The sequence below is a fragment of the Grammomys surdaster genome, unplaced genomic scaffold, assembly GCF_004785775.1.
Source record: "Grammomys surdaster isolate TR1022 unplaced genomic scaffold, NIH_TR_1.0 126278, whole genome shotgun sequence".
Taxonomy (NCBI): domain Eukaryota; kingdom Metazoa; phylum Chordata; class Mammalia; order Rodentia; family Muridae; genus Grammomys; species Grammomys surdaster.
This window is the reverse complement of record NW_021621078.1, coordinates 5,165,120-5,236,785: the sequence shown is the minus strand read 5'-3', so window position 1 is coordinate 5,236,785 and position 71,666 is coordinate 5,165,120. Positions and strand designations below refer to the sequence as shown.

Here is a 71,666-nt window from a genome sequence, read left to right as displayed (position 1 = left end):
GAAACATGAAGATGCTTCATAATTGTCTTCAAACTGGAGCGAATCAACAAGTATACCTGACTTGGGAAGTTCTCAGTGCAGAAGAAGACATCACCACCCACACCTCCAGGGTGGCTCTATTAGACTCTTGGTTCCCTGATTTATGATTTAGTGGGGTACATTGTTTAGACCCAAGAGAGAACCCATTATCACAGTTACTATAGTTTTTTGGGGGTTTGAGATTGATTGGGGCAGGGACAGGGATTTTCTTACTTGTTTTGTTAAGATCAAAGGTATGATCAGTTCTGTACTTATATAGATTTAGATTCAGAAAATAGTGTTACACAATAGAAGAGGCTTATACTTTTTACTCTTCCAACAGAGGGAGTTGTGTGCTACCCTTAAAAAAGAGTGTTGCTCTAAGGCAGAATGGTTTACACCAACCATTCAGGCATTAAGTCTCTTGTCTCTCAGGTTCATGCTGTTCAACAGACTGATGGCTTTTGTACGACAACAGATAGATGCTATTCAAATGAAACCCATACAGGTCCATTATTACAGGCTGGAAATAGGGGACTCTAAAACCTCTGTCATCAAGACTGACGAGGACTAACCCCTAACTTACGCACTAAGCCGGATAGTCAGGGTAAGAGAACACCTCAAGACCCTTGCCCCTAACTGGGAGGCCTCACCAAAGACAGGAGCTCAACCAATGGCTGTTGAGTATCCAGAGATGGGAAAGGGAGGCTGGAGTCCTTTGTTCCAACCTAAGACAGACACAGTTTCTGTAAGTTTTCCCAGCCTTCCCTTTTGAAAACAAATTTAAAAAGGGGGACCTGTTGGGAGCCGACTGCTAGCTGAAAGCGGCTATCATCTTTGCAGCCATCTTGAGCCATATACCCTGACAAGGAACTTGTTTTCAACAGCCCACAACAGCTGAGCACACTCTGGTAAACATCTTGTTTTCCTCACATATCTTGTTTTGCTGTTTAGTGCTGCCAGCAGCTAGGTGCACGTGGTCTCCACACTGCTGGGCGCATGTGGTCTCCTCACTGCTAGCTAGGCGTACATGATATCCACGCTGCAAGGCACATGACATAGTGCCTTCAGCTGTGCTTGTCCACAAGGGCAAGGCACGTGGTAAAGGGTATAAATACCCAGGATTTCCTTCCAATAAAGAGACTTGAGAGACTTGATCAGACTCCCTGTCTCGTCTCCATTCTTCGCGTCTCAGCCCTTCACTCTTTCTCTTGCTAGGCCCTGACCCTCGGACCAGAGCAGCAGAATGGGCCGTTACAAAGTGGCCCCCGAATGTGGGGCAGCTCGGGCAGTTACAAGATATGAGAGCAAATGATTGAGAATGAGATTGATTATATTCATTGCCAGGTATGAGAGCACATACTTGTTATCCCAGCACTGTATGTTTGCCAATTTAATAAATCAGGAACTTGGGTCTGCAGAGATGGCTCAGTGGTTAAGAGCCCTGGCTGCTCTTCCAGAGGACCAGGGTTCGATTCCCAGCATCCACATGGCAGCTCACACTCTTTAACTCCAGTTCCAGGGCATCTAACATCCTCACACAGACACACATATAGGCAAAGTGCCAGTTCACATAAAATAAAAATAAAACAGTAAAAAAAAAAACTTTTTGAAATTTTATTGGATGTATTTATTTTTATGTGAGCAAGTGTGTACCATATGTGTACATTGTCTACAGAAGACAGAAGAAAACATTAGACCCCCTGGAATTTGCGTTTCTGATGGTTGTGAGCCATTGGGTAGACCATGGGAACTGAACCCTGGTCCAAGCCTGACGACCTGAGTTCAATCCCTAGAACACACATGGTAGACTAAAACCAACTCCTACAAGTTGTCCCTGAATCCTACCCCTCCCCTTCATATATAAGTAAATTAAAAAAATTTTTTCTTAAAGTTTTAAAAAAACATTTATATTTTATTTTATTGTATTTATCATTTTTGAGATAGGGTATCACTGTGTAACCCTAGCTGGCCTGAAACTCAAAGAGATCTATCTGCCTGCTTCTGTTTCCCAAGTGCTGCGATTAAAAGCCAATATGTTTGCCCACAACCCCAAAAAATTAATTACATTTATATACTAACAGCAAAATTTTTTAAAAGATTTATTTATTTATTTTGTGTGAGTACACAGTTGCTCTCTTCAGACACACCATAAGAGGGCATCACATCCCATTACTGATGGTTATGAGCTACCATGTGGTTGCTGGGAATTGAACTCTGGACCTCTGAAAGAGCAGTCAGTGCTCTTAACTGCTGAGCCATCTCTCCTTCAGCCCTGCAAAAATTCTCTTTTAAAAAACATCTATTTAATTATTTTTATGTATATCAGTGTTTTGCCTGCATGCATGTCTGTGCATCACATTCATGCAGTGCCCACAGAGGCCAGAAGGTGGCACTGGAAACCCGTGAGACTGAAGTTACAAACAGTTGTGAGCAGCCATGTGAGTGCTGGGAATTGAACCTGAGGCTTCTGCAAGAACACAGGTATTTTTATCCACTCAGCCATCTCTCCAGTCCCAACAACAAAAATTCTTGAAAAAAGAAATCACCTCAATGATCAATTTTACAATAGTATTGATTTAATAATGTATTGGAGCTTGTAAGTGACCCTTTTATTTCCTCAGGTGAAGCCACGATGAGTTGAGACCTGTACTTAAGCTGTGCAAATACAACGCTTGGGCTGAGCCCAGAGCAGTTCCTTCTCTGCTCTATCTTAAGTATCTGTAAGCCTGGAAGCTTTTAGCCTCCACACAATCTATTCTTTCAAGCTGACTGATTATATCTGGCTTTTCTCAGTTTCTGACTGAATTGCTCTGCCTAGCCTCATATTAATTTTTGCAATATGTCCTAATCTTCTGGCTCTTTTTTATTCTCTGGTTACTTTTGTCTTCATTTGTGTCTGTTGCACTGTCCCAGTAAAACTGCAATACACACACACTAAACCCCACTCGACCCCACCCCACCTCACATTTTTATCTTTCACTGCTCTTACAGAGCTTCTCTTTCTCTGCTGTTCTCCAGGGATTTGGGCATATTATATCTCTGATTCACCTTGTCAAATCTTTCTCTGATTTGTCACTTTGTCCCTCAATCAGAGGTCACTTTTACCATTGCTGCTTCCTTCTACGAACTAACTTTATTTTCATTGTTAAGGATTAAAGTGTATGCTAAGGACTTATCAGGAGACCTGAAACCTTCTTTAGATGTTCATGGACATCAGGCATGTGTGGGTACACACACATAATATATACATGCAAAACACTTATGTACGCTGGGCAGTGCTGGCACACGCCTTTAATCCCAGCACTTGGGAGGCAGAGGCAGGCGGATTTCTGAGTTCGAGGCCAGCCTGGTCTACAGAGTGAGTTCCAGGACAGCCAGGGCTACACAGAGAAACCCTGTCTCGAAAAACCAAAAAAAAAAAAAAAAAAAAGAAGAAGAAGAAAGAAAGAAAAAAGAAAAAAAACCACTCATGTACATAAATATAAATTAATGAATATTTTTAAAACATTTTTTAATATTTTTAAAACTCATTCTGTAGACCAGGCTGGCCTCGAACTCAGAAACCTGCCTGCCTCTGCCTCCCAAGTGCTGGGATTAAAGGTGTGTGCCACAACCGCCAGTCTAAAACTTTTTAACGGAGGAGTTAAAAGCTGTATATATTGAACACTATGAAACACTGCTAGATGCCTATGAGATGCCTCAGTGGGTGAAAGTCCTTGCCTCTGAATTTGATGCCAGAACCCACATGTTAGAGATAGAGAACATCCTCAGGTTCTCCTTAGGATCAATTTTACAATAGTATCAATTTAATAAAGTCCTGACACCTACATGTGTACCGTGGCACACTTGTGCCTGCACACACCACACACAGACATACAGAGACACAGAAACACAGAGACACAGAGAGAAACAAATTAACATATTGGGGAAATAATTTCAAAGTGACACAAAGTAGTTAAAATACTAACTTTGTTAAAGGTCATAGAGTAATTAGGTAAATTATTATACCACAATCAATAATTAACAGTAATAATCACATGACTTTTGAAATACTCTGAGAATGAGGAGAGGCAATAAAGCCAGTAGGCTATAGTTTCTATGATTATATTATTTCCTTATAGCTTTGTAATCACTCTGACCACACTGACTATATTCTGTATTGCTAATTTAAGCTAGTCTATTTTAAGATTTACTCTCAGGCAAACCTGTAGTCAAATTTCTGGATGCATCTAACTATTGACTCCAACATTATATATACATAGTTTTGATATGGTTTCTCTATATAGTCCAAGATGTGCTGGTACTCACTATACAGACCAGTCTAGTCTTGAACTTACAGGGACCCACCTGCTTCTGCTTCCCTAATAGTAGGATTAAAGACATGTGCCACCATGCCCAGCTGACAGCTCAAGTTTAACAAACCCAAATATAAACTCATTTTATCTGTTAGAGATTTGATATGCAACAAAATGACACTTTGAATTCATGTTGAGAAGACAATTATGTGCTGATTTCTTTTTTTCTTTTTTTTTTCTTTTTTCTTTTTTCTTTTTTTTTTTTTTTTTTTTTGTTTTTTGTTTTTTGAGACAGGGTTTCTCTGTGTAGTCCTGGCTGTCCTGGAACTCACTCTGTAGACCAGGCTGGCCTCAAACTCAGAAATCCGCCTGGCTCTGCCTCCCAAGTGCTGGGATTAAAGGCGTGCGCCACCACTGCCCGGCTATGTGCTGATTTCATTCTTTTTGTTTTGCTTTTTATTTCTAAATTTTAACTCTCTGTAGATGAAGTTTGCCTTGAACTCCCAACCCTGACTCTATCTCCCAAGTGCTAAGATTACAGGCATATACCACCAAGCCTGATTCATTCTCTTTTAAAATATTGTTTATTGGGCCTGTGAGATGTCTCAGAAAGTCAGGGCACTTGTTGCCAAACCCAAGTTCAAGTCCTATAGCCACCATGGTAGATGGAGAGAAGCCACTCCCACTACTTGTTCTTGGACCTCTGTGTGTGCCTGTTCTGGCACACATGTGCCCCTCCTGGTCACACACACTAATATGAAAGCATCAAACAAATAAGAAAAACAGAGCATCAGTTGAAAACTCTTGCTCACAACTGTCTTTAACTCTGGTTTTAGGGCATTTGACACACCCTTTTGGTTTTTGTTTGTTAGGTTTTTTTTTTAATTTACTTATTTAATTCTATTTTATGTCCTCTGGTGTGAAAGTAAGTGTCAGATCTCCTGGAACTGGAGTTACAGACAGTTGTGAGCTACCATGTGGGTAATGGGAATCAAACCTGGGTCCTTTGGAAGAGCAGCCAGTGTTCTTAACTATTGAGCCATCTCTCCAGTCCCTAAACTCTTCATTTTCTATAGCTGACCTCAGACACACCAGAAGAGGGCATCAGATCCCTTTACAGATGGTTGTGACCCACCATGTGGTTGCTGGGAATTGAACTCAGGACCTCTGGAAGAGCAGTCTGTGCTTTTAACCACTGAGCCATCTCTCCAGCTCCCTCTTCATTTTCTAAAACAAGGTATCTCAACATAGCCCTGCCAGTTCTAGAACTCACTACATAGATTGGGCTGTCCTTGAACTAACAGGGATCTACCTGTCTCTGCTTCCTGAGAGCTGGGATTGAAAATGTGTATCCTTATGCCTGGTGGAAGCATTTTTCTGGCTTTGGGAAAAACTTGCACGCATGTGGGTATAAACTCTACACATAAGTAATAAACACTTTTTAAAAAATCAAATATTGGGGGCTAGAAAGATGGCTTAGAGTTTAAGAGCACCAGGCTGCTCTTCCAGAGATCCTGAGTTCAATTCCTAGCAACCACGTGGTGGCTCACAACCATCTGTAATGGGATCTGATGCCCTCTTCTGGTGTGTCTGAAGACAGCTACAGTATACTCATATAAATAAATAAACCTCAAAAAAAAAAAAGTCAAATATTTATGTACTAATTTTTTTTGTACTGAGAGTTGAATTCAAGGCCTCATATATGCTAGGAAAGGCTTTACCACTGATCAAGGTCATAGTCCTTCTGTACAAAAGTTCTTTTTTCTTAAAAAAAAAAAAAAGATTTATTTATTTTATTTATCTAGAACCTACTTCAATCAATTATCTGGAAATTTTGTCAAATTCTGCCATTGTTGAGACAAACTACCTGAGATAAATTAAAGGGAAGGAAGCTCTCTTAGGTCATTGGTCTACATCGAGAGGAGACTGGAAGCACTTGCACGGACCAAAGCTGCTTACTCCATGCAAACCAGGAAGTAAAGTGAAGGAGAGGAAGAGCCCAAAGGTCCTCCTTTCCCTTTTCGAAGGCCAGCTCCCAATGACCTAAATCCAGGCTAGTTTTTATGTTAATTTAACACAAGCTAAAAGCCATCTCCAAGGAGGGAGGCTCAATTGAGAAAATTCCTCCATAAAATCTGGCTGTAGGCAGCTAGCCTGTAGGTCATTTTTTAAATTAGTGATTAACTGGGGGAGGGTCAATCCCATTGTGGATGGGGCCACCCAGGGTAGGTGGTCCTAAATAGGCAGTTTTAAAATAAAACAAAAGGCTTGGCTGTGGAGGCCCACATCTTTAATCCTTTAAGTCAGGAGGAAGGAGCAGATGGGTCTCTGAGTTCAAGGCCAGCCTGATCGACAGAACAAGTTCCAGGACAGCCAGGCAACTCAGAAAAACCCTGTTTTAAAACAAACAAAATGAATGAATGAATGAATGAAAAGGAAGTAGTCTTCAGTGTAGTGGTGGCGGCATACACCTTTAATTTCAGCAGAGGCAGGCAGATCTCTGTGAGTTCAAGGCCAGCCTGGTCTACAGAGTGAGTTCCAAGACATCCAAGGATACAGAGAGAACTCTGTCTCAAAAAACCAAAACCATCAACCAACCAACCAACCAACCAACCAAACAAACAAACAAACAAAAATGCAGTTTGAGCAAGCCATGAGGAGCAAGCCAGTAAGCAGCACCCTCCAGGGCCCCAGTATCAGCTCTTGCTTCCAGGTTCTAGCTTTGGCTTCATTCGGTGGAATGTGATTCAGGATATGTAAGCCCTTTCCTTCTTAAGCTGCCTTTGTTCATGGTATATCATCACAACAATAGTAATCCTAACCAAGACAACCAAACTTCCTTTGACTTGGTTCCACTTCCTAAAGAGTCAACAGTCTGTCAATGGTACCACATGCTGACAACCAGTTTTAAAGACACAAGCCTGGGGGACATAGTGAGGTTCCAAACTAAGCCCAGATATTCAAGACCAGTTTGGATAAAATAGGAAAACCCTTGGGGCAGGGGGGTGGGGTATGGTAGTGGTGGAATACAGATCATAACATATATAATATTTAATCATTTTATAGCATCAATATTTAAAACAGTATCATTTACGGACATTAGAAATATTTGTTAGTGGGGATTGGAAAGATGGCTCAGCAGTTAAGAGTACTGGCTGCTCTTCCAGAGGCCCAGCGCCCACATGGCAGCTCACAACTGTCCTTAACTCCTGTTCCAGGGGATCTGACACCCTCAAACAGACATACATGTAGTCAAATCACTAATTTACATAAAATTAAAGTAAATTATTTTTAAAAAGTATTTGTTAGCAACTTTATTTAAACCTATTTCATTAAAACCCAAGAATTAGGTTTTCAGATAAAAAAGAAAGTTTAGAGGGGCTAAGTAATCTGTGCAAATGAGGTAAAAATGGAACAGAAAATAATTCCATCTCAGTTCTGATATAAAACTTATCTACGTCTATATCAGGGAACCAGGGTTGCAGGAACTTATCTTCCAGGAACTTGAGTCAGAGACAACTATTAGGTACTAACATGGATGCCTAGTACAAAAATGGAGTTTCTTTAGCCATCAGATTCTTTTTCCTGCTAAAATAAACGGTGAATGTTACCAGTGATTTGCCTTATTTTGAAACTATAACTATCATTAGAGAGTAAATTTCCATTTACATAAAACTACTGTTTCTGACTAAGATTCCCATAAAGTTAGAATCGATTGTTACATAAGAAAACTAGACATTTTCAGTAAAATTTCTTGCTGTTTAGAATTTGTTATAATAAAATAAAAGGGGTAGCCTTAGAGAAGGAAGAACAGGAAATGTAAGTTTAGGACATTAGAGTGGTAAGAAGTTAGAGGCCTTGCTGTACATCCTCCACAACTTAGAGGTGAGAAAACTGAAAGTCAAAGCTCAGAGTTGGGCTGGAGAGATGGCTCAGCGGTTAAGAGCACTGACTGCTCTTCCATCAGGCCCTAAGTTCAATTCCCAGCAACCACGCGGTGGCTCACAACCATCTGTAATGGGGTCTGATGCCCTCTTCAGGTGTGTCTGAAGAGAGCCACAGTGTACTCACATACATAAAGTAAATAAATCAGTCTTAAAAAAAAAAAAAAAAAGCTCAGAGTTAAGTTTCTGTATTTCTTAAGTTGCAGTGAATGGTACCCAACATAAAAGAGTAAAGGCACATGAAAAATAAGGTGTTTGAATTGTGATTTTCATTTGATAATTGTAGTCCTGCAGCCCTACTTAATTATTATCTCCCAAACTGTACAAAGAGAAACAGCAAAATTCCAAAAAAGCACATAATAGCTAGTAAAGAGAAAATGTTCACTAATTAGCCATGTGTGATGAGCCATGCCAGGAACTCCAGCATTTAGAGGGTGGAGACAGGGAATAATGAGTTCAACGACAGCCTTGGCTACACAGTGAGCTGCAGGCTACTGGCTCTGATCTCCAAGAAAAAAAAAAAATCTAAACAAGCTGGCTGTGGCGACCTCTAATCCCAGCACTCAGGAGGCAGAGACAGGTAGAGCAACGTGAGTTCCAGGCGATCTATGGTTACAATGATGAGGCCCTGTTTCACAATAACAACGCACCCTCACACACCAAAAAAATCAACAAATAGAAGCTGTTCAATAAATATTTGTAAATGTATAAGTTAAACAGATTTTGATTTTATTTTTTGGCTTCCCTTTACATTACTTTTTTATATGCAGTCATGCCCTATAGATAAAAATTGTGGCTTTGACCAGGCGGTGGTGGCGCACGCCTTTAATCCCAGCACTTGGAGGCAGAGGCAGGTGGATTTCTGAGTTTGAGGCCAGCCTGGTCTACAGAGTGAGTTCCAGGACAGCCAAGGCTATACAAAGAAACCCTGTCTCCAAAAACAAAAAAACAAAACAAAAAATTGTGACTTTAACTTTGTTGTTTTGCTGTTTGTGGGTTTGTTTTTGTTTTGTTTTAGATTTATTTATTTTATGTATATGAGTACACTGTCATTGTCTTCAGACTCATCAGAAGAGGGCATCTGATTCCATTCAGATGGTTATGAGTTACCAAGTGGTTGCTGGGAATTGAACTCAGGACCTCTGGAAGAGCAGTCAGTGCTCTTAACCAATGAGGCATCTCTCCAACACCGTTTTTGTTTTTTGTTTTCATATTTTTTCCCCATCCTTTTGGACAGTGTCTCACTGTGTAGCCCTAGCTGGCCTGTAACTCATTATGTAACCCAGGCTGTCCTCAAAGTCATACTAATCATCATGTCTCAGCCTTTTTACTGTTGGGATGAAAAGCATAAACTATCATGTCTGACCTAAGGTTATACTTCTAAGTCAAATTCCAAAATGTTATTAACATTTTAATAGGGAAGGATTCAGGTTTAAGGTGGCTCTCATTAAGAAAAAAATATCTGGGGACTGGAGAGATGGGTCAGTGGTTGAGAAAATGGTCTCTTGTAAAGTACCAGGGATTTGATTCCCGATTCCACCTAGTACCTCACAACAATCTATATGGTCCCCTATGGTCTCTGAACCACCAGACACACATGTGGTACCCATACATACACACAAAACACCCATAAGACACACAATATTTTTAAAGATTTATTTATTTATTTATTTAAGTACACTGTTTTCAGACATACCAGAAGAGGGCATCAGATTCCATTACAGATAGTTGTGAGCCACCATGTGGTTGCTGGGAATTGAACTCAAGACCTCTGGCAGAGCAGTCAGTGCTCTTAACCGCTGAGCCATCTCTCCAGCCCCACATTTATTTATTTATTTATTTATTTATTTTGGTCTGTCTGTTTGTTTGTTTGTTTTTCGAGACAGGGTTTCTCTGTGTAGCCCTGGCTGTCCTGGAACTCACTCTGTAGACCAGGCTGGCCTCGAACTCAGAAATCCGCCTGCCTCTGCCTCCCAAGTGCTGGGATTAAAGGCGTGCACCACCACTGCCCAGCTCACAATTTTTTTAAAAAGAAAAAAATATTTATATTATATTTTCAAATATTACATAATGAAAAGTATCACCCTACAGTAGTGGCACATGCCTTTGAAGGCAGAGGCAGGCTGATCTCTGAGTTCAAGGCCAGGCTGGTCTACAGAGTGAGTTCCAGGACAGTTAGAGCTACACAGGGAAACCCTGTCTTGATAAACAAAAAGCCAAAACCCACCACCTCCACCACCACAAAAAAGATAAAGGAAGAAAGAAAGAAAGGAAAATACCTTGTCCTTTCAGTAATTATTTCAAGGGCTGGGGTTGTAAAACAGTTGGTAAAGTTCTCGTGTAGCATGCACCAAGCCCTGCAGTTGATCCCCAATACCACATAAATCATGCATGATGGCACATAATTTCTGTCTTTATTATTTTCTATTGAGATAGGTAAGTCTGCCGGCCTGAAAATCACTCTGTAGACCAGGCTGGCCACAGACTCAGGGATTCACCTGCTTTTTTCTCCTGAATGCTGGGACTAAAGGTGTGCATCACAGCATATAGCTGAGAACATTTTAAAATAGAAATTCTGTCCTAGAGCAGGGCAAGCCTGTGGGCCAAGCAGAGGCTGCAGGGTAGATGGAGTGCACATGGAAAGGAAATGCAGAACACCAAGGTACTGCTAGTTTCTCCAGTTCTGATCAGTTCTGTACCAGGCAAGGGTCCAATTTGGCCTGTATCTACCTAAGTAGACCAGAGGCCCCATCTAAAAAAAACCTTCTTGCAGCAGCTCCACTCTCCAAGTGGCCAGTGTCGTTTTATGGGACACTGACAGCCAGGTCCTAGGGCTGCCTCAGTTGGTGTGGCTAGATCAGGGGCTGGCACCAGAACAGTGTGGTGTCTTGATTATTGGCTATGCCAGGAACCTATCTCTTGGAGCTCCTCTCTTATGCCATTTCTTTGCCCTTGCTGAGGCCATGGGGCTTTTCTGCTTGATGGCTGCCCTGCTTCATCTTCTTTACCACCCGAGGCTCCAGGGGTTCACCAGCCATCCCTGCTGCCTTGACCCCCATCAGTCCCCATGTCAGAGTGTGGTAAGCTTCACCAGTTAACACATTTCTTTCTTTTTTTTTTTTTTTTTGGTTTTTCGAGACAGGGTTTCTCTGTTTCTCTGTGTAGCCCTGGCTGTCCTGGAACTCACTCTGTAGACCAGGCTGGCCTCGAATTCAGAAATCCACCTGCCTCTGCCTCCAAGTGCTGGGATTAAAGGCGTGTGCCACCACTGCCTGGCTCAGTTAACACATTTAAAAAAAAAAAAAGAAAGAAAGAAAGAAAGAAAGAAAGAAAGAAAGAAAGAAAGAAAGAAAGAAAGGTAGGAAGGTAGGAAGGAAGAAAAAAAATCAAATCCTAATCCCAAACTGAAATTCATTTAATGATTAAAAACAAAAAAGACACTCAAGTTTGCAAGAGAAACAGTAGTTTTTAAAACAAACCTATAGGGCAGAAGAGATGGCTCATGGAGTTCCAGGCCAGCTAGAGTTATGCAGTAAGCTCCTGTCTCAGAAAAAAAAAAAAAATTACTAATCTCTCTCTCTCTCTCCCTCCCTCCCTCCTTCCCTCCCCCCCCCTCTCTCTGTGTCTGTGTGTCTGTGTATGCTTAAGGACAGCCAAATTAGATCATTTTGATGGATTAAAGGCTTTTCTGAGGCCCTTGATTTGGGGGCTAAGGTTCAAACTCCTGCTGGATAGAATTTCAATCTTTTCTGAAAGGCCCTAAACAACTTTCAGTCATTTTGTACTACATAAGTATAAGAAGTGACATTTTTTTTCTTGGTTTTTAGAGACAAGGTTTCTCTGTGTAGCCCTGGCTGTCCTGGAATTCACTCTGTAGACCAGGCTGTGACATTTTAAGCACTGACTATCATAAAATGAAAATGTTAAACCAGGCATGGTAGCATATGCCTTTCTTTAATCAGCACTCAGGAGGCAGAGACAGGAAGAATTCTGTGAATTTGAAGCCAGCCTGGTCTACAAAATGAGTTCTAGGAAAGCCAGGGCTGTATAGTTAGACCTTGTCTGGAAAAAGTAAAAATGTCAAACAACTCTGAAAAACATGTAGTATAAAATATTAGGGTAAGAGTTAACTCTCCCCCTTTGTGACAGAGTTTCTCTATGTAGCCTTGGCTGTCCTGGAATTAACTCTGAAGACCAGGTTTGCCTTGAACTCATAGAGATCTACCTGCCTCTGCCTCCCAAGCACAGAGATTAAAGGCATGAACCACCACTGCCTGACTAATTTTTTTTTCTTTGGTTTTTCAAGGTAGGGTTTCTCTGTGTAGTCTTGGCTGTCAGGGAGATAAGGGAGTCTAGCATAGCAAGAAAGCAAAATAGTAGCAGGAGATCGAGATAATGCTGAATTCTATTTACAGTTTAAGTGTGTGGGAATAGTTTACTAATTTACTACTAGGCTCTTAGCTCTCAAAACTAAGTGATTGTTGGCTGGAGAGATGACTCGGTATTTAAGCACTGTTTGCTCTTGTAGAGGATATGAGTTTAGTTTCCAAGATGAGCAGATCACAGCTATCAATAACTCTAGTTCTGGGTAAGGGCATTGCACTTACATGCACTCACACGCACACAGACACACACAGACACAGAGAGAGAGAGAGAGGGAGGGAGGGAGGGAAGGAGGGAGGGAGGGAGGGAGGGAGGGAGGGAGGGAAGGAGGGAGGGAGGGAGAGAGAATTAAAGAAAATTTGTGGACCAGAGAGATGGCTCACTGGTTAAGAGCACTGACTGCTCTTCCAGAGACCCTGAATTCAATTCCCAGCAACCACATGGTGGCTCACAACCATCTGTAATGGGATCTGATGCCCTCTTCTGGTGTGTCTGAAGACAGTGACAGTTTATTCACATATATAAAACAAATACATCTTGGGGGGAAAAAAAAGGAAGAAAGAAAACTTGTTTAATTTAAAGAGTCTTACTAGGTAGCCCTGGTTGGCCTTACTGCAGCTGCTATGTAGACTAGGCTGGCCACAAACTCATTAGACAACTGTCATCTTTACTTCTACAGTCACATTGTAAAAGATATAAGATATACATACCTATTGTCAAATAAATTCATAATAAAAATGTTGTATATACCTTCCCAAAACATACCTACTCACCATGATATATTACTCAGTCATAAAAAGGAAAGATCTTTTTATTCAGGTCATGTGATATGAATACGTATTAAAGACATTATGGTAGCACACACCTGAAATACCAACATGTGGGAGGTAGTAGGATCAAGAGTTCAAGTTCATCCTTGACTACAAAATGAGTTGGAGGTTAGTCTAGGCAGTAAAAGACTCTGACTCAAAAAAAAAATCAAAACAACAATAAATACTGAGCAAACAGCAATGCATAATTCAAACGGGGCTGGAGAGGTGACTCGCTGGTAAGACTACTTGTTGCTCTTGCAGAAGACCCAAGTTTAGTTCCCAGCCCCACACAGTGATTTACAACCATTCTTAATGCCACATGTAAGGGACCTGACATGCTCTTCTGACTTTAGCAGGCATGGGGCATATACACGGGGCATATACACACAAGGAAGCCAAAAAAAAAAAAAAAATCATACATACAGAATACACCTAATTATGTGTACCGAGTGTGTGCCTGGTGCCCTTGATTATGTGTAGCGCGTGTGTGTGGTGCCCTTGGACTTCAGAAGAGGGGTTGGACGCCCTGGCACAAGGGTTACTCATGAGTATGAGCTGCTATGTGAGTGCTCAGCATTGAACGCTGGTACTTTGCAAGAGTAAACAATGCTTTTAACAGCTGACCTATCCCTCCAGCCTTAGGGACTTTATCATTCAAAAGGTATGGGGGATCAAGAGAAGTATGTCCTAGAGAGATGCACTGATTATGGTTGCAGAACAATGGGAATGCTGTGATCGCCTGAACTGTGTACTCAAGATAGTTAAGTAGGAACTGGGTATGTTGGTACATGCCTGCAGTGACAGTATGTGTGAGGGACAGGCAGGGGGACTGCAACAATGTGAAGCCAGCCTGGGCTACAAAGTGAAGGATAACAGGCCAGCCAGCAATAGAGTAAGATCCTATCTCAAAAACAAACAAACACAAAAGTAAGATGGTAAACTTTACATTTAAAATTTCCCTTGTATTGCATAGACAAATGTATATCTAATTTAATGACTTATAAAGCAAGTATTCATGTAATAGCACATTGGCTGGATACGCTGGTGTGTAGAACTTTAATCTCAGCACTCATGAGGTAGAAACAGTGGGAATCTCTTATTTGGCCAGATACTTCTACATAGGTAGTTCCAAGCCAATCAGGGTTACATAGTCTGTTTCAAAAACCAACCAATCCAAGTCAAATAAACAAAACTTCCAGCCAATGCCTCCCCCCCAAATATATTTCGAGGGTACTGTGTCTGTCCTTATCACAACCTTCTTCCTTCCTATCATAACAGGTTAAATTAACAGCATAAAATGCAAATACACCTTTAAATTTCTATGTTTTCTTTAAATTTAAAACAAAAAATATGTAAAAAACCAAAACCTTAAGAACTTTTAAAGATTTCCTTTCTCCTTTCCTTCACTTTTGAAAGTCTTATTCTAAAACCTATTTTGGTTCCATAGTTGACCTCACCTGCAGTGTTTAGTTAACAAAAAAACAAAAAAACTTCAGTGTAGATTTTTTTCATTCTTCCCTCTCTCTTGCCTTCAACTACAAAGAAACAATGATTTAAGCCCTTTGTGCCCTTTTAGAAAATTACACAGATACCCTATTGTGGAACCCTATAATCCCTCCGTGGAAAGGAAGAGATTAGCATATGAATACAAAGCAAAATGAGTCCAGAATACAAAACGATCTATCGAGTTGTGAAGCTCTTGTATTCTTAAAAATGTATTTATTTCCTCTGTTTTGTATTGCCCCTTTTGTGGTTTATAGGGTTAAAGAAATTGAGCTTCCCCCTCTGGCTACCCGGAAAAGAATTAAACACACACACACACACACACACACACACACACACACACACACACACACACCACGTTCTAGGAGGTGCAAAACCAACAGATGGCTCCTAGCGCCTGTAGAATCTTCAGTGGAATCTGCTACACTCGACATCAGCTTGCTCGCTGTGAGGAGTGTAGAAAGTGCTGTTCGCTAACTGCGTGGTGAAGGAGAGAAAGCGATAGAAGAGAGAGCCATAATGCTGACGTTGAAGGCCCGGCCCTGTGAGGTTGCATAGGGTAAGTGGCGTTGGCCAGGCGGCGGTGGCGAAGGGGAAGGGAAGAGGATTTGGGCTAGGGGCGGGGCTTGACGCGCAGCGTGGCTCCTGATTGCTGGAGCGCTGCTGCCAATCTCTTAGATCCGCTCGCTTAACCAGTGCGCTGGCGAGACGAACTCAGATATACTGAGCGAGCGCGGAGAAGCAGTCTCAGATCCTGACGGTGCAGCAGCCCGCAGCCTCAGCCAGGGAGTCCCAGCCGCTTTCAATGGAGGAGAAGCCCGGCCAGCCACAGCCTCAGCACCATCACAGCCACCACCATCCGCACCATCACCCCCAGCAGCAGCAGCAGCAGCAGTCGCACCACCACCACCATTATTATTTCTACAACCACAGCCACAACCACCACCACCACCACCATCACCAGCAGCCTCACCAATACCTGCAGCATGGAGCCGAGGGCAGCCCCAAGGCCCAGCCCAAGCCGCTGAAACATGAGCAGAAACACACCCTCCAGCAGCACCAGGAAACGCCGAAGAAGAAAACAGGTCTGAGAGGGAGGGCGGTGGGGGAAGGGGACTGGGTTGGGGGGAGGGATGGGGGTGGGGCTAGATGTGAAAAGCGCGGACCCGGTCGGGGTGTGCGTCCCGCCGGGCCGGGGATGCCCCCTTCCATTCTTCCCGGGCGCGGGCCGCGAGGTGGGGATTGCAGCGCCCTCTCCTTCCCTTTAGCATGGGAGAGGCCCAGCCAGGCCAGCGTGACCTTCCTCGGCCCCCGCCCCGGCCGGAGCAGACCTGTACGGTCGGCCTTGGAAGTCCAGCCTTATTTTTCCCCTCTAGTGCGGCCCTGGATGTGGGGGCCCTAAGAAGGGGTGAAACTCGGCCGCCCAAAAAAAAAAAAAAAATTCCCTCGAGGTGTATGTAATTCAGGCCTAGTGAATCCCGATTCGGGTGGTGTCGCGAGACCCGCTTGCAGGCGGCGAGGAGCCGGGCTGAGGGCTGAGTTGAGGAAGCGTCCTCCCTCACCCGCCACCCCAAGCCCACCTGTGGCCTTGGGGTTTGCCGCCTGGGTGGGAGGGAGGCTGGGACCCCATCGTCCCTCGGGTCATTTCTACCCCTAAACGCCTATCTTGGGCGCCGGACCCCGCTGTCTGTACGCGAGGCACCTCCGAAGACTGGCGCCCCTGGCCCGCTCGCCTGCGAGCCGACGAGGCTGGAATGTTCTCTCCTCGCGGGGCCGCTTCCTGTCCGCCATGTTGGAAGCCGATTCCTGTCACCGACTCCGGCCGGCTGAGGAGCGGAGGGGGAAGGGTGCCGAAGGCCACACGGCACGCTGGCACCGCTGCCCCGGGACCCTCTGCGGCCCTTTTCCGGGTCCCCCGCACTGCGGGCGGCCGCCGCCCGCCGCCCCTCCCCCCGCCGGGTTGTGTAACCCGGTGGCGGCCGCGCGGCCCCGGGCGGGTCCCTGGGGTGAGGGGCGGGGGCGGTTGAGGTGGGGGAGGGAAGCGGCCACGAGGGGAGCGGCCTGCACCGTGGACCCGCGCGCCGACGGCCGCGTTTCCCGCTCCCGGGTGCGGCGGGAGGCGCGGGCGGCCGGGCGGGGAGCGGGCCTCGAAGAGGAGCTTGAGGGGGAAGGAGACCCGGGCGGCGGCCGCAGCGCTCCACCGGCCTGCGAGGGGCGAGGGGATTCTTTTTGGGTAGAGGCGGTGCCTGAGGCCGGGTGGGGTACCCAGCGGGAACCAAGCTCCCGGGTCACGAGTTTCTCTGCCACAGGAATCTCATCTCCTGCCAGGTTTGCTCACGACTCCGCCTCAAAGGCTTTTTCACTTAGGCCTTTTTTCTTTAGAGCAGCGCATTTCCTACCAAAAAAAAAAAAAAATGGTGGGGGGGAGAAACAACCTCTCAAACCTTGTTCCATTCGTTTTCCACTCAATACCTAAACTTCTCAGCTGGGGTAGTGACTTTGTGGGAGGGATTAATCAGATGCTCGACTGGATGGACAACACCGGCAGTTTGGGGTCCCCTGTTTCTTTAGCAATGAACTGGAAGTGACTTGTCTATGAAGTTGTCACTAACCCCTTACCTTGGACAAGACCTTTTAATAGTGGTTAAAGAGTTTGGTGCGTTTTAAAACAGACTTTCATCCCCAAACTGAGTGTTATTTAACATATTAAATGTGGAGTCTTGTGATACTTAAAAACTAAGCATCAAAGTTTATATATTCACAGATTTTTAACTGAAAAGAATGCTTAGAAAAAATGTTAAACTTAGCCTGTCACATAATATAAGTAGTTACTGGTGAAAATCTTACTGTAGACAATGTAACTTTGAAGACAGAGCTGGATAGATATCAGATTTGATTTTGTAGGATGGTAGGGACTGATGATAGAGCAGAAGTGTTTAATTGTAAGGATTTACAGCAGCCTAGAAACTTAGGAGTTATGTAACTGTATTAGTTTTGGTTTTCAGAAGGTGAGACAGTAGTATCAAGGTTGTCAAATGGTACTGTTCATAGATTTAGAATTTGTCTTTTACGAGGTTTATATATTCTCCATAGGACTCATCACTGCATAGAGATGCAGACCCTGAACCATTAGTTGGAGGTGGCCCTCCCCAAAATTGTCTTAAACTGGGATGAAGAATGAGGGGAACTCAGTTTAGAAAATTGAGAGAATATTAATAGTTGGGCTGAACTGCTTTTCCATATGTGGTTTGGTCGTTGGGCACAGTGCTAAGAAATCTAGAAAATGTTTGGGACATACTTAATGGGTTTTTATGAACCATTACTCCTAAACCTATGAGAAATTGGTTTTCTGGATCCAGAAGAGAGGGCACAGGAAACATGTTGAGTAATTGCAACGTCCAATCCAAAAGCTGGATGTATTGGGGATCAGGTTTTGCTGAGTCCATTTGTCGTGGAGTTATCACGGCAGCCCTAAGTAATAAAGACACAGGGATTTTTTAATTTGTCTCTGTAACAACTGCCATCTTCATATTTTTCTTAAATATCTAAGCTTTAAAAGATGCTTTTTATACTCCACAGGGAGACAACTATGTATTTGTGAGATTTATTAAAAGCTGCATAGTAGGTTGCGTTTTGTAACTTAGAATTGAACCTAGGACCCTTGGTATAGTAGATAGACAATGTGTATGAGTACACTGTAGCTATCTTAAGGCACACCGGAAAAGGCCATTGGATTCAGAGATGGTTGTGAGCCACCATGTAGTTGCTGGGAACTGAAGTCAGGACTTAAGGAAGAAGAGTCAGTGCTCTGAACTGCTGAACCATTTCTCCAGCCCAACTCAGCCCTTTATATTTTAATTTTTAATTCTGGTGCCTTACCCTCCTAGGAAGCTGGAATTAGTGTGGGCCACCATTTGCTATCTGAACTCCCCCCCCCCCCCCCCCCCCCGTGATTTATTTCTGGTATCTGAGCTACTAGTAAACTTAGGTAGAATGTTCTAGTTTACTTAAAATTCTGTGTTGTGATTCAGCTTTTTTTAACTTCAATTATTATTATTACATGTAACATTGCCCACCTTTAGTTTAAATATGTAAAATTAAGATTAATGAGGCAGAAGATACAGATATTGCTTAACTTATATTAAATAGTAAAGTAGTTCTTCTCTTGGTTGCCTTTGGTCCAGGCAAATCTATTGATTTGGATCTCCCTGCCCCTAATTTTTGTTTTTGTTTGAGACAAAATTGCAGGGGTACATGTCACTAGACCTGGCTTAATTAACATTTTGCATTTTTAAAGAATATGTTATAGAAAACAACCATTTTGTCTCATAGCCTCTTTCTGAGGGAAAAAAAAATCATTTGAGACAGTGTCTTAGTAGCCCTGACTGGCCTGGAATTTATCATGTAGGCTGGCTTCAAACTCAGATTTTCCTCTTCTGTATCCTCAGTGTTAGGATTGAAGTCATATCCCACCACATCAGCTCCATGAGAGCTTTTATATGAGACCTTACTGCTTAGTAGTAGAAGACCTGCCTAGTATGACAAGCTCAGCTCACAGCAACATAGGAAGTCTGATTGGCTATCATAGTTTTTAGAAAATGAAAAATGGTAATGTAATGTTGGAAATAAGGAAGTTATTTTTTCCTAATTACTAAGGGTTGGGCCTTGAATGTGATACATGCCAGTATGTATGTATTTCTGATGCAGGGCAGTGGCTGCCCACACCTTTAAACCCAGTATTGGGAGGCAGAGGCAGGCAAATCTCAGTGAGTTTCAGGATGGTTAGGGCTACACAGAAATCCTGTGTCAAAAAAACAAGCAAAAAGAGTATTGTCTGTAGTTGGTTTTTACAAAACTATGTTTTTTTATTTTCTGGAAGTTCATACAGAAGAAAATGTATTTGCTGTTTGATTACTGTTAGAATTGAGGGTTTCCCAAGGTCTTTTGAGGTCATAAAACAATTGGTAGCCAATTGCCATTTTTATTAGTAGAAAGAGCTGTGATTGACCCAGTAAACCACTTCCAATAAGAGTTAACTAACTGTAAGCTGGGCAGTGGTTGCGCATGCCTTTAATCCCAGCACTTGGGAGGCAGAGGCAAAGGCAGGTAGGTCTCTGAGCTCAGTGACAGTTCTAGAACAGTCAGGGATACACAGAAAAACTTGTTTTCAAAACAATGTTAGCTGTAAAGAGTAAAGTCTGTGTTCAAATACTTGACTGCTTTAGAATATTAGATTCATTTCATTGTAGTCTTGTTAGCACGTAAGTGTTGCAAGCAGGTAGAAAGCTTTGGTTTCTAGACAAGATTTCTAGTTCTGCTACTCCTTGATCTGCTTGTTAACTTTTTCTTTCCTGGTCCTTTAACCCAAGTAGAAGCTGAAAGTAAGCGAAAATAAGAGAATGAGTTTTAATAAGGGTTAGAAAAAGATTTGGTACATATTTTTGTTTCATGTGTTATGGTATGCTCTTATGTGGAGTTAAATGTGACTACTTTGGGAAAGTCCACAGGCCTTATGGCTTTGTCTGATAGACACTGGCAACTAGTCACTCAGAGCCCTTAATATCTTTTTTGGGGGTGGGGGTAGTACTAGGGATTGAATTCAGTGGTCATGCAAAGGAGGCAAAGTTCATGGCCTTATTTTTATTTTCGTTTTACAGTTTATGAAGTAGCACTGGTTCTAAATAGTGGGTGTTTGAGATAAGGTTCCACTCTGTAGCTCAGGGTCGCTTCAAACATGCAACAATCATCTTGCTTCAGTTTTTAAAACCACCTCATTGGTGTAATTCATAAGGTTTATTCTGTTTAGATAATTTAGAGGAATATTATGGCATGCTGCTTGAAAGGTCCTGATTTTTCTAGTTAATTCTGGCTGCTGGCCCAGTAGATGGACCTGATGTGAGTTGTCCTAGTTCTGCCTGGCATTGAACCATATGTCATAATCTGTAAAATGGGCTTACAAGTTTCCTTACGTAGAGATGTAGTATGACAAACCCTACAGCTTAGTATTTGGAGTTCAATAAAGGTGTTCAGTCTTAGTACTACTGTGATTTAAATGTATGTGTTTTGTTTGTTTTTGCTTTCCTTCTATAGGCTATGGTGAAATAAATGGTAATGCTGGAGAAAGAGAAATATCTTTAAAGAGCCTCAGTTCTGATGAAGCTACCAACCCTATTTCCAGGGTCCTCAATGGCAACCAGCAAGTTGTAGACACGAGCCTGAAGCAGACTGTAAAGACCAGCACCTTTGGAAAAGCAGGAATCAAAACCAAGAATTTTATTCAGAAAAACAGTATGGACAAAAAGAATGGGAAATCTTATGAAAATAAATCTGGAGAGACCCAGGCTATAGATAAGACCGATACTATAGCAATTCCAAATGGTGTTATAACAAATAGTTCAGGCTATATTGCTAATGGTTATATGAGCAAAGGAGCAGATAATGATGGTAGTGGATCTGAGAGTGGATATACTACTCCTAAAAAAAGGAAAGCTAGGCGCAATAGTGCCAAGGGTTGTGAGAACCTTAATTTAGTGCAGGACAAGATAATGCAAGAGACTAGTGTCCCAGCGTTAAAACAGGGACTTGAAACTTTAAAGCCTGACTATAGTGAACAAAAGGGAACTCGAGTAGATGGTTCGAAGCCTATTTGGAAATATGAAACTGGACCTGGAGGAACAAGTCGTGGAAAACCTGCTATGGGTGACATGCTTCGTAAAAGCTCAGATATTAAACCTGGTTTGAGTAGCAAAAAATTTGATGATCGGCCTAAAGGAAAGCATGCCTCAGCTGCTGCCTCCAAAGAGGACTCATGGACCTTGTTTAAGCCACCCCCAGTTTTTCCAGTGGACAATAGCAGTGCAAAAATAGTTCCTAAAATAAGTTATGCAAGCAAAGTTAAGGAAAACCTCAACAAAACTGTACAGAACTCTTCTGTGTCACCATCTTCATCTTCTTCATCATCATCATCTACTGGGGAAACTCAGACCCAGTCTTCAAGTCGATTATCCCAGGTCCCCATGTCAGCTCTGAAATCTGTTACTTCTGCCAATTTTTCTAATGGGCCTGTTTTAGCAGGAACTGATGGAAGTGTGTATCCATCTGGGGGTCAGCCACTGCTAACTACTGCTGCTAATACTTTAACATCCATCTCTACTGGGACTGATTCAGTTCTTCAGGACATGAGTCTGACTTCAGCAGCTGTTGAACAAATTAAGTCTAGCCTTTTTATCTACCCTTCAAATATGCAAACAGTGCTGTTAAGTGCACAAGTAGATCTGCCCTCCCAAACAGATCAGCAAAACCTGGGGGATATATTCCAGAATCAGTGGGGTTTATCATTTATAAATGAACCCAGTGCTGGCCCAGAGACAGTTATTGGAAAGTCATCAGATCATAAAGTGATGGAAGTGACATTTCAAGGAGAATATCCTGCCACTTTGGTTTCACAGGGTGCTGAAATAATTCCCTCAGGAACTGAGCATCCTGTGTTTCCCAAGGCTTATGAGCTGGAAAAACGGACTAGTCCTCAAGTTCTGGGTAACATTCTAAAACCTGGGACTACTGAGAGTGGAGCCTTATCCTTGGAACCCAGTCATATAGGTGACCTGCAAAAAGCAGACACCAGTAGTCAAGGTGCTTTAGTGTTTCTCTCAAAGGACTACGAAATAGAAAATCAAAATCCTCTGGCCTCTCCTACGAACACTTTGTTAGGCTCCGCCAAAGAACAGAGATACCAGAGAGGCCTAGAAAGGAATGATAGCTGGGGTTCTTTTGACCTGAGGGCTGCTATTGTATATCACACTAAAGGTAACTCATTTGTTTCTTTTTCAAAGATTCCAATGTGCTGATAACTGTGTGTGTGTGTCTGTGTGTGTCTGTGTGTATGTATATGTATGTATGTGTGTGTGTGCACGTGCGCACGTATGTGCGTGTACATATATATTTGATATTCTATATTATGAATGACTGGGTAAGAATTAGTATCAGTTAATTGTTAGTTGATTTGAGGTTTTTGGAAATTATAAAGTTTAGAAGAATGTATGTAGTTTTCCAACATAAAAATGATAAAGAAAGGCATAATTGATCACATAATTAGACAAAGGGTTTTCATGTTGCTTAAAGGATAACCTTAATTTGTTCGTGTGGGGTCTCACAGTTTTTTTTTTTTAAGTGATAGAGTCAAGGTCTTATATTACCCAAATGGGTTTTAAATCCTGATCCTCTACATCCCAGTTGCTTCTGGGATTGCCTGTGTATGCCACCAAATTTGACCTCCCTTTCTTGGCTTCTTGAAATATATACTACTTTATTGGCAAAACATTTCATGGTTTTAATTGCTTATAATGAATTGGGCAATCTTTTTGAAGAGTCAGAAAAGAGAAACATCAAACTTTCCTCCCTTGGAAAAAAATGCTAAGTGGTTTATTAAAAAGTAATGGCACGTGGATTGATCAGCCTTGAGAAGACCAGTGTTTTTGTTTTGTTTTTCGACACAGGGTTTCTCTAGCCCTGGCTGTCCTGGAACTCACTCTGTAGACCAGGCTGGCCTTGAACTCAGAAATCTGCCTGCCTCTGCCTCCCAAGTGCTGGGATTAAAGGCCTGCACCACCACTGCCTGGCTAAGACTAGCTTTTTTGTTTTTTGGTGTTTTGTTTGTTTGTTTGTTTTTTGTTTTTTCTTTTGTTTTTTTTGTCTTCTGTAGTAGTAAAGTCATGTAAAGGAACCAGTAGTAGGCTTGGTGGACTGTATTTGTTCTAGTTATTTGGAAAGTCTGAAGTAAGATAGTTGCTTGTTCATAAATAAGAAGGAATCAGATATACTTCAAGTTTCGGGCTAACGACTGAATATAACTAACTTTTATTTTAAGAATTTGCTGTTAGGCTGTGGTGTTACCTTTAAATCTTTGTTCCCTAACTACTAAGGGTTGAGTCTTCTTGCTCTTAATACATGCCAGGCAGGGAATTAAGAACTTGCATAAAATGTATTTTCTGACATGGCAATGGTAGTATAATCTTATCAGCACTTGGAAGGCAGAGGCAGGAGGATTTCTGAGTTGAGGACAGCCTGGTCTACAGAGCAAGTTGTAGGGATAGCTAGGGCTACACAGAGAAACCCTGTCTTGAAAAAAACCACAAACCCAACCACCCCCACTTGGTATCCTAACCCTGCCAACAGAATTCTTTAGAGCTGGTAGAGATGGCTTTCAGTAGGCAAAGACACAAGCTTGAGCTTCCAAGCCCTATGACCTGATTTCCAATTCCTGATTACCACAAGGTCAAAGGAGAGAACTGACTCCCATAAGTGGTCCTCTGACCTCCATACTTGTGCCATGGCAGATTCCTCACTTGGAAAATTAAATTGCTGAATAGCATTTTTTTTTTTTTGGAGACAGGGTTTTTTGTGTAACCGTGGCTATCCTGGAACTGGTTTTGTAGACTGGACTGGTCTGGAACTCAAGCGACCCACCTGCCTCTGCCTCTGGAGTGCTGGGATTGAAGGCATCCTCCACCACACCAAGAGAAAGCAGTAGTTTTGATTTGCATCCTTTCATCTCATTTCTACTCCTTTGAGTATAAACATCTAGTACATACTGCAGGTGGTAATTTGTTTTTAGAGACAATCTGTGTGGTCCTGGCTATCCTGGAACTAGCTATGTAGATGAGGCTGGCCTTGAACTCAAATACCTGCCTGCCTCTTGCTTTCTGAGTTCTAGTATTTTTTAATTAAATACTGGTTAATTTTGGTAATGACTTTTCATCTGTAGGAAAGAGGGAGCCCATCAGATTGTAGGGATGAAGAATTACATTTTCTCTAGAAGAAACTTGACTTAGAGAAGAATAACTGTGACTTTATCTTTTAAGAAGATGAATTTATGTGTTTGAATTTTTGGTCTGCTTTTCTTTTTGTACCACACCAGTGCCTGTAAATTTTAGAAGAGTGTGTCATCCTCTGGATCTGCAGTTACAGAGATGTCTGTGAGCCACCATGTAGGTGCTGGGAACCAAACTTGGAAGAATACCCTTCTTAACCACTAGCCTTATTTCCAACTCAGTTTTTTTCCCCTCATCAAGAATTTTTGTATGTAAGTGTGTGTCTGTCTGATTGTCTATGTTGGTATACACTTGAGCTTTTGGGTACTAAGGGGATATTGGGTCTTCTGGAGGTACAGGCAGTTGTGAACTGTTCAATGTGGATTCTGGGAATCTAACTTAGGGAGCAGGAGGTGATTCTAACTGCTGAGCCATCTTCAGAGCCCAGCCTTTTATAAATTTAAAAAGGTTTTTGATAATTTCATACACAGTAATGTGACAGTATTTTCACATCACTCACTCCTCTCTTCAAACTTATGCTGTGTCCCCAAATTCACAACCTCTTTATTATTTTTATCCATATAATCTTACACACATGTAAGAATATAGCATGCTTAAATCTCATATTTGTTTAGGGCTGGCTATTTGGGATTGAGGCACTTTCCTCCTTTCCTAGCAAAGACTGATTCTTCTCAGTGTCCACTAATTTCCTGAAGCTCTTTAGGGTTAGGACCTTGGGATTTCCCCCAGTGATTTGCCTTTCTTGATCTGCAAACTAAAAGACATGGACTTTTTTTTTTTTAAGGTTTTTTTGAGACAGGGTTTCTCTGTGTAGCTCTGGCTGTCCTGGAACTCACTCTGTAGACCAGGCTGGCCTTGAACTCAGAAATCTGCCTGCCTCTGCCTCCCAAGTGCTGGGATTAAAGGTGCGCACCACCACTGCCCGGCTATTGCTTTTTTTTTTTTTAAAGGAGTTAGGTGTTGAGTCACACCTAGCAGATTGATCTGTAATCCAGGCCAACCTTGTCAACATAGCCACTTAAGGACAACTAAGGCTACAAGATACACCTTGTAGAAGGTAGAGGGCAAGAAGGGGTGGCTGAGGTTGAAGTTTCTTCAAAGATTTTATTTAAAGGCATACACTATCTATTATAGCTTCTGATTTATGAAGCATTTTTGGAATCTTGGCAGGTAAGATTGTTTTGACTTGTTCTCCAGGTCTCCTTGGAAATAAACGTTTAGAAGCTGAAAGTAGAGCAGAAGAGATGCCTATTAAGTTCTTACGGTGTGTTTAATTATATATGTTAAATTCTGTGAGGATAGTTGGGTAGTTTTGGTGTCATTTTCTGTGTCATCTGTTCTCTAGGGCCTACTATAGAAAGTCACAGTGTCTTGTAGTTTGTGATATTAGGAAGACATTGAGATGATCTTGTTCCAGTAGGTGGTTAGTTGGTGGCTTTTTGTGTAGATTTTTGTTTCTTAGAGCCAGGGATTTCATTGCTCAGACTAGACCTGCAAAAAATTCCTTTTTTAGTATTACTGGAGTTGAAATCCAGGTTTTGTATATGCTACCACTGAACTGTATTTTCAGCCATATTTATTTTTTTGAGGCAGTATTTCACTGTTGACCAAGGCTGGTTTCACAAATCCACAGGACTCTGCCTCTAAAGTGCTAGGATTAAAGGCTTGTTAGACCTGAGCCATCCTTCTAGCTGATATTTTTCTTTCTTAAAGAAAGGGTCTCTTTCTGTAGCTCTGGCTTTGTAGACCTGGCTGGCTTCAGAGACTGGCCTGCCTCTGCCTCCTGAACAAGGATTAAAGGTATGTGTCACTTCTCCCAGCTTTATATTTTGTTTTTGTTTTCCCCTTGAGACAGGGTTTCTTTGTTGTTGTCCTGAAACTCAAAAGATCTTTCTGCCTCTATTGGGATTAAAGGTGTGTTCACCACCTAGGCTTTTTGCTCCCTCCCTCCTTCCTTCCGTCTCTTATTTCTCTTTCTCCCTTTCTTTTCTTTCTTTCTTATGTATAAGTGATACAGATAAACTAAATACCATTTTACATGTTTGCAATTACACTGAATTTAATAAAGTACATCAGCTTGAATTTTTGCAGTTGAGCACTAATAAGTGACCAGACAGGTATTGTTTTGCCTAAATAGAACAGAACTGAGCAGGTAATTGTTAATTTTGGTTCTAGGAGGGCAGGTTTTTTGAATTACTACTAAATATTTGTTGGTTCAGCAGTGATTAGTTGACCTACTGATTTTTCATTTTTCTATTTGAATCTGTTTTGAATCAGTATTTTGAAAATACAGAGTTACAAATAGTTGTGAACTGCCTTATGTGTGAGCTGATTAACCAAAATCCAGCCATTTGGAAGAGCAGCAAGTATTAACCATTGAGCCGTCTCTGGAGTCTTTTATTTATTTATTTTTCTAAACTTTAAAAGGAAAATCATTTGAGTTTAACTGGACTATCAAGAGTACCTGTTTGTATATTGTGTTAAGTGTTTTGGTCTTTTCAGTTGAGTAGTAGTTTACTATGTTTAAATTAGGCTTAGAATTGGAAGTTTTGTACATTTCCTCTAGCTTCAAAAATAGACCATTCATCAATTTAATTTAGTAATATTAAGTAGGAGGAGGGTGTGTAATGTCATTTCAGTAGGGATGGTACCTACTTTAGGCTTAATATTAATAACTTGCAGTACTGTTACTTTTTATTTTTAATGTAAAAGCTTGTTGCAATTAAAGATTAAATGACAGATAAAGCATAAGGAACATACAGCATTTGTAGTCCAGTTGGCATTTTTCTCTTAGTTCTTCATATGTATATATTGTGCTATGGACTTTAAGAAATGACTGTTCGTGCTGGAGAGATGGCTTAGTGGTTAAGAGCACTCACAGCTCTACCAGAGGTCCTGAGTTAATCCCCAGCAACCACATGGTGGCTCACAACCATCTGTAAGCCCTCTTCTGGTGTGTCTGAAGACAGCTACAGTGTGCTCATATACATTAAATAAATAATCTAAAAAAAAAATGACCATTAGCCTGGTGTGGTGTGATGAATCATCAATCCTTTAATCTTAGCACTCTAGCAACCTGATTTACTATTGAGTTACAGGACAGCTAGGGCTATATATAGAGACCCTTCTCAGAAAGAAAGACAATTAAATGACTATTAAACTGAAAACCCAGCTTGGTTAGTGTAAGCCTGTAATCCCAGCACTTGGGAGGGAAAGCAAGATAAGGAGTTTAATTAATTAGAGTTTAAGACTATCTTGAGATATATAAGATCTATCTGAGCTGGGCGGTGGTAGTGCACGCCTTTAATCCCAGCACTTGGGAGGCAGAGGCAGGCGGATTTCTGAGTTCGAGGCCAGCCTGGTCTACAGAGTGAGTTCCAGGGCTATACAGAGAAACCCTGTCTCGAAAAAAAACCCAAAAAACCAAAAAGAAAAAAAAAAATCTATCTGAAAAAGAAAAATAAAACTTGGTTGGATGTAAAACTTAGTGGTAGAGTGTTTGCTTAGCATGCATGGATAATAAGCCCTTTCATTCCCTCATACTACAAATTTTTATCTTTGTGTGCCATGATAGAGCAGTGTCAACTATCAACTGAAAGTAGGTTCTTTCTCTTTCTTTTTATGTCATGATAAAGTAATGATTAATGTCTCTTGGAGTTTTGTTAGACAAGGTCTCATTATGTAGACTAGGCTAGCCTAAAGAACCAACTGCTACTTCTTCGTGTTTCTTGATCCCTGTCCCAGCTCATTTCTCCTTAGCATAAAAAAATTCTGAGGAGTCACTGTGTTTTAATTATAGCAGAGTCAAATCAACCTATCTCTGTTTCTTTCTCTCTGTTCTGGGTATTGAAATTAGGATCATAGCCATATTAAAAAGGTATAGCCTTCATTTCTTTTTAAAGCTGGGAATATATGTGTTATAGTTCTCCATTCTTCTGTATCTGTGATAGACACTTGTTTTGCTTCTACATTTTAGCTATTAACACCCTGAGCATGGATGTAGAAATAGCCTTTCAATACTGAGTTCGATTCTTGTGATTTTAAGAAATATTGTACTGTTTTTCACAGCAGTTTTACATTGTACTACTAAGAGTACACAAGGGCCGGGCAGTGGTGGCGCACGTCTTTGATCCCAGCACTTGGGAGGCAGAGGCAGGTGGATTTCTGAGTTCCAGGACAGCCTGGTCTACAGAGTGAGTTCCAGGACAGCCAGGACTATACAGAGAAACCCTGTCTCGAAAAACCAAAAAAAGGGTTTGGATTGCTTCACATCTTGGCCAGCTCAGCTTCTGTTTAATAGTAGGATCCCATTGGTTGTGAGGGGTGGATAGTATCTTATAATTTATATATTTTTTTAAAATTATCTTTATGTGATGGTTTGCCTACATCTGTATGTATGCCATATGTACCTGGTACTCCTGCAGGCCAGAAGAGACACTGAAACTGGAGTTACATACAGTTCCGAGACACCATATGAGTGCTGGGAATTGAACCCAGATCCTCTGGAAGAATAGCCAGTGTTTGTTCTATGGAGCTATGTTCTCTGCCCAGTTTATTTATACTTTTCTGATGAGTAATAATTTAACATCTTTTCATTTGCTTATTAACCATTTGTATGCCTTTGCAAAAATGTCTTAGTATTTGCCGAAGTTTGCTGCCCTACCATGTTTTGGAGGCAACTCACTGATTAGCTCTGGCTGTCTTGAAACTCACTTTGTAGACTAGGAGATCTATTTGTCTCTGCCTCCTAAACCCTGGGACTATAAGGCCTGTGTCATGCCTGCCTTTTTGTATTTTAGTTGTTGAGATTTAGTGGTTATTTCTGTGTTCTGGATATGTTTTTTGATAAAAGATACAATGATTTTGAGACAAGCCATGGTTTTAAAATGGTTAAAGTAATTTAAAGTCATATGTATAAAGGTGATGGGAGTTGCCTATTGGGTTGAAAAGCTAACTCAAAGTTGATCTTGCCTGGCTCATATCCACCAAAGCATCTCAAACATTCAAAATGCTGACGTTTTGTTATGCTCATTAAAAAAAAAAAATAGACTATGTGTAGTAATTCAGCCTTTACCAGTACTTTGGAAACAAAGACAGAGGCCCAGGAGTTCAAAGTTACATAGTCTAAACATTGTGAAGCCCTACTTCAAAAACCAATGTAGGGCTTTGAAGTAATAGTCCTGGGTTCTATCTGTGGGACCCACGTGGTAGATGAAGAGGACCAGCTCCTGTGGGTGCCTTGTGATCTTTTCATACAGGTTGCATATACATACTCACATACAAAATAGACAAGGTAATAAGACAACAATAATAGAAATTTGGGCTTTAGCACAGGCCTGGGATTCCAGCTACTGCTGAAGCTGAGTCAAGATAATTCCAAGTTTAAGACCAGTCTTGGCCATAGAAAAAGTTTGAGGCCAGTCTAAGCAACATGGAGCAGAAGTAATTTCAGTGTTTGAGAGCCAACCATCTCTTCAGAGCATCCACATGGTAGCTCACATGTACTATCTTCCTCAGGTACTAGGTACACAACTACACAAAATAAAAATCTTAACGAAAAGTTGTAAAAAGAGGGAGAACTGAGTATATATAATAAGTCAGCGAAAAAACAGTTAAAACTCTGATGTCACAAAAATGGAGATGATAGAATTTATACTTAGTGTTGAGATAAGTGAGATAACTTAAAAGCTATCCATTAGCTAAAGTCAGTTAAGAATAAAATTGTGACATTTATCATGTAAGGATGAACTAGTGGAAGTAGATCCTAGAGGTCAGGCTCAGGTCTATAGGCTTGGCAGCAAGTTCTTTACCTTCTGAATTTTCTTAAAAGTCCAGTGATTATTGTGCTAGAAATTGCAGTGAAAATGAAAATGTTAAAATGATAGTAGAATAAATGGTTTCTAAGATCTGTGTGCCAGCTAGGTTAGAGTATCTGATTTTTTTTTTTTTTTGTTTTGTTTTGTTTTTTGTTTTTTGTTTTTTGAGACAGGGTTTCTCTGTATAGCTCTGGCTGTCCTGGAACTCTCTCTGTAGACCAGGCTGGTCTTAGAAATCCACCTGCCTCTGCCTCCCAAGTGCTAGGATTAAAGGCGTGTGCCACCACCGCTCGGCTGAGTATCTGATTTTTTAATCACCCAAAGCTAATATCTTTTGGAAAAGCTACTAGTATAAAATATATTTCAGATAACTGTTGAGTGCAATTTGTAGCAGGTTATTAGCATAGATAGTTTGGTTCTCCAGTTTCAAGTTTGGCCTTGCAAAAAAATTTTTTTTTCTCTCTCCACCCTTGCCCCCTCTGACACACACATACACATTTGGTGTAGTTCCTTTTCTTTCCTTTTTTAAAGAATTATTTTAGGTATATGAGTACACTATAGCTGTCCTCAGACACACCAGAAGAGGGCATCAGATCCCTTTACAGGTCAGGTGATTGTGAGCCATCATGTGGTTGCTGGGAATTGAACTCAAGACCTTTGGAAGAGCTCTTAACCTCGGAACCATCTCTCCAACCCCTACTTGGTATAGTTCTAATTGTCTTCTTTGATTAGAAACTGAAGGTCTAAAATCTATCCTCAGCTTGGTCCCCCACCCCCACAATTTCTCTACTGTGAAGGAGTCATTAATTTGAAAGTGTGGTTTTTCATTTTCTTAAGAAGTAACCCACCATAGACTAAAGTACTTGGTTATTTATGAGAGAATTACTTTGTCAGGGAGAAACTTTTAATTTGTAGAGGGAGGCTAGGTATATTTGGTAGAGTTAGCTAGTACCACTCAATTTACATATTAGTGATATATGCATGTAACTACATTTAGGAGGTGGAAGAACTGAATTTAAGGTCATCCTACACATAGAGTACAAGGCTAGCCTACAATGCAAGCTCTTTTCCTCAAAAACACATAGGTCAAGGAAAAAAGCACAAGCATGTATTGCAAGATTATAAATGTCAGGAGGAGGCTACAAATAAAAGAGTTTCAATAGAGGTAAGAGGATTTCCAGTATCAAAGAGCATTTAAACTGGATTTTGATGGATGGGATTTTGCTTGTATGTTTGTTTGCATAAAGGGACTGACTGTGTTGCGTTGGAACCTTTAGATCAGGCTGGCCTAAAACTCAAATCCACCTGCCTCTGCCTCCTAAGTGCCACCACACCTGATGGTCTTTTAAAAAGTTTTGTTTGTGTATATGTGTACTTGTGCACATAGGAACCTATGGAGGCCAGAAGAGGATCCCCTGGAATTGGAGTTACAGTTATGAGCTGCTATGTGGGTGCTGGGAATTGAACTTAAGACATCTGGAAGAACAGCCAGTGCTAAGCCATTCAGTCCTTATTTTTATTTTTTTTTAAAGATTTTTTAATTTATTTTATTATGAGTACACTGTAGCTGTCTTCGGACACACCAGAAGAGGGCATCCAATCTCTCTTTTTTTTTTATGGATGGTTGTGAGCCACCATGTGGTTGCTGGGATTTGAACTCAGGACCTCTGGAAGAGCAGTCCGTGCTCTTAACCGCTGAGCCTACTCTCCAGCCCCCTTATTTTTATTTTTTAATGTGAATGTGATTGTTGACTTTTGTATGGATTTAGGAAATTACCAATTCCAGACCAACAATTATAACTCAGACTTTGAGACCTGGAGCCAGGTCAAAATTAGGCAGACAAAAAAGCAGGGCCTGGTATGGTAGTACAGGCCTGTACTTCAGTCTGTTTGAGAGGCTAATGCAGTATATTACAAACTCAGGGCCCAAACTAGGTAATTCAGAATATGTCTGAAAACAAAAGGAGAACTGAGGATATATATATATATATACACACACACATACATACACATACATGTATGTATGTATATATGAGTGTGTATATATGTATGTATATGTGTATGTGTGTGTATATATGTATGTGTATGTATATACATACACATACATATACATATACATATATATATATATTGCCTGATACATAAAACAATGTTTAATCCATTGCGGAAAAAAGAACAGAACAGTGGGAAAGTGCATGTATAGGGGCAATAAAAAGCTTTGAAATAAGATGGCCAGATATTTCTAAGGATAAACTATTAATATTCACTATAATTATAGAATATAATTATATTAGCATATATAGAATATATTAGCATGCTTGATGATAAGTGCCTGTAATCACACCACTTGGGAGGTATAGGCAGGGGCTCAAAGTCATCTTGGGAGGCCAAGCTACATGTCTCAACATAGACAGAATGAGAGAATGGTTTCCATCCAATAGCAACAAACACAGATAAGGCACACTCAGATTTTGGCTTCTAAATAAATAGTACATTTTCCATTAAGAGGAAAGAACCAAGACTCCCTAGAGACATGGCTGAGAGGGAGAGTCTCTTATTCAGCAAAAGGAGCTACTGCTCAAAGGATGATGGTTACATGCTGAAAACCACAGGATAGGGCTAGAGAGATGGCTCATTAGCATGCAGTTCATGGCATCCATGTCAGGTCTTGAAGACCTGCATTCATGCATGTGTCTTACAGGCATGCATATACATATAAAGGTAAATCTTGGAAGAAAGCTATAGAGTATTCAACTGGTTTTGTTCCTTACACTCTCAATTACTTTGTACTTGTTTGGTGTGTGCAGAGGCAGGTGAGTCTGAGTTGGAGGCCAGCCTGGTCTACACAAACCCTGTCTTGAAAGATAAAGATGGCCTGACAGTGGTGGCACACGCCTTTAATCCCAGCACTTGGGAGGCAGAGGCAGGCGGATTTCTGAGTTTGAGGCCAGCATGGTCTACAAAGTGAGCTCCAGGATAGCCAGGGCTGTACAGAGAAACCCTGTCTCGAAAAACCAAAAAAAAAAAAAAAAAAGAAATAAAGATAAAGATGAAAAAAATTAAGAAAAGGAAAAAAGGAACAGATGAATATCCTAGTGTTTTTTTTGTTTTTTTAAAGATTTATTTATTTATTATATATGAATACACTGTAGCTGTCTTCAGACACACCAGAAGAGGGCATCAGATCTCATTACAGATGGTTGCGAGCCACCATGTGGTTGCTGGGATTTGAACTCAGGACCTCTGGAAGAGCAGTCAGTGCTCTTAACCACTAAGCCATCTCTCCAGCCCTATCCTAGTGTTTTATAAATTAAAGGTAGACTTTTCTGGGCTGTGGAGATGGCTCAGCAGTTAAGAGCACTGATTGTTCTTCCAGAGGTCCTGAGTTCAATTCCCAGCAACCACGTGGTAGCTCACAACCATCTATAATGGAATCCAATACCCTCTTCTGGAGTGTCTGAAGACAGTTACAGAGTACTCAAATACATAAAGTAATTAAGTAAATCTTTTTTTTTTTTTTAAAGAGCTTGTTGGATAACATTAATTAAATAAAATAACCAATAAAAATTAAAAAGCAAAAGCTTGTTAAAGAGCTGTTACTCAGCTCGATGATTAATTTGTAGAGTGCACTAATTTGTAGGTAGTAGGGTTTATTTTTCTGGTAACTTCAGTAGAAAGAAGATAGATTAGAATATTCCAGAAAGCTCAGTGGGGGTAAAAGCCTTTAAGCCCAACACTTGATAGGTAGAGGTAGATGGATCTCTTGAGTTTGAAGCCTACCTGTTCTACAGAGTTTAGAACATAGAACAGTCTGGGCTACACAAAGAAGCCCTGTCTCAGAAAAAAGGAAAAGCAAAACTCCACAAACACTAAAAGATAATCTCTCCGGACGGTGGTGCACGCCTTTAGTCCCAGCACTTGGGAGGCAGAGGCAGGCAGATTTCTGAGTTCAAGAGTTCGATGCTAGCCTGGTCTATAGAGTGAGTTCCAGGACAGCCACGACTACACAGAGAAACTCTGTCTTGAAAAACAAAAAACAAAACAAAAAAAAACAGATAATCCCAGGTAGAGAAATACAAAGGTCTTCCTCTTGTATTTATAAAGTTGAATGATCAAACTATTCAAAGGAGGCAGAGGTAGGCGGATTTCTGAGTTCGAGGCCAGACTGGTCTGCAGAGTGAGTTCCAAGAACAGCCAGGGCTACACAGAGAAACCCTGTCTCCAAAAACCAAAAAAAAGAAAAATTTTTTTTAGATGTCTGCTGTAAAGCTTTGTGTACTGGGGTAATAGATGGAAAATAACATTTAATATATGGAGACTTTTGCATATCTTTGCTATCTCTTTTGCTATTTTGTGAACACAGAATCTTGTCAATTTCACATTAATAATTGGCTTTTAATAATTTTGTGTGTGTGTATGTGTACATACACACATGTATCTATTTCCCCAATGTGTGGAGGTCAATGAACAACCAGCATTCTTCTACCACGTAGGTCTGAACTTGACATTAGACTTGGTAGGAAGCAATCCTGCCAGCCCAGTGATTGATTCTTCATAATCAACATGAACGTAACCCAGATGGTACTAAAAGTTATTTCAAAATTTTAGTGTCTTATGTTGCATAGAGCTATTCTATTATCAGTCAGCTCCACCTTTATCCCAGCAGTCTAGGTTTTTTCACATGTTAGAGATAAAAGCAGAGTTTTATTTAGCACTCATTAAAATAATTTTTTCCTCTCTTACAGAAATGGAATCTATATGGAATTTGCAGAAGCAAGGTAAGAATGGTTTGCTACTTAAAATGTTAATACTAATAAAAAATTATGACATTTGTTTTATAGTGAGAATAATTGGAATCGTGACATATCCAAGTGAACAGGCTTTATTTTTTGTATTACATTAACAACTTGTTGCCGGGCGGTGGTGGCGCACGCCTTTAATCCCAGCACTTGGGAGGCAGAGACAGGAGGATTTCTGAGTTCGAGGCCAGCCTGGTCTACAGAGTGAGTTCCAGGACAGCCAGGGATATACAGAGAAACCCTGTCTCGAAAAAAACAAAAAAAAAAAACAAAAAAACAAAAAACAAAAAAAAACAAAAAACAAAAACAACTTGTCAAAAGAAGAGCCATACCAAGACTACTAAAGAGTGACTATAATCCCATCTCTTTGAAGGTTGAAGCTTTAAATTTAAGGCTATCCTGGCAACGGTTTTGCAGGGAAGATGGAAACTCTACCCTTTAAAATAGTTTTGTTTTTTTTTTTCTAGACAGGTTTTCTTTGTAGACCTGGGTGGCCTTAAACTTACATAGATCTAAGTACTGGGGTTAAAGGTGTGTGCTACCATGCCTGTAGAGGCTAAGAGTTTTATACTTAGTTGTAGAGCTTATGGTTAATATACATAAGGACTTGGATATGAGCCCCCAGTACAGCCTTTCCCAGTGCCTTCCTGTCCTTTCCAAATACAAATGTTTTTGAGGAAATCAATATAAATGTTTTTACCTTTAGCTTATGTTTGTATGGTAAACAAAAAGATACCTTAAGAACTGAAATTTTCATATTTTAGGATAATATTCAGTGTTAGAAAAACATTTAAACTGTGTGGAATGGTGTTTGGAAATAAAAAGAATAGCATTCACTTTTATCCTCCCATAACCAAAATTGAACAAGTAGGACAGGGAGTGGGTATACAATCTATATGTTGTCTTTGATTGCTTTCAAATTGCTAATTACATAAATAACCTGTTCAGTTTGTATAATGTTACTTGTATGTGTATGTTTTCAGGGCTCACCATTTGGTATTGGATAATCAATTGGTGTGCTCTTTTCTGGGGAAGACTTTTTCAGTTCTCAGGTGTTTCTTAGTTGGCTTTAGTTCTTTGTGTTGTGTTGAAGCTCCTGGATTTGCTCATTTACTTAGCATGTCTGTTGTTTTCCTTGTTCAGTTCATATATCTAAGCAGTTATGTTAGTGAGACTTAATGGGTATAGCTTCTGTGACATTACTAGGAGAGGATTTTTTTAATGGTCTGTGTGTTGCAGAGAAGATTTTTTTGTTTTGTTTTGTTTTTTTTGAGACGGGATTTCTCTGTGTATCTCTGGCTGTCCTGGAACTCACTCTGTAGACCAGGCTGGCCTCAAACTCAGAAATCCACCTGCCTCTGCCTCCCAAGTGCTGGGACTAAAGACGTGCACCACCACTGCCTGGCAGAGAAGATTCTTTTATGTGGGGTGAGGGTTACATACACTTGTCCATATAGGAACAAATATTATTTAGAGTATAGTTAGGATTATGCTGAATTAGTAAAGTGGTGATTATATGTTCCCACCCAAGATCCATGATTTTACTAGCCGTAGGTATTTGGCTAGGTTTCCAGTACCAGGAATGATTTCCTTTTTGTTGAGTGGATCTTAAGTCTCATTAGAGGCTAGTTGGTTATGCCAAGGTATGTGTGCCATTATCGCACCCTTAGGTTATCATTGCTGGTTTTGTGACTTCTTAGAGTCAACGATCAAGTCTTTTGTTTACAGCCAAAGATAATTAATTAGCAAACAGTTGAATTTTTTCTTTATACATTTCAAATCAAATGTGAATGGGAAAGAGACTACAAAATACAAAACTGTAAAATGGCTATTGACTGTAGGGATAAGTATTATCTTCATGGCAGGTTGTCTTTGGAGTTCTAAAAATGATATTTTTGTATTATCTTCTTATTAAGTAAGCCAGGCTTATTCTTTGTGGTTTTGTTTTGCTTTTTTTGAGATAGGGGTTTCTCTCTAGTTGTGGCTGTCCTGGAACTCCATCAGTAGACCAGGTTGGCCTCAAACTCAGAGCCTGGCCTGCCTCAAATGGAACTTAAAGTATGAGCTATCACTTTAAGCGAAGATAAAGTAAGATAACTTGAGTTCTTAAGTATTATTTTCAAATCTCTTCCTTTCTATTAAATAATGAATTAAAGGTTTGCATGCTCATCTCGAGGGAGAGGGAAGGATGGAAGACTCCAGAACCTTAAGTGGATGAGGAAAGTACTCTGCTACCAAGCTAATGTTCCTTGGCTTTGTTGTTTTTTTGTTTGGTTTTTCTAGCCAAGAGTATCTTATCTTTGTGTAGCTCTTGGCTGTCTTAGAACATACTATGTAGACCAAGTTGTCCTTGAATGCAGAGATTCACTTGCCTCTGCCTCCCAAGTGTTGGAATTAAACACATACCCCTCTACCACCTGGCTTCCTGGTTTTCCTGTTTACTAAAGCATACTAACTTTTTAAAAAAATAGCCAACCTGGACTATATATTGCAAGAATCCCAGCAGTTCTTGGAAATAATGTAGAACAAAAAATATTGTTTATACTCATAGTAGGTTTAGTTAGAATCACACACCTTTAATCCCAGCAGAGTCAGGCTATTTTCTGAGATCAAAGCTAGCCAGGCTATCATAATAACAATAAAATAGTCTTTACTGATTAGGTGTGTAGCAAGTAAAGGTGCCAACCGCCAAACTTTAAAATGTAAATTTAATTTCCAAAGCCCATATAAATAAAGGTGGTCAGGTGGAGAAAATATAACTCCAAAATTGTTGTTGTCCCTTGCCCTTTATATATGCCATGCCATAGGTGTGAACATATACAAACATCAGTATGTAAATATAAAACAAAATTTTAATGCTTTCTCTAGAAGGGAGCACAAAATAGCTAATGAATAAGAATTTAGGATAGCATTAAAAAAATAGCCTTGTAGTCAAAAAAATTTCTTCTGATATGATTGGACTCAAGGCCTTTTATATTTTAGGCATGTGCTTTGTATCTTGGGTCCTACCTACATTTATGTTTGCTGAGAATAAAGATGGAGATAATATTGTGGGAAATAAGGAGTAAATAAGTGATTAGAACTAAGCTAGTTATTGTGATTTAGTTGATTATTACCATGAAATATTTGGTGTTAGGGTTTTTTTGTTTTGTTTTTTGTTTTTTGTTTTTTGCCAGCCAGTCCTTGCCAAACATCCCACTATCATTTAAAATATATTTAGACTTTAGGCTAGGGCATGATGGCACAAGATGTAGAAGGACACAGGAGTTCAATCAAGGTCAGCTACATAGCAAGTTTTGAGAACAGCCTGGATCACATGAGACCTTGCTGAATTCCTTGCTAAAAACAAAATAAACCCAAGAATTTCTCTATTAAATTGTTTTATGACTTGAGCTTATTTCTCCTTGCCTTTACATTTGCTATTTTTGTTGTCACAAGGAAAACTTACTTAAATGAACTTGAAACATAGTCTCTAGAGGTTCAAGCCTTTACTGGGTGGTAGAGGACATTGTTTTTGGGAATTTATTAGGAGTGCTTAACAGCCACAGTTTGGGTTGAGAAACTAGATCACATATGGATAATACCAAAGAAGAAATGGCCTTTAAATTTGTTTTAATTAGAAGGGTCGCAATTTAAATGATTGTTTGAGATTTGTTTCTGGGTTAATTGCAAGGTTTTGCTTTGAATTTGTTTAATTAGTTTACTTTTTCACTTTGCCTCTAGATCCCAAAAGGATAATCACTTACAATGAAGCCATGGATAGTCCAGATCAATGAAGGACCAGACTGCCTATTTGTAACCTTTCTGCAGCATTAGAGCCACCGTTCATGTGGGACACAAGGCTTTTATGCTCCTAGATCTTCAACGCAGCAGAGGAACCATAAGTAGAATCACAGGATAATATATACAAATATATATATATACATATATATATATATATAGTTATTTAAAAAAAGGCAACTGAAAGTAATTAGACTTCTTAAGGAATCAAATTTATTTCAAGAGACTACACATGGTTATTTAATCTCCGGTACCGAATAGTCTTTTCTTTATTATTTTGTTAGTTTTTGTTTTTAAGTGTGAATGCAAGTGATTAATGAATACAGACTGTTTAACAAGCGTGGTTCTAAAGTTCCTGCTGTCATCTACTTGGGCAACAAATGACCCACTGGAAAGGCAAATCCACTTACTTCTAGGTATCTGTACCTTGTTCTGTGACTAAAGTGATACACTAATCACGGGGAACCCAGAATGATTCGACATTTTCCCCTACTCCACCCTTGGTCTTTTAGTTTTATTTTGAGCCCTGCGAGAATGCTGGATAAATGCCTTGAAGTTTGCAGGGATGTTTTTTGTTGTTTGTTTATTGTTTTTTTTTTAATCCAATGATTTGCATGTCTTGCCAAGAATTGTGCAGCCTCTGTGGGGTGTTGGGGAAATAGTTCCTTTCCTTTTATTTTTTTGTGGGGTGGGGACAGGGGGAGGGCATTGAAGTTCTACAATCCTGGAATAGTTTGTGGGTACATAGTTAACTTACTTTGGTTACATGTTTTACTTTTAACAGCTGAAGAATCTATGAGTGTCATTGAAAGAGAAGTTGCAGAACAAGTAATTGGTTGATAATTACCCATTGTAATTGTGTAACTGGGAGCAAAAATATATTCTGCTTTTCCGCTGTAGGTGCTCAGACTTGCTCTCTGTCACTAACACTAAGTGTATACTCTTGTTTTTCATCAACCATTTAAGAGAAACTTATGTACCTTTCTGTAAATTCCTTTAATTTCAGTTTCTCAGCAAAATTTAAAAAGAAAAAATATTTCATGAAAACTGTGTTTTTTAGCCAGTGAGGAGGTAATAAACACTGCTTATAGAAGGTGTGTTTTCAGGCAAATTCTACTTCTGAGCTTACTTGTTTCTAATTAGATCTTAATATATTTTATCATTAGAGCAAAATTGGGTTTGGTTTTTTTTTTTTCCTTTTTTTTTTTTTTAAGAAAAAATAATGTGAAATTCTGAAATTTATTTTGGGCAGAAAGAGCATTAGCCCTGTCTTATCATCGCATTACCATCCTGTTGTGCTGCAGCTTGTGTATAGCATGCTAAAATTTGTGTGTGTGTGTGTGTGTGTGTGTGTGTGTGTGTGTGTGTGTAAACTAAGGGTCCAATTTAAGACTGGGTGATGTTAGTGGCATAAAAAAACAAGTTCTCTGGCCTGATGTATCACCACATCACACACATAACACATACAGAGAAATTAATGTATCCATGTATGTCAAATACAAGTTAAACTAGCAGGGCATTTGTAGAGTTGCAGTTGTGTAACAAGCAGACTGGATCCTCTGGACACTTTCGGGGGAGAAAGTAGTTACTTTTTATTCTTGTTTTCTAAGAAATGTCCAGTTTCGAGTGATTGTAGTGTGGATGGATTTTCTGGTTTTGTTAATTATTTCAGGTTTTAAACGAATGTTCATGAAAGAAGCTATTTGATTTACTGCAGAGAAAAATACTTTTTAGTCTAGATTTCTGCCCTGCTTAGATTTAAAAAAAAAAAAAAAGTATAAGCATGAATTGCCAATTCCACTTGATGTAAACAACTTTTTATACATAATATATATATAATAACTTATTGTATCAGTCCAGGTTCAGAAACTTGTGGTAGGCCAGTTTCAGATAGTTTCATTTCACCTGTAAACTGTATCACTTTTACTGATATTGTAATTTTCAAATGTATAATATGTTTACAGATGTGCCCTGCATTTAGTTGCTTTGTTCCTATTTTGATTTTTTTTCCTTTTTTTTCCTTTTTTTTTTTTTTTTTGTTGTTGTTGTTGTTGTTATTGTTGTTGAGTTTCCTGCCTGGTTGCCAAAAGCTAGGATGCTTCAGGCCCGTGTACATCAGTGAGGCATCCTTGAGCTTTAAAGCATTGAACAAACTGGAAAATGCAACACGCCACATACTGAACTGAGAAGAGTCTGTGTTTTGTGTTTCTTTCTTTTTTTTTTTTTAAATAAAAATTTTCAAAAAGTTAAAAAAAAAACCTTGATTAAAGAAAAACGAGGCTCCAGTTTGTTTTATAGGTTTTAAAGTTCTGCTGTGTGTTTAATTGCCTTGTGACCACTTGTCGCCTTAGGGCCAATTCCTTACTCCACTTTTTTTAAATGTCTATTTTGCTTGCCTGGAATTTTAAAGTTCTTCTGTTGCACAAATCACAAAAACAAAACAAAACAAAAAAATACTTCCTTGGTTTATGGCATACAAGATTGAATGAAGATAATCAAAATGAAAAGAAAAAAAATCCAGTTTCCTGAATTGGGATTTTTTAACTTAGAAGTAATACTTAGTACCTTTAAAGGCATTCACTTTCATAATTCCTTTTCCATAACTTTCAGGCCTCTGTACAGAGAAGCTAAAGAGAATGTACCCCTTCTCTGTCCAAGGGTTGAGAATCTCACTTCTTCTAAATGAAACAATGCAACATTTCACTTTGATTTCTCCACTGAAATTTTCTTGAAAATGTGGTTAGAGGTATATTAGTTAGAAATGTCTCTTAACTTTCTGGGATCTCTAGTGGCCCACCATATTAACTGTCAGTATTTTTTGGACATTGAGTTAATGGACTTAATTGCCTCAGTACAAGCAGGACTTTGGGACAGATATCTTTTGTGCTGTTTGATACTTGTCTCAATCTTTCTCCTTAGGTCCTCACACAATTCCTTACAGAGCACTTATTAAAAAAGTCTTATGAGTTCATCTGTTTTCTGATTTTTTTTGTGTGTGTAAGCTTCTAAAGAAACATCAGCTGTGATTAATTTAGCACATTTAAATAACAATATGTTGTTGGTATAAAGAATTTTCCTTCAACTCAGAGTATTAGTACTGTAGCATAAACCAAATACAGTCTAGAGGGGTTTTTAATATCCCTCCATTTAAAAGACTGAAAAAGATGTGTGTGTGTGGATGTATGTATGTTGGGGTGCTTGTATGTTGGGGAAAGATGAAGATACTAAGAATTAGTAAATGAATGTGTAAGACATTATTTAGTATTCAGAGAATGAAACTTGTATTTATTTTGTGCCATTTGTTTTCATTACATGGAATAAAGTTGGGTGGTTTAAATCCTTCAAGGGTAGTACTAGAAAAATGGCACTAAGGATGAAATCATGACCTATTTTTTTAATAGCTAAGAAACTAATTATGGGTGATGATTTCCTTTTCAGTTTGTCTTGATTGTAGGTTTTATGTCACATACCACTCAATTTTGTGTGAAAGTCTTGAATAATCTCCCTTCCCCACAAAAGACAGGGTGTATTTATCTTTTCTCTATTCATCCTCACTTCAACAACCTGAAGTTAATTGCATAGTATTTCCTCTAACCTTAGTAATGAACCTTCACATCAATAGTTTTTATGGTGTCTATAGTAGCCTGCCCTTCTGTACTTTCTAGGAGGGGATAGCCAATATCTTAAAAACTTGGTAGTGACATTTTTCCCCCTATCTTCCATCTGCCTTCCTAGTTACCACTCTGAATCTGGGGGAAAAAAAACCATAAACAAAAAACAGTGCTATAATTTTTTTCAAATGACAGTTTTTTAAAGAAAATGATACGGCAAGTTTTCCTTCACAGAATAGGACACAGCAGTAGTTGCACGCTTGGTTTCTAGACTTGTTGCCAGCCTTCACCAAAAGCTTTTTGGGGGTTGGGGAGGGAGGGAGCTTTAAGGTCAGAGAAAGGGCATGTAAATGTGAACTTGTACCAGATGGGCACGTGCAAGGAAATTAAAGACTTGGTTCAGTTTAAAAACCTGTCTAGGATGGTGGTGGTGGTAATTTTCTCTCAAGTCACTGCAAATTGCTAATGGTTTAATACCACTTCACCGTATTTTCAAATGATTCACTTTTATATATTAACCAACTGAAGAACTAGTATAGTGTAGTGGGCCAAAATGTATTTGGACAATAATTTCTATAAGTCCTGCTGATGTGTGCCTGCCAGAGTGGTTTTTGATAGGACTGTATTAGGAAGGGTAGGGTTGACTTCCCCAGTCTCCTAGAAGTTTGGTAGGAAAGCACAGGACAAGAGTAAAAATATAAGTTGCTTAAAGGTGGCCAGAAGAACACAAGACCTGAAAATCATTATTGATTTTCCCTTTGATGGCACGGATAGACTTCTGTGTTGAAGAAGGTAGTCTTCTGCTATGGATACCTTAAAATGTTTATGAACACTTAGATATAGATATGTGAGTGGCAAGACCATTCTGTTGGTGTAAACAATGATAAATTATCAACTCCACTCAAGGACTGGTCTACTGAGTTTTAAGAAAGGTCTTGAAACAGTTAAAGAATGCCAACAGTAGTGTGAGTTTTAAGTACACCGTCATAAAATGCCCAGCAAAACAATAGTGGACTGGAAACTCAAAAGACACCCTAAGCTGTGGTGGGATTGCTGGTTCAAACATTTCCTATTTAGAGAATTTTGTTCTGTCCAGAGTTCTGAAGCCATTTTATAACATTAGATGTCTGAAGGTTTGTTTTTTTGGGGGAGGGGGTGGTGGTGGTGGTGGAGTGTTGATACAGGGTTTCTCAGTATAGTCCTGGCTAGCCTGGAACTTGAGCTCTGTATACTAGGCTGGCCTCAAACTTAGATGCCTCTGCCTCCAAAGTGCTGGGATTGCCACCAAGCCTGGCAATGTCTTTTTGTTTATTTTGTTTTTTAACAGCCTTATTTGAAATAGTTCTAAGTGTTTACCCCAGCTCAGTTTTGCTTTCATTGTAATCTGTTTTAATCTATAGACCAAACAACTTAGATTAACATTACAATAGCTTTCTATATATATCCCCTTTCCTCAGGTGCTAAACAAAGGCTCCAAAATGAATACTGCTTTAGTAACATCTCTTATTCTTAAAATGCATATTTCTTTTACTAATTGTAAAGATTTGGTGTTAACAAAATGGTTTTAATATGTAAATATGAATGGATACTTTAAGTTCTACTTGTCTATTAAGTCTGCATTTATCTTTTGTAGATAATTTTTCACAATACATTTCATTAGGTATTGCATCTTTAGAATGAAAACAACTGTTTTGTCTTAGATTACGCCTGCTGCTGCTGCTGCTATGGGAAACTGAAAATCAAGAATGTGATGCACTTTTTAACATTACTATATACCATAGGTTGCTTTAATACCTTTTTTTGGTAGCACAGCCACTAACAAAAGTGAACAGAGTTTATTATTCTCTTCAGGAGTGAGTAGTAAAATTAGTCTGTAGTTTGTGTTGACTTACAAAGGGGACAGTAACTTAGGAAATAAATTTTTGGTTAATATTATATTTTGGCCTTAAAGTGTCTTCTACTACTGAAAATAGTTTAAATCATAGCTTTGTTTCTATTATACCCTCTGCTTCAAAAAGACTCGGCAAGAATTAGAGGAAGTCATTTCATTGTTTTGTTTTTAGTTGTCAGTAAGCTGGGTTTTTTTACATTTGTTTCAGAGAAGTAATGCTGCCCTAAATCAATCATATTTAGTTTAGTTATCAAGCTCCCGACTATTCTGCTTCTCTAGTATATATTCAAAGGTAAACAAAGTATAAGAATGCTACTTGACAAAGGATAAATATCTTTGCAAGCACATACTCAAACATGAAGGAGAAAAAGCCCAAAAAGTATAGAGAAGGGACACCAAATGAGGTGGAAGAATATGAGAATGATGTGTGGTCCAAAGCTATCTGGTTATATTTTGATGTTGCCAATATTGCAGAGCCAAAATTTTAATTTGCTTACTTAATATATTTGTTGGCCAGAGATCTATTTTTATATCAGTGTGCCTTGCATGTATATTAACTTTGGAAAGGCCATGTAGTAATGCCTGAGATGTTGATGGTTCTTACCACCTCACTGATTTTTATGCAGTTGAAATGTTTCATTCTTTTGCCCAACTGGTGCTCTCTGTTTAAAGTTATAGATCTTGTCAAACTGGAACTCTTTTATAAACTGGGGAAGTGACTTGCTTTTTCACTAATCCCCCACCCCCCTTTTAGTCTTAGTGGCTGGTCTGTAGTGGGAAATAGTAAAAAAGATTCTTCACTACCTACCCCCACCCTTAACACCACCTTCAAGTAATGTGATTATACCATTTCTTTGTGCGCTTTGAAAAAAGTTTCAGCTTGCTGTCTCCTTTAGTGTTATGAAAGGTATTATTAAAAGCATTGTTTGCAAAAATATAGGAAGATGATGTATGTCCACATTAATTTGGGGTTCTTTGTGAGCTTTAATCCAAGTTACTGGCTCATTCCAACAAAAATTTTATTGTTGAAGCACCTTGCTTAGGAATTTGTATTCATGTCTGCAACACTTGTCTCAAAATAATAAACTGTGCAATTCTTGTCAAAAAACAAAGACAGATCTGAACTCTCCCTAATGTGACTTGTTAGTTTCTGTATTTCCTGCCAGTGTAAATGTGAAAAGCTTTGCTTGCATTACGTTTTAGAAATGCATTTTGCACACTCATTTTTGCTGAAGCTCCATGAAAAGGTTAGATTTAAGTAGATGAATAAAGCTATGCACATGTTTTGAAAGTTTAATTTGTGTGTCATTACCAAAAGTAATCTGTCATTATTTTGCTGTTCTTAGCTTTACCATCTTTGGAAACATGGTTCAAAGTTATAATTCTGGGCTAGCTCATCAGTGGGACTAAAATGGAGGAAAACTGGCACCCACTGAATAAAGTTTAGTTGAAAAGAGAGCTTGACTTGTATCTGTTAAAGGGCTTTTCTTCAAACAGGGCAGTTGTGTCAGCTTTATAAACCATTGGATCCAATGCTCTTCTCAGTGAAATTTTGAATATTTATGAAAAAGAAATGGGAAGTCATTCAAACTGAAATGAAGGAAAGACCTTTGCTATATGAAGCTCTGACAATTTTATGTCATAAAGCTGGCTTAAAGGTAGGATAGCCTTTTTATTAACCTTTATTGCTTTAACATGAATTTGATTAACTGGATGATTTGAAATTAAAGTCATCAAGTTTAAAGGTGAAAACACAAGATTGTTTTAAAGATATATTAAAAAGCCCAAGTTGATCTGAGCAAGTTCAAAAGTTGGGCATGTTTGGTTAATTCACTGCAGTTGCATGTACTAAGTAGTTTCATTTACATGAAGTGTGCACTTACAAGGTTGTGTAGATGTGCTGGCCAGATCTTGTCATTCATCTTTTAACAGATAACTTTGGTAATTTCCTTAGGACATTTGTAGAAGAGTAGAAGATACTACCAATGGTGTTTTCCCAGGCTCCCAGATATAAGATATATTTCATTTTATAGCCTTTTCTATCTGAAAGAGGGATCCTTTTCTTTCATCTTGTTGTTGACTTTGAAAAGACAGCAAAAATTCTGTTTGTTCATAGTGACAATAACAAAATCTAGTAAAGATTCAAATTGTGGTCAGTGATGCATAACCTTATAAACACAGGCAGTAGCAAACAGCTTGGATGGCTTTGGCTACTCTTGAATGTCTGTCAGTAGTTGATTTACATCTTAGTAGTTGATTACATCTGTAATCCTGGCAACCAGAAGGCTGAAGCAAGAGGTTTGTGAGTTCAAAGCTAGACTAGCCTGCATGACTACAACATTCATAGTAAATGTATTGGAGAAGTAAAGTAATATTTTGTGTGCAGACATTTATTTATGATCTGGGTTGCCTTTTAATTTTGGAAAAGGATAATTAGTGCATTACAGTTATGTTAGAAGATGTTGGCCCTTTCCTGCTGAAATTTTTTTCAATACTTGTTTTGCCCAGTTTAAAAATAATAAAAGTAGATCTTTTCTAGATAGAAGAACAGTGACCAGAAATTTACTGTTTTGCTAAATAACTAACTACTTAGGTATTTACTAAAGCTGTTGCTGATGTTATGAATTCCAAGGAAGTGTCAGTTACATGATGATCTTCCTTTATTAATGTCTTACTTAATGTTCAGTGTTTTAAAAATACAAAATTACACTCTACAACCATACTCAGATTTACTTATTTTATCAGAAAAACTTGAGATTTGTAGATCAAATAAGACAATAAGTGTACATTGTTGAATAAAAAAGTTTAAAAGTTTTTGAGGTGTTTGTGTTTTTTTTTGTGTGCACTTTAACCTTTCTGAACATTTAGGTAGGATTGTGATATTGACTATTTTCCAAAGGTCAGTTGTGTCAGGATTGTCTTAAAGATACTATGATTGTTATATCTCTTCTTGAGACAGGGTCTCACTCTGTATATAGCTCTGGTTCTTCCTGAACTCACTGTATAGATCAGGTTGGCCTCAATCAATCTCAGATCCACCTGCCTCTGTCTCCCCAGTATTGGGATTAAAGGTTTGTACCACCACTGCCAGGTGGTTTGGGGGTTTTTTCAAGACTTGTTTTTTAAGAATAATAGCCAAAAAAGAGATTGGTACAAAGTATTTGAATCAGTCTCCAAGGCACTTTTTTTTTTTAAATGACATTTATTGTGGATTTTAGCGCTAACATTTGGAAGCAGTGTCTGGGCAGAACATAAAATTCTAGAGTGCTTAGCAAGATTTCATGCTTGAGGAATTTTGGAACTTTTACTTTACTATTGTTGTATTCTTCGGATTGATTGGATCTGAGAAGTCTGGGCATGGGATCCCCACTCTCTCCAGTGTTTGTAGTCTCCTCCATGATGGTCACATTCCAAGATATACTGATAACCACGATATCCAGGATACTGGTAGCAAACCCAACTAGAAAATTCAAAGCATGTTGCGTTATTAAATCTGATAATAACATACATCCCAAAACTTGAGTCCCTTTTTTTTTTTTCAACATCAAGTCATTAGTATGTTAGGTTCCAACTGATTAAAGATTAGCCTTAAGAAAAAGTAAAGGGGGCTAGAGAGATGGCTCAGAGATGACTTAGAGCACTGACTGCTTGCTCTTCCAGAGGTCCTGAGTTTGATACTCAGCCACATGGTGGCTCACAATCACCTATAATGTAATTCGATGCCCTCTTCTGGTATGTCTGAAGACAGCTACAGTGTATTCATAAACATAAATCTTTAAGAAAAATACAGGAATTATTTTGAAATGTGTTTCAACCTTGTTTTTGTACTTACGCCCCACACTGTATCTTCATGGAACCAACTTCATTGTTGAACCAACCCATGGCTTGCAAGGAAGGGTAGTCATCACAGATCTCCCACTGGCGTCCAATAAAGTTTTCTTTCTCAAAGATGGTGATCTTAGACTCCTTGTGATTCTATAATCCAGAAGTTTAAAGATTTTAGTAGTATAGTTATTCTAACTTAATAAATTATTATTATACCCATTTTCTGGCAAACATTGTTGGGCTTAACAGGGGTATTGTAAGAGAAAATCCAGCTGGGCTGTTATGGTGTACATATTCAGTCCCAAGCAGAGATAGATCTTTTTAAGTTGGAGGGATAGAACTAAACTTAGGGAAGAATCATAAGATAGAATATTTGTTAAGTTTCTAGCCCAGGCAAGTGTTACTCCCCAAATCAGGACCATTTTCAACTCTTAGAGATCTAATGGTTGGTTGGTTTCTGCTTAAACATTTTTATTCAAAGGTTGCTGGGTACTCTAGACTGGCCTTATAATCAAGATTGTCTTTTAAATTTCCTGGGTGCTAGAATTACAAGTATGTACCACCATGTCCAGCTCTCACAGACTAAATGCAGCCTCATGGAGGCTTCTATTTCGAACTGGGCTCACCATGTAGGGAGGAGGAGCATGAAGATTTGGTACTGAAGAGGGTAGTTCCTGCATACCTTATTCCTGAAGTAAGATATTTACTTATGGACAACTGGTTGTGATCTGCCATTGAATTCTTAGATCTGAATTTCTGACACTATGCTTTGTTTGCCTTGTTCTGCCTTACCAGCTCCAGATTCAGTCTACTGAAAACAGTCTGAAACCATGAGCTATCTTAGAAACAAGATTAGATGCTTCTCTATTTACACATAGTAGAATTCACAAAGATGTTACATCATTTTAAAGATAGACTAAAGTTTTAAGATTTAATTTAGAGCACAGCCTAGTTGTTGAATGATACCTGGTCTTAAAATTTTACATATCAATGTAGTGAAGTAACAGAAGAACTGCCTATACAGTACTTGGAGAAGTTGTACTTAAACATTAACCTGATTCTTCAGTGGAATCTTAACATACTCCAGTTTAACTGGCCATAAGTTTACTTTTTACATGATAAGTGGTTTCTCACTGATTGTCCTATAACAATTTGATCTTGAATATGTGCTTCCTTCCCCAGTAACAAGACCCTTTCTTTTTAGCATAAGTGGTAGATTTAAAGGGAGGGCACCCTGTTCTTTACTTTCATTCTTCCCATTACATTCAACATAATTGACAGAAGCAACACAAATACCAGTCTGACCTCATCCTTCTTTTACCCTGCCCCAATTCAAGTGGAAACTTCAGACTCACAGCAGAACAGATGGGGCGGAAGGACATGAGACGCTCAATATGATAGGCATTGCTCCCGCTCCAGGCATCCCATCGAGGGTATTCTCCTCTCTCCAGGATGAACTGTTGCCCACAGAAGCTGGTGTGCTCATAACCAATCCAGCTGTCAAAAAATAGATAGTAGTTCATGGTGCTCAAAACCTTTATGTCCTTAGGGAGAAGGCCTCTTTTGTTTTGAGTAAGTTTATAGTGGGATGAAATATCAAGCCAATCACTACACTCATGAACAGGGTTTTAAATGTATTTTGAACTTAGCCACTGAAGATAGAAGACCCTAGTAATGTGTATTAACAATGCTTTATTTCCATTTTAGTGATCCCCCTCTATCTGGGGATTGATGATCCAGTGACCATTTCTTTGGCTCTAGAGCTTTTAAGCCTCTTCCCTAAGAGCAATAGCATGATGGGATGGGTATCTGTTTTTGTTTCCTTTCTTTTTTTTTTTTTTTAAGATCTGTTATGTGTACAGTGTTCTGCCTGCATGCATACCAGAAGCGGGCACCAGATCTCATTATAGATGGTTATAGGCCATCATGTGGTTCCTGGGAATTGAATTCAGGTCCTCTGGAAGAGCAGCCTACACATTTAACCTCTGAGCCACCTCTCCACCCCCTCTCCTTGTTTGTTACTTTGAAGATTCTTGCTCTTGCTGTTCATACTTAAGATTCTTAATGGAGCATCCTAAGTTAACAACTTAGTCTTATCTATTGAAGCTGTTCGCCTGTTCTATAGGGCTGAAGAGCTCTATTGTGCTACAGAGCAGCTTGTGGAAGCTTGATCACATGCAAACCCACTTCTGCATAGGCCAACAAAAGTACTAGTGTGGGTTTACACCTGGGTCAGCCTGCCAAAATCAGAAGACAAAAGCTAAAGAATATTGCCAAGATTGATTTCCAACAAGAAATTTATGGAACACTGAAAACTAATAGTCTCTGGATCCTTGAGGTCTTGTTCCTTTTAATAGAGGAGTGGTGGTGCACACCTTTAATCCCAGCACTTGGGAGGCAGAGGTAGGAGGATCTATGCATTTGAGGCCAGTCTGGTCTACAGAGAGAGTTCCAGGACAGCCAGGCTTACACAGAGAAAAAAAAAAAAAAAGATTTTTCCCCTTTCCCTATTACATGGACGAGAAAAGCAGGTGGCCTGTGGACTTCAAAAGTACATATCAAAAAAAAAAAGTACATATCCAATTACTGTCCTGCCCCATTGTAAGTCTACTACCAAGATGTTAACATCACCTCTAGCTCTGAGTTACTTAATTTGGCATGTAATGATTTCCTTTAGAAAAAATAAGACAACTCTAAGAAATGATTGGCATCTGGGGAACATCTTCCTAGATCTTTACTCATGTTACCATGTCTAAAGAGATCTATCTGAAAAGGTTCTGAAGCTCTTTTGGTGCCCATACTCACGCGCCACACTCCACCTTAAGTGACCGGACATTATCAAAACTACGTTCAGAGACATTTGGGCAGGAGCTGGTGAACTCCATCCTCTTGCCCTGGAAGTTCTCCTGATCGTAGATGGTTATCTGAATGAGATTGAATGGGACAAGGAAGAGAACCAGGTATATCAGTAAGAATAGGGGTGCAAGTTAACAGCATTTTCATCACTAGCTACAACCTAGGATGCCTGATAAGGTCTCTTCCAGTGTAGACAGGGCAAAAAAAGGGTTTCAAATTGGTACCACTGCTCAGTGACATTAACATGTTCAGGCTAAGTTTATGATAGAAATGGTGTTCCAGGGACAACACAGAGCTCAATTAATAGATCAAGGACTTGTGAACTCTTATTCCACCAAGTGTCCTGCACCCATGTGATCCAGAGGTCAGTATTCTTGGATTGTTTTCTTTGTTTCCAAGGCATTAAGGGAGGATTGTGATAAATCTTTCATCCTTTCAACTAGAACCTGGTTCCTGATCTGGCAAGCTCCCCTAACTGTGAACTTGTCTCAGAGTTGACAACTGAGGAAAGGATTAAGGGTTAGGGGAATAGTAAAAGACCTGAGATCTGCTGCTTCAGCTCGTGACTAAATCCAACATCAGATTGAGAAGAGGGGCCTGCATCCCATGGCTTTTTGGGGGAGACCTAATGGCAAATTAGAATTGGCCTAGGAAACAAGCATCATCTCCCATCCATCATGGACCTTCAGAGTCACCCATCAGAAAAGCCATTTTTCAACAGTGTCTAGGTGTCAGATAGGCCTTTCCTCCTACAGAACAGTTTTGTTTTGGGGTGGGTACATTCTCAAGAATGGATACAGCCTGATAGTTACTATGTGCCAGAACCTCAGCCCTGCCCTGCTGGATCCTTCCATTTTTCATGTAATTGGCACAGCTTACCTTCCATGGCCCCAAAGACCCTGGCATAGGGTTGGTCTGAGCCATCTTGGTGGTTGGAAGAGTTTCTGGAAGAGAGAATACATATCAGTGATATGACTTTCAGGATGGGAGTAATGAGGTAAGGTATAGGAAAAAGGAGAAGAGGCTTACACAGTCCCAGATTATGGTTGAGATCCTGGCTCTAGGGCTACTACCAAAACCTAAGTTTTCTATCAATAAGCCTTTTACTTACAGTCACTGCAAAAATTAGAAAAGTGTCTCGAAAAACCAAAAAACAAAATTAGAAAAGTAATACAGATAAAATACTGCAAAAGTATTTGGTACTCTTGATAAATATTCCTTCTGTCCTCTTGCTTGCCTTCAAAGAACAACATTGTCTGGGTCTCACAGTATCAACTTCCTGACAACTGTATAGGCTCCTCATGTTTCTAGTGATTGAGTCAGTCAGCAGGGCCAGGATTCCCCACCTCACCTGCCACTGATTGAAAATGTAGCCTGTACTCCAACCCTTCGTGTCTTTTCAGCACCCAAATTGACCTATTCTGCATGTCCATGCCACCGTCTCCGCTCATAGACCTAGATGTTTTGACCTTGCTGCCTCAAGACTCCTCTGCCTTTTCCAGTCTGTAGAGTTTGACTTCTCTCTCACTTTTCAGCACTTATCACAGTACTCATTTATGTCAGTACTGAGTGTACACTGGGTCAACATCTCCATAGCAGGGCTGGAAATTCCTGTGTGATTGATACAGCACCATGCCAAAGCTGTGATGAGATGGAGCATAGCGTAACTTGAAATTAATGCCTGCTATTTGAAATAGTAGGTAGGAGGATTGCAAGTTCAATACCTATTTGGACCACTTAGACTCTGTCTCAAATTAATAAGTAAGGGCTATGAGTTTCAGGCTAGCTAGGGCTACATAGTGAAACTTAGTCTCAAAAAGAGAAGGGGAGCTGGGCAGTGGTGGCACACGCCTTTAATCCTAGCACTTGGGAGGCAGAGGCAGAGGAAGGCAGATCTCTAAGTTCGAGGCCAGCCTGGTCTACAGAGTGAGTTCCAGGACAGCCCAGGCTATAAAGAGAAACCCTGTCTCGAAAAAGCAAAAAAACAAAAACAAACAAACAAAAAAACCAAACCAAAAAACAAAAAACAAAAAAAAGAAGGGGGAAGTGTGGCTGGGGATATAGCTCAGTACTAGAGTCCTTGTGTGTGAACCCTTAGATTCAATTCCTAGTACTGTGTGTGAAGAAGAAAGGGTAATTATAGAAATAAAATGACTTGGGCTGGGTGTGGTGGTGCACACCTTTAATCCCAGCACTTGGGACGGAGAGGTAGGTGGATTTCTGTGAGTTCGAGGCCAGCCTGGTCTACAGATTGAGTTTCGGACAGCCAGGGCTACACAGAGAAACTCTGTCTTGAAAAGCCAAACCAAACCAAAATGAAATAGTCAATGGCTTACTTGATGTCAAACCCTGCTTTCCTTTTTTTTTTTTTTTTTTTTTTTTAAGATTTATTTATCTCGCCGGGCAGTGGTGGTGCGCGCCTTTAATCCCAGCACTTGGGAGGCAGAGGCAGGCGGATTTCTGAGTTCGAGGGCAGCCTGGTCTACAGAGTGAGTTCCAGGATGGCCAGGGCTACACAGAGAAACCCTGTCTCAAAAAACAAAACAAAAAAAAATCAACAAAAAAGATTTATTTATCTCATGTATATGAGTACACTGTAGCTGTCTTCAGACACACCAGAAGAGGGCATTGGATCTCATTACAGATGGTTTGAGCCACCATGTGATTGAACTCAGGACCTCTGGAAGAGCAGGCAGTGCTCTTAACTGCTGAGCCATCTCTCCAGCCCAAACCCTGCTTTATTTGAGTAATATATCTAGTCCTCATAAGTCAAATACCATCACCACTCCATTTTATGAATGAGGACCAAAGACCATAGAAGTTAAGCAGCTATCATTAGTGGAATGATGAGGAAAAGGAAAGGGAAGGGGGAAAGAAGACTGCCAGGTGTCTATCAGGTTTCTAGACCCAGAACCAACATTGAGGATCCAGCCCAGGAGCAAATGCATAAAAATTTTGGTATTTGTTTCTATGTGGAGTCTCCAAATAAGCAGCATCTCCTCCTTGCTACACCTGCCCTGTGCCCAATAACCTGCTGACTCTCAGTCTTGATTTCTAAGAATGTAGTTACTGCCATAGGCAACTACTTAAGGTAGCAAATGAAACTGTCCCCGACTTTCTCTACTTTCACAAGTTCTAATCTCTAGGCAGGATACAACTGGTTCTTCCTCTGCATCTGTCTATCGAGGAAAGGAGGGATAAAGGCACTGTCGTGGCCTTACTCACCCAGCTCCCGCTGCACAGTCTGGGTCTCCATGTGGTGCAGCTTCCTCTCCGGAGCCCCTCTTTATAGTCAGCCAGATGATGGCCAGCAGCTCTGTCAGCACTCTCTTTTCCCTCTCTCTTTGTTTCTCCTGATCCCCAGAGCTTTAGTGGCTCAGCCTACTGGGGGAGGTGTCTCTTAGAGCTTTGTTTAGGTAGGGTTCCAGAAGTTCAGAGGCCTAGGGAGATCTTCTCAGAGCACCTGGGAACTAAGGACAGAAGTACTACTCTACAGTGAATGCTTGTCCCTATCCTGTTCAGCCTAGGACCTACCTAAAATCTTGAAAGGTTTTATAAAACACATCAAAATGGACCATATGTATATGTACCCACAGATGTACACAGAGAGAGCGAGAGCGAGAGAGAGCGAGAGCGAGAGAGAGCGAGAGCGAGAGAGAGAGCGAGAGCGAGAGCGAGAGAGAGCGAGCGAGAGAGCGAGAGAGCGAGAGAGCGAGCGAGAGAGAGAGCGAGAGAGCGAGAGCGAGAGCGAGAGCGAGAGCGAGAGCGAGAGCGAGAGCGAGAGCGAGAGCGAGAGAGAGAGAGAGAAACCAAGAGTCATGGGGCACACCTTTGATCCCAGCACTCAGGAGGCAGAGGCAGTTGGATCTCTATGATTTCAGGGCCAGCCTGGCCTATATATTGAGTTCCTTGACGGCCCAGGCTATATAGTGAGATCCTGTCTAAAACAAACAAACAAACAAACAAATAAATAAAATAACTGAAAGTGTTTTTATAAAACTGAACATTTTTGAGAAAACAATGTTCTCAAAGCTCTGTATTCTGTTATTCTATATACAGCTGTATATGAGCTAAGCTTAATTACCACTGACATGTAGACCTGAATCTCACTTTGTTTCATTAAATATTCACTTTAATACTGTAGTTTGCTTTTAAAAATTTGGAGCTAATAACCTGGGGGAATTTTATTTTTGTTGTTATCACTTGTGTATGTGTTTGTGTATTTACATTGTTTACTCTGTGTGTGTGTATGTGTCTGAGTCAGAGAACTTCTTGTTTGTGAGAGTCAGTTCTCTCCTTCCACCGTGTGGGTTCCAGGCATTAAATTCAGTAGCAGGATTTAGCAGGGAGCATCTTTACCAGCTGAGCCATTTTGCTGTCCCCACCCCCCTTTTCTTAGTCCCCTTTCTCCCTTCCAGACTGCCATCATAGAAAAATACTTCTTTGCTCAACTACTTCTTCTTTCACTTCCTAATCTCTGGACTGGCTTAGATGGCCTCACCTTGTAGAAATTTCTTTAGAAACTAGAAATATTGGGATCCAACAGAGGGGACTGAGCCACTTGATTTAGGACAAAATTTTTCCCAATATACCTTTCTGTAGTCTTTGAACTTTAAGCAACAAGAATACATTTTATATTAGCCAGGCAGTGATGACCTTTAATTCCAGGCAGAGTTAGGCCTATGAGTTCATGGTCAGCCAGATCTATGGAGTGAGCTCTAGGACAGCCAGGGCTACACAGAGAAACCCTGTCTTGAAAATCTATATATAGTCAAACAGTTATTTTTGAAAAATAAATATCACATGATTATCTGCTTCTTCTATTTAGCTTGGTAAGTCCATTTTGAGAAAATGAATGAGTCTTGTGACTCTGGAAGAGGCACAGTGAAAATGTGACAAGTTCACTGCCCTGGCCCACTGTTGTGCTCGGCTGCTCAACCAACCTGCACTTCTTGGGACTTTTATTCACTCTCAGGATCTTTGGGGAGAGTTTTCTATTCGAATGAGTTGTTGGTTCTGTAAAGACTGATTTGGTTAATTTTTCCTTTCAGAGAGGAAATGGAAGCACAAGATCATTGCATGGGGGATTGTATGTGATTCTGTGAGTCCGCAAACCATTGATGTACATCCAGCGAGAATTCCTAAGCTGCCACTCCTACCACACACATCATTTTCTTTTATTACCTTAAATCCCAGAAACTTGAGGATTGTGAGGTCTCCTGTGCAAATTACCAAGTTTTCAAAAAGATAGCCTGCTATGGGGGCTTGAGGGGCTGTTGCTTCTTTCGTGACACTGGGAATCAAACCCAGGGCCTGCACGTGTAAGACCAGCGCTCTAGCCCCAAGCCAAGTCTCTTCGCAAAGATGTGGAACATTCCTCCCTCCTTGTTATCTGAGACTCTGCTTTGCCTGGCCTACATGGATCTTACCTCAGAGCTCCAGCTCCCAGCCTCATCTCTTTTCAGGGAACTTAGGGCAAGGGCTACCCAAAGAGTAGAAATGAAGGGAGCAACCAGTGTGTGATCCCTTCCCAGACTGGGTTTCACACTTTCCTGTTCATCCTTCATCCTTAGTAACTGCAGCATAGAGAACATTGACCGTGAGCCTGGCATTTTATCCCTGATCCTCTCAGGACAGCCCCATGAAATAGATCAAGGCTGCAAATCATTATACAGACGAGTAAATTGAGGAATGGGAAGGCTAGATTCTAAGCCAAAAAACCTAATAGGACTTAACTCATGTTTATTTGATTGTAACGTGCATGTTGTTTCCTCTCTGGCCTGGCACCTGGCATTGGATGATCACTGCTGGCCCACCTATAGCTCTCACATAAGGCAGTTGAAATGAGCAAGGCAGTATTAGGTACTCAGAGCTCAGCCAATAGTAACTGACTTATTAATTGTGTTAATAAGATTCCATTTTATGCTAGGGTCTCATAGAGACAAGTAGAAATAGGCAATAGACTCTAGAAAACAATGTCAGATAAATGTTTTCTTTGAATTGGGAAAGGCCACATTTATTCGGTTTTCCAGTTGTTTTCTTTATTATTTGTGGTGCATTCTATCAGCACCCCGCTCGTGTGCACATGCCCTGGGGATGGAACCCAAGAGACTTGAGCATGGTCCATCCCCAGCACCTGTCATCTTCCTGCAAGTCTATCAGAGACATGGATTGGGAAACATTTTATTACCCTACATAATCATCATACTCATGACCATTAGTGGATGTAGGGACATATGGCAATCTCCCCCTGCAAAGTGTAAACTGGGCAAATTTGGATTTCTTCATGCTTTGGCCACATGCCAGGAATGGTTGGTGCTCAACCAAATTTCATGGGTGGTTTGTCCCTCTGGCCTTGTCTCTGGGCCCAGGGGTAGGGGAGTCAGGCCATGGGGCCAGGGAAACCCTTGGATTCAGCACATTGTGCAGAGGACAATGGGGCTAGCCAGGCAGCTGAGTAGCACTTCTGTTGGACACAGCAGGAAAGGTACAAAGCAAAGGGCCCTGTCAGCATTCAGCCCGTTCCTGCCTCCCCCACAAGGGTCTGCTCTGGGGGACCTTTTTCTCCCTGGTCCCTTTCTATGTCTTTAAACAGGAAGGAAAGCTGGAGTCCAGATGATTTTGAAAAGGCTAAGAAGGCCAAGCAGTGGCAGAGAACTTGGAAGACATCTCAAACTTATGCTTCCTCTGCTTCCAGGCATAGATGGATGTGCATTGGCCAGAGAACAAATTCCAAGACCAGCTTCTTCCATTTGAGACAGGCTTGCAAGCATTTCAGTCCAGTGTAGCCTCACAGAATTTTCAGTTCTGCAGACCAACCAGTTTCCTTCCAATAGAACCTGTAAAATTGATACAAGAATGGGTGTCTAGGTAGAGCATGTCCTGTGGATGACATAGCCCACTCTCTACTCCCGACAAACAATGGTAGATTGTTTCTTCCTTAGGGTTGCTCAACTGGAGGAGAAAAATACTGGACACCCAGTTTAACTTAAATTTCAGATCAACAATAAGTACATTAGGATAAAGAGGTCACATACTTACTATGTTTTCAAAATCACATCTATTTGTGTGTGTGTGTGTGTGTGTGTGTGTGTGTGTGTGTAGGCAGGAGCCCATGGAAATCAGAAGAGGTATTGGATCTCCTGGAACTCAAGTTACAGATGGTTGTGATCTACTTTGTGTTTGCTGACAACCAAACTCAGGTGTTCTACAAGAGCACTTTTAATCACTGAACTATCTCTTCAGCCCTAAAGATTTGTTTTTAACTGCAGGCACACATGCATGCAGGTACCCATGGAAGCCAGAGGAGAGCATCAGATCCCCAGAGCTGAAGTTACAGGCAGTTATGAGCCAGCTGACATTGATGCTGAATGCAGAAACAGTATGTGCTTTTAACTGGTGAACACCCATGTTTTAGGTTTTGTTGTTGCTTTTATTTGGGGGGGGGGGGATTTTCTTTTTTTGAGACAGGGATAGAAGTCTGTATATATGAAAGAATGCACTACCATACTTGACTCCTTTTATTTAATATTTGTTTTTGTTTGTTTGTTTGTTTTTGTTGTTGTTGTTGTTGTTTTCGAGACAGGGTTTCTCTGTGTGTCTCTGGCTGTCCTGGAACTCACTCTGTAGACCAGGCTGGCCTCGAACTCAGAAATCCCCCTGTCTCTGCCTCCCAAGTGCTGGGATTAAAGGTGTGCGCCACCACTGCCCAGCTATTTAATATTTGTTTGTTTGTTTATGTATTCATTCATTCATTCATTCATTCATTCATTCATTCATAGGGAGGATTTTATGTAGCCAAGGCTGGCTTCTAACGCACAATGTAGCCAGTGATAACTTTGAATTTCTGATCCTTCTGTGAAATGGAAAGTTAAGGGTTCTTTTTCGATGGTGGAACGTTTAGCAGAAGTGGACACAGGTGAAAGACTAAGGCTGTGAAGGTGCTTTTAGCTGAAGCAGACATAGGAGAGACGATGATCTGCTAAAGCAAGCACATGAAAGGTCACGTGATGAAGGATTCTTTGCCTCCCATTGTGTAGTTGAGCTCCATTTGTCTGGACTCCATAGAGAGAAAAGCGCCAAAAAACTTCTGGAGGTGTGCTGCAGTTTCTTGATGCTTCTTCAGATTTGGGCTGATTGGCAGAGTGGTGTCAGCTGAGACAGATGCACATGCTAAGGCAAGACACATGCTGAGGCAAGACCGGTGGAGGACACGTGATGTTTGGAGGGTATAAATAGGACTTGAGGGACAGTGACGGAGGTTGATTTGGCTAGCTATACAATGCTTATGGGTCTTTGCTGCTCTTCAATTCAGAGAGAGGCACCTTTCCTGGTGTCCCTCTGGGTCCCTCCTGCTGACTCCTGCCAAGACTGAGGCCTGGGTGTCTTTGCTAGGTAGTGCCACCACTGCTAATTCATGTTTGCTATCCCGACTCTACTGAACTGGATTTCTGGCGTATCTATGAATTGTTTGTCAGTGGATCCAGCTGCTGCTGGTAACCTGTGAACTGAACTGCTCCCAGACAACACAGATGGGAGTTGCTCCAAAGAACCATTTCTAAACAGGTCCACTTCCCCCGTATCCTTTCTTTTCCACTACCTCTGGTGGGTGGTGGGCTAGAAGGGAGGCTAAGACATCTAAGAACCATCATAAAATTAGGTGTTTGAAAAATAATTAAGGGCTGGAGAGATGGCTCAGCGGTTAAGAGCACTGACTGCTCTTCCAGAGGTCCTGAGTTCAATTCCCAGCAACCACATGGTGGCTCACAACCATCCGTAATGAGATTGGATGCCCTCTTCTGGTGTGTCTGAAGACAGCTACAGTGTACTCATAAATAAAATAAATAAATAAATCTTTAGAAAAATAATTAAAGTTACACTCCTGTCTCCACTTCCCAAGTGCTGAGTGGGTGATGGGTACAAACAGCCAGGCCAGGCCTTGCTGGGAACCAATTCTGAACCACTTTTTCTCACCTTTGTACCCAATCGGTGGCTGAATCTTTCAAATTCTCTTCTCCAAAGTTCTGTGTGTTCTCACTCCTTCAGCCCCATTATACTAGTGCCTTATACAATAAGAAGTGCACAGTCCCTTATACAATAAGAAACTTACTTAGCTCTTTTAACAGAAAATAACACAGGAGGGTAAGTTTGTGCTCTAGCCCTCCAGTGATTTAGGCTTTTTCTGTCCTGTTCTACGGACATCAACATTGACTTCATTCTAAGGCTGGGTGTTTTCCAGAAGCAACTGGGGATGTGTGCTTCTTTGTTCATAGCCACTTTGGGTGTGTGTGTGTGGGGGGGAGTTCTAGAAATGAGATGCAGAGAGACAGACACAGAGAGACTTTCTAAAGATCAAGGAATAACTTTCTTAGGAGCCCCTACAATCCCCACTCCATGCCTTACAGGCAGAGATTAGCAAAAGTTACAGATATGTAACTGTGCATCTCCAAATTTCTTTCTCTGGACATATGCCCCTCCACACACACATAAGTATGTTTGCACTAACATTCTGTCTTTGAAATCTATCCATTTTAACACATTTTTTAATGGACTAGAATTTAGTCCTAGATAGTATCAGTATACTTATTAAGTATACTTTCCATAGTATGCATTAACTGGAATGAATAATATTACTTTGTATCTCCCGCTTGTAATTCTCTATTTCTTGACTCATAGTCTTGCTCTCTCTCTCTCTCTCTCTCTCTCTCTCTCTCTCTCTCTCTCTCTCGTGTGTGTGTGTGTGTGTGTAGCTCTGTGGCTGAACCAGGACCTGGAACATGAGAGATAAGCAGTCTATTCTTAAGTCACACCCTGGCCTCTATTCCTGCATTCTGAATCATGTATGTGTTGTATGTGTTCCTGTGAAACTTCTAGTAGTATGTTCTGATTTCTTGCTGATTCTGCAGACTTGGGCTGATTGGCAGAGTGATTGTCGCTGATATAGACTCACGTGCTGAAGCAAGACCCAGGGAGGACACATGATGTTGGAGGGAATGTAAATAGGACTCAACAGGACTGTAAGAAGGGCTTGCTTGTAGAGTTAGCTGTGCAATGCCTGTTGGTCTTGAGTCTTTGCTAATCTTCAATTTGCTGAAAGAGGCACAGCTAAGAACTTCTCTTGGTGTTCTGGTGATCCTGGTCCCTCCTGTTGACTCATGCTGATTCAGCTGAGGCCTGGCTGTTCCTGCTAGGTCGTGCCACTGTTTCTGTTATCCTGACACTACTGAACTGGACTGCTGGTGTATCTGTGAAGTGTTTTCAAGTGGATTGAGCTGCTGCTGCTGACCTGTGAACTGAACTGCTGATTTCCTGACAATGGAGATGAGATTTGTTCCAAAGAACCTTTCTTTTCCACCACCTCTGGTAGTGGTGGGCTAGAAGGGAGGTTCTAATTAGTCATTAAAAGTTTTGAAAAATTAAAGTTACACACATATTCCTCGATGACATCTCTCTATTGTCATACAGTTTCAATTCCCTCTTTTATGCAATTTGGTCATTTTAAATGGACTGTCTGTCTATCATATCTATCTATCTGTCTGTCATCTCTTTATCCATCCATCCTCTATTATTCTAAAGTACTAAGAATCAAACCCAGGTCTTATACATGCTAAATAAATACCCTACTGTTGGTCCTCAGCATTTATTTTAAATTCATTTTCATTCAAAAACATCTTTTGTGCTTGTCCTATTGGCTGCAGCAGCCATGTTATGAATTCTCTCATTCATTGCATGTTTCACTCTGTCATGATATTTGTGTCTGTTTGTGAGGGAAGATCTCACCAGGTAGCTTAGGCTGGCTTCAAACTCACAGGAATCCCCCTGCCTCAGCATTCTGAGTGCTGAAATCACAGGTATGAACTACCGTGATCAAATGGCATTTGGTTCTTTACTCACTTGTTTCTTTAGTGGGTCAGGTCATGTTCATCTCTAGGCTTTGGGGAAATTCAAGCCTATTTTGGGCTTCTCTACTTCACCATTTGACCTCTCTGCATCACAGATAAAGAGCTTTGACTGACTAACCTCTTGGCTAGGCATTCTCAGCAGATCCAGTGTGTACTTAGGTAAACCTCTGACATTGGCACAATGCTAGAGCCCTGACCTTTCATCCCACAGACTCCGGGCAGACACCTTTCTCTTCTGCTCTGTTCCACAGCCCAGTGGGACAATGTTTCTGGAATCAGCCTTATCTTCAGGACAATCCATTTGTGGTTGGCTTGGAGCAGGATATCTGGATCCAGCTCCTGGGTCTGAGGTCATGTCTTGCCTCCCTAGAGGAGCATTGCATTCCTCATTTTGATACCCTAAGTGACTCTGGGCTTCAGCTGATGATAAAAGAGTCCTGGGCATTGCCCTACTCAGAGGAGTTCTTTCTTTCTTTGGCTTGGTGGTGGTTGTTTGAGATAGGGTCTCCCAGTTTAGCTAGTTGACCTTGAACTCATGATTCTCCTGCCTCTGTATCCTATATGTTGGGATTACAGGTGTGCACCACCATAACTACCTCCCACCAAGAAATTTTAGATACCTTTTTTATTTTAAATATAGCACAAAATTGCACAAATTATGAACAGATAATCTGACAAGATTTTATGAAATACACTGAGATCACCTCATGGGACTTACCCAGGATCCCTGCTGAGACCTCCCCAGGCGCCTCCTGTCTCTCCACGTAAAGCCAGCTCCTATTCCATTCTGGTGCTGTAGATTCTTTTTGGTTATTTGTATTTTGCATGCCTGTCATAAGCACATTGACTCTTCAGTGCTGGACTTGTCTTTCTCACAGCTGTATGTTCAAGCTCTGCCATGTTGTTGTATGAAGTTGGGCTTTGTATCCTCTCATTGCTGGATGGTACCTATAAAAGCCTTACTCCAGAGCTGCCACTGGTTCTCAGCCTTCCTAATGCTGTGACCCTTTAAAACAGTTTTTCCTGTTGTTATGAGCCACAACCATAAAATTACTCTGTTGCTGCTTCATAACTGTAATTTCGCTACTGTTGTAATGTAAATGTATGACATGCAGCATATTTGATATGCAACTCCCATAAAAGGGTCCTTTGATCCCCAAGGGGATCGGCCCATAGGTTGAGCACTAACTTTGGCACTTGCTTACTTTGTAGCTATCAAACACAGAATCTGTGTTTCAGGTTCACATAGGAGTATATACAGCTTTTTAGGAGATACATGGGAATGGAATAGCTGGGTGAGCTGCACACTCACTTTTTGTAGACACTGTGAACAGAATTTTAACACTTACTAACATATCTGCACTCACACATAATTTTGAGGTCCATACATCACAGAGGACTCAAAGATAATACATGTCTTGTTCCTCAACTACGTTGAAAATTATTGGTCTTTCTTTTTTTTTAAGTTTATTTGTTTATTTTACATATATGAATGCTCTGTTTTCCTGCACACCAAAAGAGGGAATCAGATTCCATTACAGAGTTGTGAGCCACCATGTGGTTGCTGGGAATTGAACTCAGGACCTCTGGAAGAGAAGTGAGTGCTCTTAACTGTTGAGCCATCTCTCCAGTCCCTCTTTCTTTCTTTTTTGAGACATGGTTTCTTGTGTAGCCTTGTCTATCCTGGAACTTACTGTGTAGACCAGGCTGGCCTGGAACTCACAGAGATCTGCCTGCCTCCACCTACTGAGTGCTGGGATTATAGGCGTGCTCCACCGCTGCCTGGTGCTATTTCTTTTTAAGGTGATTTAAGACTGATGTGAGGTCAGGCAAAATGGTGCACATCTGTAATCCTGAGGCAGGAGGATCTTAAGCTCCAAGTTAGCCTGAGGTACATATGAGAATCTTTCTCAAAGGGGAAACAAAAATCTTTGTGGGGAGAGGTGTTACATGCTTGTAATCCCAGCCTGGAGGTGGAGGTCAGCCTGAGCTACATGAGAACTTGTTTCATCTCTGCAGTTATGTAAAGTCCTAGAATCTAGAGCCACGTGTTGTAAGTTACAAAGAATAGTTTACCTACTTGCAGCTTGGAATAAATCTATCTATAGATAAAAAGAGGTGGACAGTCACCCTGGAAGATCTGTTGTGTGAAGTCTTGTTTCTGTTAGGTATATTGTGTGTGACACTGGCTTACTGCTGGCAGGGGATCACTGGCTGAATGGAATTCTAGAATATTATTGGGTTTTGTCCTGTTGATCAGGGATCCTATTGGCTATCCTCCCGATATTTCGTCTCTGACCACCAGGGGGCGTACATCAGACTTCAGCGCACACGCATTCCCAGCCTGTCTGGAAAGCAAGTTCCTTAGGATCAGAGGCATAGGAAAGACTTTGCTAGAAGAAAAGATGAGAGTTTTCAAAGTGTGGTCCATAGGATGTGCAGTTAAAATGCAGCTCTGCTTGTTCTCTCAGGCCTAGTTAGACTCTGTGGAGATGGAACCTGGGAATTTGATGCTAAACAATGCCAACAGCTACTCCCTCCTACCCTGTGGCTAGGACTGTATTCACACTACTTGGGCTTAACACTGTTCTTGGGCATGCTAACTATTTGATCTCCATCAGTTTACTTAATTTACAATTTATTATTATCTTCTAGGCTGATACAAACACACATCTAACTCTTAGAATTGCTGTGAGCAGTAAAGCAATCAATTTGCATGAAGAGTAGTGCCCGGGAGTATCCTCCCTCTCTCTCTCTCTCTCTCTCTCTCTCTCTCTCTCTCTCTCTCTCTCTCTCTCTCTCTCTCTCTCTCTCTCTCTTCCTGATCCCTCCTCATTTAAAAAAAAGGCAGGGTGGGATGGGGGAAAGCTGGTGGGGTGTAGTATGTTTTTAATCCCAGCACTTGAGAGGCAAAGACAAGTGGGTCTCTGAGTTCAAGACCAGCCTGCTCTATTGGGTTTCAGGACAGCCAGGTTACATAGAGACAGCCTGTCTCACAAACAAGCAAACAGACAAACAAACGCAGAACAAAACAGAAGAAAACAGAAGAAAGCAGAACAGAACAAAACAGAACCCCAAATAAATAATGTCCCTTCTAGTAGAAGTAGAAATATAAAGAATGTTTAAAAAAAAGAAAAAGAAAAGGAAAAAACCAAAAAAGATAATTTTCATTCCTTTTCTTTGTATTTCTTTGAAGATTTATTTATTTATTTATTTATTTATTTATTTTGTTTTTTTCGAGGCAGGGTTTCTCTGTATAGCCCTGGCTGTCCTGGAACTCACTCTGTGGACAAGGCTGGCCTTGAACCCAGAAATCCACCTGCCTCTGCCTCCCAAGTGCTGGGATTAAAGGCGTGCGCCACCACTGCCTGGCTTTGTATTTCTTTGGAATGCAAAGACTTTGAAATAGGATCTCACTATGTAGCCCAGGATGGTACTGAACTTGTAGCAGTTTCCCTACCTCTGTCTCCCAAGTGCCTGACTCTAACCCATTTTTAAGGAGATAGCAGGAAGGGCTGGCAATATGTCTTAGCAGTTAGAGCAGGGAACTGAGGTTTGGTTTCCAGATCCCACATCAGGTTCCCAGCATCCACCTGCAACTCCAGCTCCAGAGGGCCCCAATGCTTCTGATCTACAAAGGCATCTGCACTGGTCCAAACCTGTCCAAAGAAATGTAGATAACTTAAAATAAAATATCTTTTAAAAACAGAGATGACAGGAATGGCAGGAGGTAGCCTTGAGGTCTGAAGAGGGCGGAGCAGTGGGTAAACGGGGACCTGGTCAGGGAATGGAGACAGAGAAACAGGGTGACGTAAGAGCTAGAATGGGCCCAGTGGTAGTGGGTCATGCTGTTAATCCTAGCACTCAGGAGGCAGAGGCAGGTAGAGCTCTGTAAGTTCAAGGTCAGTCTAGTCTACAGAGCTAGTTTCAAAAAACAAAAGCAAGGAAGCAAACAGACAAACAAACAACCCCCCCCCCAAAAAAACAATCAACCAACCAAACAAAACCTTTAGCATGTGACTCACCTGCCAGGGTCCTCCAGTGATTAGCTTGCTGTTCCTGATAGAACTTTTCTTCTTCTCTTTTCTTCTTGAGGTGGAGAGAAGGTAGGGGGGATGGGATTAGTGTCTTGTAGACTGCACTTAGTTTAAAATAATTTAACCTTAGCTAAAATCTTAATCTTTGGGCTAGAGAGACAGCTCAGGGATTAGAGCACTGGCTGCTCTTCCAGAGAACTCTGATTGGATTCTTAGCACCACATGCTGGCTCACACCATCTAGCTCCAGTCCAGGAAAACTGATGGCTTTCTGCCTTTTCAGGCATGAAAGTGGTATACAACCATGCATGCTCAAAGCATGCCCATATAGACCAAGCAGTGGTGATGTACTTTAACCCTAGCACTCGGGAGGGAGGCAGAGGCAGGTAGATCTATGAATTTGAGACATGCCTGGTCTACAGTGTTGAGGTGGGGTCTGTTGCCATGTATCATAATGATAAATACTGGTCCCCAAGAACTGGTTGCCTCAGAGACGAGTAAATCCTCAAGTACACCAAGTGATGCTATGTAACCCTGCTCCTTAATTGAAAATTATTGGTTGAATAAAGATGCCTATAGCCTATAGCTGGGCAGAAGTGGTACTACCCATTCTATAGGTGGGGCTTCAGTTCCTGGGGCTTAGAGTCTGAGGCAGAGACCACAAGAGGAGGAGGAAGAGGAGAGAGGAAGATACTATCAGGTAAGGAATCAGAAGAACTGGCCATGGTGTCTGGCCAGTCAGAGTAAGAGAGTGGCCCAGGCAGAATACGGCAAGTCATCTCTGGGGTTATTGACAGAGAATTAGACAAAATAGCTTAGAGGATTGATATCAGCTCAGCTCTAATGTTAGTAAGGCTTATTATAAATATAAAATTTTTATGTCTTTTATCTGGAAACTGAATGATCTAATGCAGGATAGAAACCCCCAATTAATATTTTCCACAATGAAAGAACAAGTTCCAGGACAGCCAGGGCTATAGAGAGAAACCCTTTCTTGAAAACACACACACACACACACACACACACACACACACAAAACAAAAAAACAAAAACAGAAACAAAGAAAATAAGAAAAGAAAAACACCCATAAATATTTAAAAATATCAAATCATTATTATAGTTTGATAATAACAATGTAATATAAGGGTTGAAGAGAACTGGAAGAAGACCTGAGCTCCCTTCCTCTCGTATTTACAACACAGGAGAAGACTGGGAGGCAAGGGCAGCACACACTGGGGAGAGATTGATGGGAACTTGGGTCTGGCACCTTCCAGCCCGGTTCCTGTCCCAGAGGCTGATACCGTCCATACTTTGTAAAAGGAGAGAGACTTACAGGCTCTGAAGAAAAATCCAGAGCCTCCACTTCAGAGGAGCCACGAACACGCAGGGTGGGAGTGCGTCTCAATGCACACCGTCATTTCACTGTCTTTGGATCCCCCGACTCTGTGCTTGCTATCTTCTGGCTTCTCTGCCTCCTTGCAGTTCAGGGGGCTCACAGTGAGCTTTTTACCATCTGTCTGAGCCTCCTTTGTCTCCTCTCTCAGCAAATGGTATCCTCATTTAAGCCCACTTTTCAGGTCAGAAACCTGGGTGCTATCTCTGCTTCCTGCTTCTCTCCATCTTCCCACATCTGTCAGCGCCTGTCAACCTGTCTCCTGCTCTTACCCCATTTCAGCCATCCCATTAACTGAGGTCTGGCTGGAGCGGGCTGCTAACCAGACTCATGATTCTACAGCATCAATGAAAGGCTATTTGTACAGCATGAACCTGCTCAAATATTAACTGGAGCCCTGACCTTGGTGCTAAGAGAACCATGACAGTGGACCAGGCCACAGTGATTACAGACAGAACAGTAGGTTCATGGTGAGGATCTTGGGACAGGAGGAGCCAAGGGCATGGTGGTAAGAGTGTTGGAGAGGGATTTGCTACCTGTGGTGTGTTGAATGAGTTTCTGTGAGCACACCAAAACCATCCTGGGCCATTTCAGTGCCTGCTGATTCCTCCTGTCACATGGGCCAAATGCACTTATCTTGGGAGAATATCTGGGTACACATGCATGTGAGATAGGACAGGAGTGACAGATAAGATAACCAGTGGTGTAAACCAGTTCAAAGTTCATTCTTTTCTCTTAATCAGTGTCCAATCTAAATGGTATGCCCTTGCTTAGCATTCAGTTGGTGGATTGGATGGTTCTGTGGTTATGAATACTTGCAGGTCTTGCCAAGGATCTGGGTGAGATGGCTCACAGCTATCTGTAACTCCAGTTCCAGGAGATCTGATGCCTTCTCTGACCTTCGTGGACACTGCATGCATATAGAGCCTTCATATACATGCAGGCAAAACATCCATATACACAATTTTTAACCTTTATCTTTATTTTTACAGTGTTTTGCCTGTGTGTATATATGTGTGCCATGTGTATGCCTGGTACCCTCCAGGGTCATAAGAGGACTTTGGATCCCTTAGAACTGGCATTACAATAGTCGTGAGCCTCCATGTTGGCACTAGGAAGCAAACCTGGGTCCTCTGTAAGAGCAGCAAGTGCTCTTAACCACAGAGCTATCTCACCATCTCAAAACACCCATGTACATAAAATGAAAATAAATAAATCCTTTTTTGTTTGTTTGTTTTTGTTTTTGAGACAGGGTTTCTCTGTGTAGTCTTAGCTGTTCTGGAACTCACTCTGTAGACCAGACTGTCCTGGAACTCACTCTGTAGACCAGACTGTCCTGGAACTCACTCTGTAGACCAGACTGTCCTGGAACTCACTCTGTAGACCAGACTGTCCTAGAACTCACTCTGTAGACTAGGCTGGCCTCGAACTCACAGAGATGTACCTGCCTCTGCCTCCCAAGTGCTGAAATTAAAGGCATGTGCCACCACTGCTTAGTGAAAATAAATACATCTTAAAAACAAAACAAAGTTGTGGACTAAAGAGGTGGCTCAGTGGGCAAAGCACTTGCCACACAGCATGAGGACCTGGGCTGGAACCTGCCTAGAAGCTGGGGAGGCCCAGCTGCAATGCGGATGCTGCAGCAAGATCAGCGGCAGAGACAGACTATTCCCCCCCACCCCCCCACAACTCCCCCCAGCCCAGTGCCAGCTAGACTGTCGAATGCGACAGGCAACAAAGAGATCCTGTCTCAAACAACGTGATGGTGAGGAAGGATATCTCCACAGGTGGACTGTGCCCAGACTGTGGGACTCATACACCCACACGCACACACAAGCATGTACATACATACAAATAATATACAAGGAAGGGCCTGGAGGGAGGAGAGAGAAAGATTAAAAAAAAAACCAGATTGCAAATTATTTGACAGTCCCCTTTGAGCTGATGGGGTGCATAGAATATGTCCAAGGATGGTAGGCAGAAGTGATACCAAGTGGTTTCTGAAACTCAGATGCAAAGGGACTCAGGGATCTCTCTCTTCCTGTTGCTGAAGCAGTTCCTTTTGGAGTCCTGAGCAGCTGAGGAAGAAGGAGTGTCTCCTGGGCTTTCATGCTGGAGAGGTCACCTGTGGTATTCCAGCTGAAAGGTCCAGTAGAGTTTGTTAGCTGTTCCTGCAGGGATGCCAGACATGTGTGTGGTTACTGTATGGCCTCCATGCCCTAGACAAATGTCACTGAGTGACCTCAGTCAATAGCACAAGGAACAAATAAATTGTCCAGCTGAGCCGGCCTGAAATTTGAAGTCATGACCATGTATACTAGCATTCAGCAGAGTATAGATCACATGGCTACAGCCAGCTGAAAAGCAAGCTGGGAAATGAGGTCTTTATATAAACAGACAATGTATAGTTATAAATAAAGGCACCTCCTGGTATAGAAAAAAAAGGAATCTATCGTCAGGCAAAAACAAGCAGTCTCTGTCCGTGTGTGTGTGTGTGTGTGTGTGTGTGTGTGTGTGTGTGTGAGAGAGAGAGAGAGAGAGAGAGAGAGAGAGAGAGAGAGAGAGATAGGTGTATGCTTATGGGATGTGTGGTATGATCTGTGTGTGCATATCCGTGTATTGTGATGCGGTAGGTATACATAGGATGTGTGTGCATGTGTTGCATGTGTGCATTTGTGTGATGTGGTGTGCACTTATGTTCTGTGTATGCGTGTGTGTGTGTGATGTGGGTGTGTTTATTTGTATGTGACGTATATGTGGTGTGGTATGTGATGTGAGGTGTGTATGTATGTGGGGTGTGTATATGTGTATGTAATGTACATGTGTGTGGTGTGTGTGAGGTGCGTGTATGATATGTTATCCATGTGATATAGTGTGTGTGTTTGTGTGTGTATGATTGTGTGTGTGTGTACCCCAGGGAGTAGTTATCTTGAACTGCTGCTTCTGGCCCCAGACCGGATCCCGCTCCTCTCAGGTCATACTGCTCCATCCTGCAGCTCATTTCCTTGTGGATGAGATGATCTTAGACTAGGACAGTGTTTTCCCAGAGGAGGAAAGACAGGCAGGGTTTCCAGCTTGGGTTCTGAAATGCCCTATAGAGCCCCTGGCCAGGTAGACTCACCTGGATGAAGGACATATGAGATGGATTTTGGGTTCTTGGGACCAGCTTATGTCTCTGCACGGTGAAACCAGTTCACATCAGTGTTCCATTACATCAGCGTTTAGGGAGGGACTCTTCTGACCTGCTTGAGCTTGATAGTTCTTGGTGCAGGTGGGGCAGTCTCATTAGCACTTGGGGGTGTGTGCTCATGGGGCTTCTGGAGGAGGTGGCTACTCAGGTGTGTGTCAGCTTGTCCCAACTGATTTGTTCTTTGAGGATCGTGGTGTCTTTCTGTCTAAAATGGACACAGTAGAAAGTATTGCAGGCTGGAGATGTGACTGACACTCAGTTGGCAGAGGGCTCTCCTAGCTTCAGAAAGCCTTGGGTCTGGTCTTCAGCACTACACTTGTGGAGCTGATGGCTCACACTTGTAATCCCAGCACGGGGGAGACGGAGGTGGGAGGATAGGAGTTCAAGGTCATTCTTGGGTACATAGCAAGTTTGCTGGGTACTTGAGACCCAGAACACAGTCTCAGAAGAAAAAAAAGTGCCTGTTAGGAGTTTAATGATTATAAAAGGAAATGAAGTAGGTTAAACACTGATCACAATGTTTAACTTAACCAAAAACATGCTACATGTGGTAGTTGTGCTGTTGTTGGTGGTGGTGATGGTGGTTGTGGTAGTAGTGGTAGTGATGGTGGCGGTGATGGTGGTGGTGGCAGTGGCGGTGATGGTGGTGGTGGCAGTGGTGGTGGTGGTCATAATGATGATGCAGAGTTGTAGCACCCCAAACCTTCCCCAAAAGGAAGGAAAATTAGTGCACATCTGGAACCCAGCACTTAAGAGGCTAAGACAGGAAGACTGCAACTT

General features: G+C 40.9%; 2 protein-coding genes across 3 annotated transcripts; one reads left to right on the top strand and one right to left on the bottom strand.

Moving 5' to 3' along the window:
* The first annotated feature begins 15,644 nt into the window (after positions 1-15,644).
* On the top strand, positions 15,645-39,745 carry Nufip2 (nuclear FMR1 interacting protein 2). Its single transcript, XM_028759245.1, has 4 exons — positions 15,645-16,043; positions 21,049-22,764; positions 35,350-35,382; positions 39,127-39,745. The coding sequence occupies exons 1-4, from the start codon at positions 15,764-15,766 to the stop codon at positions 39,177-39,179; spliced, it is 2,082 nt and encodes a 693-aa protein (XP_028615078.1). The 5' UTR covers positions 15,645-15,763; the 3' UTR covers positions 39,180-39,745.
* Positions 39,746-47,854: 8,109 nt separating this feature from the next.
* On the bottom strand, positions 47,855-54,628 carry Cryba1 (crystallin beta A1). 2 transcript variants are annotated; one of them, XM_028759390.1, is made up of 6 exons: positions 54,592-54,628; positions 52,246-52,310; positions 51,316-51,434; positions 49,866-50,007; positions 48,518-48,660; positions 47,855-48,145 (listed from the first exon to the last, which is right to left on the bottom strand). In XM_028759390.1, the coding sequence occupies exons 1-6, from the start codon at positions 54,620-54,622 to the stop codon at positions 47,998-48,000; spliced, it is 648 nt and encodes a 215-aa protein (XP_028615223.1). In that variant the 5' UTR covers positions 54,623-54,628; the 3' UTR covers positions 47,855-47,997. The 2 variants fall into 2 exon arrangements, with proteins under 2 accessions (XP_028615223.1, XP_028615224.1); XM_028759391.1 differs by lacking the exon at positions 49,866-50,007.
* Positions 54,629-71,666: the final 17,038 nt, after the last annotated feature.

Excerpts from the sequence above, each read along its gene's own strand:
- Nufip2 (XM_028759245.1), top strand. The coding sequence starts at position 15,764 with ATGGAGGAGAAGCCCGGCCAGCCACAGCCTCAGCACCATCACAGCCAC. Across the intron at positions 16,044-21,048 it reads AACGCCGAAGAAGAAAACAG|GCTATGGTGAAATAAATGGT; the intron begins GTCTGAGAGGGA and ends TTCCTTCTATAG. Across the intron at positions 22,765-35,349 it reads TATTGTATATCACACTAAAG|AAATGGAATCTATATGGAAT; the intron begins GTAACTCATTTG and ends CCTCTCTTACAG.
- Cryba1 (XM_028759390.1), bottom strand. The coding sequence starts at position 54,622 with ATGGAGACCCAGACTGTGCAGCGGGAGCTGG. Across the intron at positions 51,435-52,245 it reads GGTCTTTGGGGCCATGGAAG|ATAACCATCTACGATCAGGA; the intron begins GTAAGCTGTGCC and ends AATCTCATTCAG. Across the intron at positions 48,146-48,517 it reads ATGAAGATACAGTGTGGGGC|TTGGGTTTGCTACCAGTATC; the intron begins GTAAGTACAAAA and ends TGAATTTTCTAG.